At 43.4% G+C, this 72,089-nt stretch overlaps 1 protein-coding gene and 1 long non-coding RNA gene across 3 annotated transcripts; both read left to right on the forward strand.

The window, feature by feature from the left end:
- The first annotated feature begins 4,580 nt into the window (after positions 1-4,580).
- Positions 4,581-27,410, forward strand: LOC128310827 (zinc finger protein 17). Of its 2 annotated transcripts, none has more exons than XM_053047552.1 (11): positions 4,581-4,957; positions 22,061-22,200; positions 22,276-22,343; positions 23,202-23,393; positions 23,596-23,735; positions 23,807-23,942; positions 24,015-24,504; positions 24,569-25,068; positions 25,934-26,490; positions 26,573-26,815; positions 27,284-27,410. In XM_053047552.1, exons 1-11 carry the CDS (start codon positions 4,826-4,828, stop codon positions 27,365-27,367), a joined length of 2,682 nt encoding a protein of 893 aa, XP_052903512.1. In that variant the 5' UTR covers positions 4,581-4,825; the 3' UTR covers positions 27,368-27,410. The 2 variants fall into 2 exon arrangements, with proteins under 2 accessions (XP_052903512.1, XP_052903513.1); XM_053047553.1 differs by having other exon boundaries at positions 22,076-22,200.
- Positions 27,411-37,655: 10,245 nt separating this feature from the next.
- Positions 37,656-54,158, forward strand: LOC128298453 (uncharacterized). Its single transcript, XR_008287267.1, has 3 exons — positions 37,656-37,974; positions 38,752-39,249; positions 54,109-54,158. It is a non-coding gene; the product is annotated as an uncharacterized LOC128298453 (long non-coding RNA).
- The last annotated feature ends 17,931 nt before the right edge of the window (positions 54,159-72,089 follow it).

The following is a 72,089-nucleotide window of genomic DNA, read 5'->3' on the forward strand; positions in this document are numbered from 1 at the left end:
CCTGGGGTGTGCTGTTACCCTTCAAGGAACACCTTTAGGGTGTCCCAGCGTGTGTCAGCATACAGTGCGTGGCCAACAGCGGTCCACTTCCCAAACAGGGTGTAGACATCGTAAAGCCTGGCAAGCTTGATTAAAAATGCATGATTTAGTGCGCGAAGGAAGAAAGGAAGACATTTTCACCGAAGGCGCTTTAATTAATATGTAACGATCGCCAGAATCACTTTAACGGTGGGAGATTTCGGTTATGGTTGTTCGAACGACAGAAAGGAAGAAACAAAAAAAAAAACAGTAGCTCCAGGTTCAAAATTTTGTCCAACACACTCATGTGTCCATGGTAGAACATGTTTTTGTTTGGTAAATTTGTTGCTGAAACGAGACAGCATTTTGTTCCCGATGGCTTTATCGCGATGAAATGTCGAATCAAAATTAATGTCCCACGTGTTTTTGCGCTCTTGGTACACACGACGGAAAGGTGAGATATTTCTACTGATGTCATCCAGTGAAGTTGCGTTGCAGATGTGTCACGAACATGGTTGAGATTAGAAAGGAACATGGTAATCCAATTAGGATGATTAGGGTTTCCCACTGAAGGAAAGGTGTGAGAACCATTTAAATGGAATCACAATAAACAGAAAAGCTGATAATTTCACCAGAGAATCGCGGAGTCTGGAGTAATCATTCCGTTTAAATTGAAATTTGAAGGTAACAATGGTAGTTAATATGGGTTAGTGTATTTGTTAGAGGCCACGGTCCCACACGACAGGACTGAGACAAAATCCCATTCTCAAGCAGGCTTCCGCAGAGGCCTGCAGGGACTGAGCAGATTCGCAGCTCAAGATGCCACATATTTCTTTCCATAAAGATGGGTCTGATCGTCGACGTGCTCAACAGTCATTTTAAAATAGAGTGGCACGTGTTTTCCTATGAGTGCCCCGGTTTCTACTTTGCCAAAACGATCAATCGTCCACCTTCGTATCTTTAGCTGTCGGGCTATAAGCGGGGAAAACTTGTCTCAAATTATCTTAAACACTCGAAGTAGTACAGTCTTAAAAATTAATAATAACTGACAGATTAAGAGCCCCACCTCGGACCTGTTCATATCTTTGAAGGAATAACCATAGAGATAATTTTTTAATATTGAAAAAAGTAAATATATCTTTTGCTGTAAATAGGAAGTACAATCTGTAACGTATTTAACTGTTGGAATAAAATATTTCAGCTAAAGTCAGCTTAAAACATATCAGCATTTGTTCAACTGCAGCACTCACGCCATTCCATCTCTGCTTGATGAGTTCTGTTCAACAGCGGAACTCACCAAATATGTTGCATGAGTTACACCTTTTTCTGCTGGTTGGGATTTTGCTGCTTGGGTTAGCTCCCATTTGACAAAAAGAGCAACACGCACACACTATCAACAGAGGTACACATCTCCACAGAAGGCGGCTATATGCTACCGATCGGTGCGAGTGTGTGTGCGGCGTGATGGATGTGTGTGTGCACGTTTCTTAATTTAGAAAGCAAGGCCTCCGACACATAGGAAAGCCAAAGCGCGTCCTAGTATTCGTAGTGCTTCTGTCTGATCAGGTTGTGTGTTGTGTGTGGTGTACGCTGTGTTGTGTCTCTTCTCTATATTGCCTTCCTTTCCTCTTTCTGCTTCCACAATATCGTCCTCTCCTTTTCCCCTGCGCTTGGGGCGCCTCTATCATTCCGGCTGGTAAAACCACACACCTCTATCCATATTAGTCTGCATTTTTGGCGTTGTGTGTGATGCGGTGTGACGATGTGTGCGGCGCCGTACGCCCTTGTAGATTCTCTGCCACTTTGAGTGAAGTGTGTTTGCGTTTATTTTTCTTCATATGATTTTTTTTCGTGCGTGTTATAAATGGTTAAATGCTAATAGATGTATTTAACACAGCAAAGCGTACCGTACAGCCGAGCCCAAAAAAAATATCTCGAAACAACAAGCGTTGAAGCAAATGAGAGCGAAAAAAAATGGCGGCTAGGTTGAAAAATAATTGCTGCGTCACGCGAGAACAACGTCACGAAACGTCCGTTCTTTGGAAAAATCGCGAAAAAGGCAACGTTTCTGGCCCGAGCACGGAGTTGTTTTTCTGGCGGGAACACCTACCATCACCGTATCGAGTTTTGCCGTGGTCCGTGCGTGTGCGAGAAGCAGGCCGTTTTTTTGATAAAGTGCGTGATGTTGAAAATAAGACACCACCACACCGCTACGGGTACCTCTACTTGCTTGCAATGCCCACCGGACGAACACACACGGAAAGCAAGCCATGTAAAGAAGGGTGTGGTGGTTGCTTCTCGCTTCGCTTTCCTCGCCTCTCGTTTCCTGCTCCACCGTCTCTTCTTCTCGTACACTGTTTGGCTCGCTGTACAGTGGTTGGGCTGATGGTGTGAGGTGTATCCTTGTGTAGTGAATCGAAGTTGACTGTACCACCGTGCGTGTGTGTGTGCTCTAATGAATATGCGCGTTGTCTCTTTCTCGCTGACGCTCTCATGACATGACGTTCGCTAAAGGCGCCGTTTGACAGCGACCGAATTGCTCCATTCTTGTGTTGGTAGCTCACCACGAACGATTGACGCACACGACGCTCGTGGCGTACCTTTCACACGCATCATCATCCCGGTCCGGTGCTTTTTATCGCGGTGCGGTTCTTTTCCTTTTACTCTTCTACCGAGTCGCGTGACGTGTGAACAGCGCGAGGGTTATTTTAGAAAAGCCGCGATTTTTTGGTGGTGATTGTACGACAGAACATCGCGTGCGCGCCACTCACCTAGGGTGCTGCGCACACACGTAAGCGATTCGGCGTCGTTTTGTTGTGTGTTTCGAAAAGGGCATGATAACATTATCCGGAATGTGTCGCACGCACACACGCGGTTGCGAGATAAAGAAATGGTATCCTTTCTCACACTCCCCGAGCCATCGAGCCCTACGACGGTATAGAGTCCGCCCTGCCCTGCGTGTTCTTTTTATTTTCTCATTTTCCTAAACACCACCAAAGTGTCAAACGTTCTTGTTTTGTTAGCTGTCAAAGCTGTCAATTGTGTGCCGTAGTCCCGCACAGTGTTGCGTCGCTCCCGTCTGAAAAAATATTATGCGTGTGCTGTGTTTGCACACGACGACGCCAAGCGAATGAAACATAAAATGGCGGCACTGTGTGACGCTCTTGTCGTTCAGTTTCTTTTTCTTAAGCCCTAGTTCCAATCATTTTTGCGTGAAACTATTCAGCCGTGCGCAATTTTCGCGCGCTTTTTAGTGAAAACATACAACAGCACACAGTTGAATCTGGTATGGAGGTGTATTGAAACGTGCGTGAATGTCAGACACGTGTGTTCGTGTGTGTGTGTGCGTTTTGTGGCACTTGTAGGCGTGCATGCTCTAGACGTACACACATATTTAGTTCTGCGCGTGGAGTGCGTGGTAACATAAGAAGGGAAACACGCAAAAGACAGAGAGGAAAGACACACGTGTGTGTTGGGCATTTTTCCGATTGCAGCGGGAAAAAGGCTTCGCACTGCAGTGGAATCGGTGTGCTATCACAATTATCTCACCACACAGCTCCCCGGCATGAGCGGTTTAGTAGTCTCCTCATCGCACACTCATTCTTCACGCACACTTCGTCGCACTTTCTCTCGCACTCGCGCACCCGAGCAGGGTGGCCGACACTGCTTTTGGAGTGGTAAAAGAAGACCGGGTCAAAATTACAGTGGTGTAGCGCGAGAGAGGAATGTTTGTAGAACATATATCCATGCTACTGCAGCAATGTTGGGGGTATGTGTGGTTATGTGTGTTTTCGGTGACTTCGGAAGGTGTGTAGTACGTCACATCACGCAAATGATTATTTTGCTATGTTTGTGTAAAGGCATGGTGTGTTTGCAAGTGTGCAAAAATAAAAGAATACCTTCCCTATTCATACTACCACCACGTCCAGCATACGTATGGCTTGCTGGGATGTAAACAAATGCATTTTTGACAAGTGAGCAACACCTTGCTAGGTCGTTGTTTGGTTGGTTGCTTGGTTGGTGTTGTCGGACAGCTGGTCATCGCCTGCATGATGTTGACATGCAAATATCTCCGTAATGCCCATTTCAATCTCCTTTCTCGACACGCATTTCCTCCTCTGTAAATCCTTTCATGAACATCACGAATAGAATAGCATAAATATTAATAATCTCCTTTCTTACTTTTAGGCTGCATCCACAACACGTTCGCTAGCTAGCGCTCATCTTCTGTGAACGGTCCGTGTCTCAAACGGAACGCGCGAGGAATGCTTTGTTGGATCATGTGAAAAAGGTTAATGTGTGAAGTGTGTTTCGATAGTTCACTTCCGTTCCGTGCAGTGTGAATTAACACGGCAAACTCGCGACGAAAGTATGAGTGCCACAGCATAGCACGATTGTTAAGTGTCATGCACTTTGACGACGTGTGTTCCGTTGACGTCAAGTAACGATAACCAAACGTTTTAGCAATGGAATAGTCAGGTATTCCACAGAGACCATGTAAAAGTGTATCAATTGAAAGTGAAATTTGCAATTACAATTTTGAATTAAAAAGCAGAGTGATAAAGGGGTTAGCAGAAAGAAGATAGAACAATCACTTTAAACAGTGTTGAATACGCGCAGTGTTTTACGCGTACAAATTCTTTTTTTGTTGCTTCAGTGCGTGCGTATGGTGAGCGAGCACCTGTAACCGGGTGATTGTATAGTGCACGGACACATACACGCATTTGGTTGAAGTTTGTTGATAAAGCATTTGCAGCGCGAGGAAGGAAGAGTGACAAACATAGGAAAGAAAACATCTCGCGCCAAAATGTGTGCAGCGCAGACGAATGCTCCGGCCAGCTTTAATTACGCGTGGGGCTTTCAGGAGAACCAGCGGGCCGACTCGGTGGTGGAGATTAGCCAAAACATCAACTACACGGTCGGCGATGGAACATCAACGGTACGTGAAACGCTCTGCTTTCTGTATTTTAAGACGCGATCGAAGTGCTTCTTATTTCTTTTACACTGTCCACCCGTCTCGTTGAATATCATTTTTGTGCTTTAAACTGTCGTCAGAAACGCAAACGAGAATCCGGTTCAGGGTTTCAATGTGGAAATGGTTCAACGATTGTTTGATGTACGCTTTAAAAACTGATATGCTCACGACAACCTGCTGGTTTTGAAACAGAAGTCTGCAGATATAAGTTAATCCACATCTCATACAATGCTCCAAGGGCTGTTAAGAGCCGAGACTATTTTGTAGTTAAAATTGTTGAATTGTTCGGCTCTATGTTTAACAAGGCGTTCAGAATATCGCTAATCTGGGTCCCTTCTCGTTGTGGAGTTCCCGGCAATGAGAAAAAAAGATTCACTGACCAAAACAAGCACCAGAGAGAAGGGGTTTTTTATACGACCAATCCACACCCCGAGCCTCCATGTGGCTGCCAAACCACACGAACATGCATCACAACAACCACAATATCACCTACAACAATAGCTCCGGACCAAAACCATCACACAAAACAATAGAACAGACATAACGATTACAACAACGATAGACAAACGACAAACAACATAGAAATACGCCAACAACCAATACAACCGAGTATGTCCGTGATAAGGCAAATTGCAAGGAGGAATGGCTTGTAAAATTGTATACCACTCAACACTACGGTGTTGATAATACGGCGATAGTCGTCATAATGGAATTATAAATAAATCCTTTCCAGAAGAGTCAATCGACATCTCTAGGTGGAGAAGACTAAATGTTCTTGGAGATTTATGAACCTACATAATGTGGAAATTGAGAGCTCCATTACTATGCTTATTTCTACACAAGCTTATCAGCGGTAAAACTGACACCCCGTCCATTTTAGAACAAATTAACTTTCATGTTCCTAGTAGGTATTTAAGAACACGACCATTTTTGACTACTGAGTTTCGATCTACAGAATTTGGCTCGAACGACCCCCTATTAAAAATAGTTAATTCATATTGCTCCATAAATAACTATGTCGATCTTAACACAAGTATGAATAATGTTAAATTAATCTTGCGTAGCACGTTTTAAAATGTTTCATGTATACTATGGCTTAGGTAAAGTTATTTAGGCCACATTAGGCTGGATGACTTTTAATTAATAAACAACAATCTACATAAACTATGTAGGATTGTATCGACTAGGAACCAGTCATAGTCGAAGCTAATGAGGTTATAATGGTGACTTTTTAAATGCTTTAAAGTAGGATTAGGACGGGGTCGGTTGTGTATTGGAAGCGGTGCCGGTCTCCACACTACACCCGTTCACAGGACTGATTGATAAAATAAAGCCAGAAATGGCAGGCCTAGACCTCCTGAGGTTTTTGTGTCGATGAAGTAGAAGATCGTAGGGGCAGCAACTGCCCATCAGTATTCAGCATTACAACGTTACGGATGTTTACTTCACATAGTTCGTTCGTATTACTTCTGCAACTATGATTTCAATAGCGGTACTCCAGTGCCTGCGTCACACGTTAACTGTCATGACTCATGAGGCATCGTACATCCACCTGATGCTAGTTGCTCCCCCTGTGGGACAATCATTCCACCAAGACCAGTGTGAGGAATGCTTTTATTCTGACCGTAGAATGCTGGCCTCCCCAGTGTGTGCTGATCATTATTATGCTACGGCTGTAGGATATAAGGATTTCATCGAGGATTGACGTGCTATGTGGTAGTAGCTGCTTCCCCACCTAGCTCTCGCTTGCTCACTATACTACTGCTTCACCCCAGTGTGCGTTGTCGCGTCGTGGTGCGTGTACGACATTTCACTTTTGCGCAAAAAAGGCACAGCAGCATAAAACCATATCAACAGTAGGCCATGCTGGCTGCTTCCGTGCATAATCGTGTCTGAGTCTCGGAACCACCACCACCACCATGACATGGTTCAACCCCATGTTAGGAGGAATGTGTTGGAATGACAGCCGAGGCGCAGAGAGGCAGATGGTGTTGTGAGTGTGAGACACCCGTGAGACAACGGGTGCTTGTATTGCAACATACTACAACATAGCATAACCACCACCACCACCACTACCACCACACCTTTCCACCTTTCCTTTCACTGCCGTCCAATGTTCGATGCGTGTCCGGGGGTAGGTTTGTTTTCATCGTGACGCGATATGCGCGCGTACTGGTACAACTACCATCTCTACCCGGCGCCATGCTTTGCGTGTATCCTACATTGAAGCGTGCGTGCGTCGTGTGTCCACCGTGAGTGTGTGTGTCTCTTGCGCGACCGGAGATAGTTGATTGGGGTGGTGTGGATTTCTCCTTGGTTTCGGGTTGATGCTATATCCCCCGTGTGTGCAGTTTTTTTTTTGCTTCCTAACTTTGCCTCTGGTACTATTTCTTCCAACATACCATACCATCTGAACCATTGCCACCGCGCGCGCGGTAACCACTACTATATCGACAACTGAGCCGAGGGGTGTTCTCCACCACACGTCACACGCGCGCGTATTTAATTTGCGCTCTTCTCCTCCGTGTGGTGTGTTGCTATGTGTGATCATTGGCGATGTTGATGTGATGATGTTCACCCGGGACTTCCCAGTGATCAGATGTTTTCGTTGCTTTTTCTCTATCCTTTCTCTAGTGTTCGTGGACAGTGCGCGTTTGGTTGTTTGTTTTGATTACCATCTTCCAACTGTAGGTTTTGCTACCTTTTTTACCGTATTCCGCTGTTGGTCTAGTTGAGTAATTATGGTAATTCTCACGCGAGTGTGTTATTATTAAAGGTAGGGCTCCGGAAGGACATCCCACACTTCTACTTACAATGAAATCTCCTCAGCTTCTATGAGGATCTCATGTCGTATCAATCTAGATTAACTTGGAACTGTAGCTTGGATGTTCGGGCTCTGAGCTCTAATTTTTGATTTCAAAGCAATTATCCTCGGTGGAGTTTGGTGTACGTACGGAAACACACTGTCCTACAGTTGTTGACTCCCTCCTTACAAACTCTGTGTACGTTGTTCCAAGGGTCGACACAGTCTAGACGAGCCCTTATCGTGCAGGACGACGACGACGACACACACAGCGCAAAGGACACACTTTCGCTCTTTTATCCTTTGCTTATGCTCGCACACACTTCCTTCCAACGAGAAGAGCCCGTGTGTATAGAGGAGGCCACCTTCCGTACTTGTCAAAGCACACACACACGTGTGTATGTCGATGGGAGCTTTAAATTTGGGCATTTATTTTTGCTGGTGTGTAATAATATTTCTTCCTTTTCGATGGTATTTTGGGAAGCACAAAACCATGTGCCATGGATGTGTGTGTGTGTGTGTGTGGGTCGGTGTGGTATGTCCGATGGTACACGTTGTTAGTGGCTGTGTGTGTGCACCTCCTCCTAATGATGCACTATGATGCGAGTATAGGAAGGTTGGGGGTGTTGGTGCTGGTGTTTATGCGATGCTGTTCGCCTTTTCGAGCACGGTGTTGTATTGATATGGTGTGGTGTAGAGAACGTGTAGAGAAAAAGCGTGTGCCTATAGTTGTTTTGTTTTGGAAACAGGTTGTTCGACTGTTCGGATGAGGAGAGGGTGTGTATATGCGCGCACTTTAACCAAAAGGGGATGGTTTCGGGAGGGTAGCTGACGGGGGGTATTTTGGCACACGGCTGTTGCGTGCGTATATGTGTGTAGCACCAACAGCAGCAACAAGCCAACGTTGCCACACTGCGACTCTCACCCTCATGTGGCATTGATCTGTGCAATCCCAACAACAACATCCCCAACAAGTGCAAGTATGGTGTGTGCTGGTTGTGTTGTTGTTGTTACTGTTGCTGTTGCCACCGATCTGCTTCTGCTAGTGTGTGACGATGGGGAAGAGGTCTCGAATACGTAGTACGCGTGTGTACCCACCCTTAAACCCGGAGCTGATGGTGACCACCGGTGTGCAAACTCTCATACACACCGGCACGCTGTTTCTTCAGCTACTTGCCTACTGCTGTCGCTGCTTGGTGTGATTCTTGCTGTTGTTGTTGTCTGCTGGCTGTCCACCAGGGTGGTTGGTCGTGTTACTGCTGCTGCTGCTGCTGCTGCTGCTGCTGCGGTACAACATAAAGGGCACAAGTGTTGCTAAGAGTAAAGAAAATTGTGTTTTACAACAGCAACTGACAACTCGGAGCTCAGTGAAATTTTCATTAGCACTTCGGTGCTAACGTCGTCATACATCCGAGATACCATTGGAGTAAATCCTTGACTAATGGGTTTCCGTGGAGACATGTGAAAGAACAGCAGCGCAGTAACCGAAAGTTGCAGTAGCACGGAAAAAGGCCAGTACGCCATCGAGTCCATCAATCACAAGCGCGTGTTGGCCAAATGTGGTGTGGTGCAGAAGGGGGTGAACTCTGCGAAGCTTGTGGAGAGCATTACGTCACCATCACCGATTTTACCAAACCCAATTAGGTCGGAAAGCGTTCCTTTTATGTTTGGTTTTTGCAACGCTATGGAGTTGAGATATGTTTGACCGAAAGACCGAAACCCTTAAGGTAGGGGTGGTTTATATCTGATAAAGTGAGTCAACGCTGAAGCTACACTGACGAAAATAGAATTCGTTTATCATTTGGCAGCTTTAGAACTTGGTTTGTGTAGAAAGTTGATGGTTGATAAATGTGAGACACCCCTTCTCTTGCATAATCGTAAAAGTCGCGGCGACTGCAAACGCCCTGATGACGAGAAGCTGATTGCGTCACACAAAGCGCTTCCGATGTTCCGCGTGGCTTCTGTGTATGCAAATCAGCACGAAACTCATGGTCTTACTCAGATTTATTATCTTGTCGATGTTGCTACTGCTACAGCAGAAGGAATATTTCTGTAAAATTCGTTTTTTACGTGAAAAACACCCTAAAATATGGCACACCCCAGCATTTTTCGCTTGCTTTCGAGCATTATCCAAGATGGCCGCTTTTCGTCGAGCTCTAAAAACGGGCTGTGCTGGTCGCTTACAAAATCAATATAAGGGTGTGTGCGTGTGCTCGGCGAGCGAGACAGACAGTACTGACTCGACTATATGTACAGGCAGTTGAGTTGGGTGTGTGTGCGTGTAGCATAGCTAGTTGGATGTATATAACCACATCATCATCATTAGCTTACGACGTAATTTTTCCACGTTTGAGTCACCCTGTACGGTGCAAACACACAGCCGCACGCATGCATACAACGATGGCGTTAGTGTGTAGATTAATAGAAGCATTTTTAGCGGGAGGTTTTTCTGTTCCTTTTCAATCGATTAAAGTGTGATGTTTTTAATATGTTGCATAATTTTTAAAGAAGGGATAGGCTTATGCGATAATTTATTATTTTTTTTATTATCTTACCGTCACCAGTCTGATTAGCATTCGCGTGGTAATGACATGACTTCTAACCTTACTTGTTCCTATACAGACAGACTGTGCACACTAACGCAAACACTTGCAACGCATGCATAGAAGTTATATTATTATACTCGTTTGTGAGGCGAAGAAGAAGCCGTGCGCCTTGGTTGTGTTGAGAATTAGCGCCGGGCATGGGCTCGGGGGTTGAAGGGACACGGAGCCACTAACACTCGTGCATCGAATCTATTTGTAATACCCATTGCAACACACATAGAAGATGTATACGAACGCGCATTTGCTACGTTGCCGTTGTGTGCGCGCGTTATCTTCCTTCTCTTTCTATCGGGAGTTTTCTGTCCCTGCGTATGGTTCTCATTTTTACCTTCTCGCTCTTGCTCGTTGCTGCTCGGATGGGACACGCGTTTTGCGCATGATCGTGCAGCCTCGGTTTCGTTGGTTAGAGCAGTGTGTGCGGCACACACTATGCGCGCAATCGTGTGGTCTCTTTCTATCATATGCTGAAGCATATTTCGTCGTGAGCTGTTTCTAAGGTGCACGCAGCATAAGTTTTTTTTTTGTTGCATTTTTCCTTCTGCGTGGAATGCATGCAGTGCAGCGGAAAGCAAATCAAATCTTATGAGGCATCGTGCAGAGGGGCGGTGTTCTGTCATGCATCAAAGCTCATAACTCTTCTTCCCACAACAACCACTGATCAATCTTATGCCTTGTTGACGAGAAAAAGGGCATTGTTGGAGGGGCCTCACCATCACTGGTGATGTAATAAAAGCGATGCAACCGCCTTCCTTAAATTGATTCGATTGATATTTGATTTAATTTATTTGCAAAACAGCTCTCATTTGAATGATGTTGGCTAAGGTGGAGGGGGTGAGCCTATGGGGTGGATCGAAGCAGAGACGATCTATAATTGAGTTTGATTATTGTGAAAGTGAAAAGGTTGATGAGCATTTTTCTCATCTGAAAACATAACTCTCTTAGGCACTGCATTGTACATAAAAAACGAACTCACACGTCCACCTTCTGAAAAATGCAATTCCAATTCGAAATGCACGTGCTGCTGCTGCAGCTGCTGCAAGTGGTTGACACTTTACGTCATCATTCTGCACGTGTCGATGATGCACAAATGTGTGTGTTTGTACTTTTTCTAGCTTTTCGGCGGGAAATTCTTTTGGTATCCCATAGCTATCTCCTCCTCCCATTCCACGTGTGAGTTCTCGTTATAGAAATCCCCACAAGATACACGTTGTTTCGAGATTTCAATCAATGTCAGGGTGCATGGGGTTACTTACCACTTTCATGTTACACGATGTTCAATGGTTGTCCGTTTTTTTTTGTACCTTTCATGCTAAACCGCAATATTACTTTCCGCTCGCTGGCAAAATGCAATTTATTTTCGCCAGCGTGTGCGCACGTATGATGTGTGTTGCGTCACATGGTTTGTGCCAAGGGAACACAAAACTGTGCCACCATCATCATCTTCCCGATGCGATCCCCGTCACCCGTACCGACGACCATGCTCTGGCTTTTCGGTGCACAGGCATGATCCGCTCGTGACTATCGGTTCGTTCGTTGGTGGGTTTTTCCCCGTACCTTCACCGATTCAAACGCTCTGGACAACGAGCGAACGGGGAGTTGCAGCAGAGGCTTTGCAGCAGGCGGTGGCAAGGCGGATAGTTGCGAACTAACGAGCGCAGGCACTGAAATTTGCCAGGGTAGATTGGGTACTCACCCTAGCTTCCCGGCTGTGTGGTAACCGCACTCTTGAGACCGCGTTGTTGATGGGCAGGTGGACCAAACGAGCGCTCTCCTCCTATGTGCAAGCAGCGATGCTTTTTGCACTGCCTTTTTGAATGGTTTTGTATGTATATCGAGCTTTTGGCATTTGAGTAGTGTACTGTAATTTGTAATATGTGTCTCGCAACCATGGAACTGGGGAGAACATTTTTCTTAATTTCTTCCTACTTACTGATGACAGTATGCTTGTGAAATCTTCTTTTGCATTTGGTATGTCAACTGCTATGTTTGTAATAAAAGTTGATTTCATGGGGAGTATCCTTAGGGGATAAGAAACCCTTTCACTGTTTAGAGAAGATAAGGTCTCGAAGATAAAGTAATTGTACATGAAGTTAAGATTCCAATAGATTCCAAGCCATGCGGCCGTTCTGCTTACTTCCCGATGACGACATCGCACCGTCAGCGGAACCGGGAACAGTTAGCGACAGTGAAGCAGCACGGCGTCTTATGCTAATAGGGTTTCCATTAGCATACCATTCCCGTCTGGATCTTGAGAACGGTATGGATGGTGGAACAACATTCACCACTACTCATCTCAGTACTAGTTTCCTACCTCGGTGCGATGTGTTCCTTGTTTGAGGGCTTTTGAAGTGGGAAATTCCTTCAGCTGTTTGTCTACAACGCTGCCATGTCTGAGTCGTGTCCCGCGAACGGTCTTGCAAACGAGCCTATCACGCTTGCTAATATTGCTTTATTTTTGTTAGCATAATTTCGCTATGCATCGGTCGAAAATCCGATCCGGATCAATACCCCGTTTGCAGGACTGGCTTTTCAGCTACGGATAATTAAAGTTAACGAAAAGCCAGAAAAAATTAAAAAAGAAGACAGTAATAAAATTTAATATTTAATGTCGGAATGTATTAATTTAACTTTTAATATTGACAGTGTAAGATCAAGCTGTCCTAGAGAAGGATTTTGGAGCGGGTGTTTATAACATCCTTTCCAACTATCCTAAGTCTCCCAAGCTTCTGCCGGTTTACGATCATTTAATAAAACAAATTGCATACCTCTAGGGGCGTGCAATCATGACACAACAACTCCACAACTTCTCGAGGTGGATAGACCTTGTGTGGCTTCCCTTGCAATGCCGTAATTGCATATTGTCCAAGGCGTTCAGACATGGTCTCCATGGAAAAGGCAGCAATAAATCTGTTATTTCCCAAAATGCTCTTTAAAATGTAAAGTTCCTTTACTTCGCATAGCTAAATTGTAAGTTGAAACCTGTTCTCTGCTAGGCGGTGTGGTGGGAAGATGGTAAAGAAACGAAAAACGGCTAACCACATTATCGTGTTTTGCTGTTAGAGCGATGGCTGTGTGAAGCTTTGCGTGTCTGTGGTGAAAATGTTCCCAAAAAGAATTGCACGACGGAGGAGGGAGGAGGTGGTAGGGACCCACATGCACAGTCACTCTCATGTCCAATGGCGGGGGTTTCAAGTCCACTGTTTTTCCTTTTTGTTGTTTCCGCTATGTTGCACAGTCAAAGCATAAAGTCGGCTTCTTTACTGTTCGCTTTTGCCTGGTCTCTTGTGCAAAACTTTTTGTCCGTCCGTTTCGTTCGTGTTCTTTGGTTCGTGTTTTTGTGCCTTTGCCTTTTTGAATGATGCATTTGGAATTGCATTTGATGCTGCTGTTACTTTTCCCATATTTTCTCGGCATGCGTTTTAAAGTGGGAGAAAGAGACTGAAGAAGCAAGAATTAAATTCTTTTCTTCGTTTCGAAATCTGTTTTTTGTTGTAATATTTTTATATTAAGCAGGAAGATGTATTGTGTCCCTGTTATAAAAATATGTGCTGTAATCTGTACTGTTATGACTTACAAACAATCAAACCTTTATATGTTTTCTTTACTAAAAGAGCGTTACGATTTGTTTTGCAACAATCGGAACTTTTTGTTCGTGGCGCCATCGATCGACTCGGTCGAATACTTTGTCTAAGCCGACCACATAAGACGGCACGGATGAGATGAGATAGGGAAGATAAGTGAATATATTTGAAAGATTTTGATTTCCACATATCACCATAAATCTGTTCTTTTCCCGATTTCCAATTCACTAAACACCACTCAAGGGTTGTGCAGGGAATTTTCGAGGTTCATGCCTTCTGCTTTATGCCAAGAATTCGTGTGTGATGTGTAGAATCAATGATAAAGGTGGTGTTTGTGTGTGCTTAAAACAAAACTGAAGAAGTTTGCTTGATGTATTCTCGCGCTTTACGAATTGCAAAAAAGCTCGTTCATACATATTCATCTGTCAGCTTTGTGCTTTCGTCGTATGTAGGGATGTCATTGTTTTGATTTTTTTAAGTGGTGGGACACGGTTTTGATCGTATATTGTGAGCTGCCATTACATTTAGCGTCATTGAGGGAGGTTTAACTTCTTTTTAAAATGACCGTTTGGAGTGAAAAACGTCACTTTCACCTTTAGTCAACCTGCTGCACTTAGTTGACCTACCTGCAATCGGTGCATTTTATTTATTCATTCGATGTTTGCCGGCAGAAACAGTATGCATTCCAAGAGTGTTAACCTTCCCGAGTAGTACAACCCTCACGTACGCCTATTTAAGCTCCTGTACCCACACAAATTCTGCCACTTTTAGGTCAAGTTCTCGGTCGGTTGATGTTAAGACCGAGTGGCACAATGTATGTCGGAGGGGAAAGTGAACGTGGAAATGAATCGACCGTTAGCAGTTTGCCAATAGTTCCTTTGGTGTGCGTGTACATGCTGACGGTAAGGTTTGTTTTGGTTAACTTGTACGGTGTTTTATTTATACGAAGTTTTAGCGTGAATCTGGTTTAAACATTGCCAACACCGGCATTAGCTAGCTTGAGCTTTATGGGTACGTCTTATGTAAATATTGATACTTATAGTTTTTTTTCTGAAGCGCAAATTCAATATGCTGTCCCTTTGTTTTTGCTGGAGAAACATTACACACATCGCCAAGTTTGCCTTTTACTCGTGACTCGTTGTCGCTTGAGAACCAAAATCGTCGTAGCATGCTTTGGTACCAACCGCCCAGACACACACTCGCACCTACAGTTTTCTCAACCACCTTTTTGACCAAAAGTCAAAACCCCCACCCCAACCCGGTAACATTAATGTTGATGGTGGTGTGTATCAAAGTATGCTTTGGAATAAACTTTACCACAACAAGGGCTGTTGCGCGAAGTAAAGAGATGTGTGCGTGTGTGCGTGTGTGTGTTTGAGAGTAAGATGAAGACGTCCGGTTTGTTAGAGAGAGAGAGCGGGGTGGGGGTATGGTGAAAATACGCGTGTGCGTCTGCACACACAGGACACAACGCAACACACCCCTTCGCCCCAGAGTATTGTGTAGAAAGTAGAGTGTGTGTACGGTGCGTAAGCATGCACACACCGGCGTCGTTGCCATTCTTATGCTTGTGTGGCTCAGTGTGTGTGTGTGTGTGAGTATCAGCAGGATTTTGCTGTAAGCCTATTGAGAGAGTAGTCAGCACTTGTAATCCAGAGCAAATATGGGGAGGGTAGGGTGTTTTGTTTACTAACAAATCCATTGTGCGTCTTATTTGACAGAGCGCCGCTAACATTACGATTGCAGATGATGGTATGCTGTTTGTGCAAAGAGGGGAAGATGTTGCGAGTAGCTATTATTATTTAAAAATACTTATCAAACATTTATCAATAGCACGTACAAGTTGCTTTTTTTGTTGGTGTGTTTGAAACGCTAGCCGCCTGGCCTGTTGTATGTACACAGGACACACCGAAACACGTGCCTCAATCGCACACCAATCCGCACGTGTGCGTGTATGTGTGCACTCCGGACATCAAAGTATGTGCAATGGGGTGGTTTTGCCTGCTTTGATCGACTTTTATATATGCGTGCGTAGAGTGTGATATTGAAAAGCCTGCAAAAGGTTTTTGATGTGATAGTAGCGAGTGCCTATTCTCTCGGCCATTACTATTTGCTGTGTTTGTGATTGCATAAATGTTTATGCGCACGTGTGTACGCGTGTCTGTGTGTGTGTGTGTGCTCTAATGCTTAATGCTGCTGCCGGTGGCGCTAACAACACACTTGTTGTTACAAACAAAACCAAAACAAACAACACACAGTGACAAGTGCAAAAGCAAGGTTTGAACTTGAACTTGGCATTGGGAGCGTGTCTTCTGGGTGGGGGAAGTTTCTTTTTTCGCTGCACATTGTTTGGATGAGGGGGGGTTTTTATTGAAATGAAACAATAACTCGTAAAAAAGTGAACGTTATCCTTCAAGCGTTCTTCAAAAATGCAAATGGAACATGATTATGGGGAACTTTTTGTCTACCTTTTTTGTGCTGACTGACGTCAATTAATATGTTGTGCTTATTTTGGCTGATATTATATTACATTATATTAGTTCCAATATTTGACATGTATCAATTTAATGTAATTGATGATTCCCAGAGTAGCTGTATCGTTCATTTGACGTCTTGCGGGCCAGGAATTCGTGCCATCTTCATCATTCAGTCAGCCAATCGGAAGAAATTAACACAATAAATTGAACTCTATTCGTCTGCAATTGATGACCACAGCGACAGAGAGAGAGAATGGGAGAACATTGCCAAAGATGTGTGCAGAATGAAGGACGAAGCAGCAAAAAAAAAATGATGGGCTGCTGGGGAAGGAGGAACCGTGGTGTAGAATGCTGTGGAAATTATAAATTGACCGTTTCATACCCGACACTGGACACCGAGATAGAAACGCCACCGTTTGGTGGCGATTACTCAATCGATTTCATTATGTTCGATGGCACGTTTGCGATCCGCGATCAAGATTAATATGATCGGGTCTCGCTTGGAGCGAATGACGCTGTAGCGGTGCGCCGGGCAAGAAGTCGGAGACAAGAAGCCAATATTTCAAGACGCTCTTCAACGAGGGTGTCGAGCGGTTCGAATTCGAACAGAAAATTGATAGTTACAGTGAAGGTTACGTCACGCAGACAGACAGTGGGAAAATATGGTCGTAATGAACGCGGTTGGCATGATTTCAAGCCTGAACTTTTCAACCTTCCGTCTCTATTACTCTGGGATCTCTGTTTAATATTCCAACTGCCAACCGGTGGCGTGCGATTGTGGTACATCTATTGCCCGATGCGACCTACTTCTGTTTTGGATTTAGAAGTTATTTAGATTACTTTCTTAAATACTTAAGTGAGTAAGTAAATTACTTGCAATTGAGAAGATCTTTTGTTGTATGGAAATAAGCATATTATGCATCTCTTGTTATCTGATTATTAACATTATGTTTCAACCTACATTGTTTAACGACTCCAACGACCATTCCATAGGAACTTGTTTTTTGTTTGATTATCAAGTTCTTTTTTTTTTCTTAAAGTGAACGGTTCGTGTTTCCTGTCACTGGGTTAACATTACTTTGTTATGTAGCCTTGTTGGGTGGCTTTATGTTTCCTTCTTTTTATTGGAAGCACACATAAACTTTGTGGCCACAAAACACATTAGCCTTTGGAGAGTGAAACAGCACAAGTAGCATTCCTCCCGGAGGAAAGTTTTCTTATAGAAGAAGTTATTGTATTTTCGCTACGACTTTCATGTCATTGGGAAGTTATATTTTACATCATCACACTTAAAGGTCGAGCGTTATTAGTTTAAAGTGACTTAATAACTGAATTATTATACTACAATACGTATACTAATTGAAGAGAAATATGAGTTATGGTACCAAACACTGCTATTATGTACAAGCAAAGTGGACAAGCCTTCTCATATCAGGAATGTGGGCTGTGCAAGTCGTTGAGATAAGCATACGGCACAGTACAAAATGCGTTCCTGAATGCGTTCGATTGTAGCTGTTTGGGTCGTTTGAAACAATTGGGAGAAGAAACAGCACCATTCATTCCCCAACACTTTATGATCTTCTTGTCGCAAGTCTCTTCTCCAGGTCTTCCCCCCACAACCCATCCATAAACTTCCAATAAGCTGTGTATGCGCTTGCATTCATCTCTTGCGAATAATTATTATACATCGGATGCCGCGAAATTTGTTCCGGATGTGTGAGCTGCTTAACAAAAAGGCTCGAGTTCATTCAGCAACAACGCTTTATATGCCGAACGTGCCTCACGCCATCCATTCGAAGCTCGTCATGTTGTTGTATGTAGCCATTAGTCTGCTAAACTATTAACGCCAAGCGGACAAACAAACGGGGGTGCTGGTTTCGCGGTGTGTACACAGAGGGCGACAAGTGTTCGCGTCGAGGGCGGCGTAGTTGTGGCACTTTGCTTATCTAATGAGCTGTTTGAAGGGCGAACGGCGAAAGAGTTTGCACACATATTGTTCTTTTTGGAGCAGCACCATACGGGTTGGTGTTTTGTTAACATATTTGAATTTATATTACATTATTAAAATAGAATTTGCATTTTTTTTTGTTTCGTTGCTGATTACAAAAACGATAATTTTTTTAAATGTGGCTTCACCTAAATGCCATCGATCGTGGAATAGTTGCAGTTAATATCCTTTCTAGCGAACGTCAGTTTTTGTCTGGTTCGGTTGTTTTCCCGCCAATTTCCCAATTCGGATCCCCCCTTCCCTGCTGTTACGGTTGTGCGCCAGCTCTATTTTACAGAATCGGTCGGGGGTTTGCTCTGCTACATACACCAAACAAACAAGCATTCGAGCTGAACAATGTTACTACCATCACCACCACCATCTTACTCACATAGCACGAGTTTATGCCGACGTGATGTGATGGTAATACACCAGAACGACTGCTCTTTTTCCCCGGTCAGTACGCAGAATGAGTAGAGCGAGTGGACCCCTCGGGCGGCCTTTTGAATGTGGAAATGTGTTGGAAAACTCGCCGCATTTCCACATCTACCCACGCAGAGGGTGAGTTATTCGTTCTTCGGTTTCGGACCGGTTTGTTGTGTTGTCCCTTACCACCCCTACCGTGCCATGGTCGAGGTTTGTGCGTGGCGTAGTGTGATGGTTATGGCGCGCGTGAGTGTGTTGGGAGCTGTTCTCCAGGCCGGGAATGTAGTTTGCCGAAGAACGAGACTCCACTGGACAGCATTCACATACTTTGACATTTAAAAATCATAACCGACAACAAGGGTATGAAATTTTACTCTTAGATCCATTGTTTTAGTAAGATCTCAATCCACTTTTAATTACGCTTATTTCATTCTATATTTAATGAATGAAACACAACCATCTCTACTTTCGATCGAACGAAATTGATTGAGCAACTTGAGTTTCATTGATTGGTGTCTGTTTCTAGCAGATCCTGGAAATGGGGGACGTTCAGGAAAGGGAAGTTTTAAGCATCCTTTTTCGAAGAGTATTTCAGCATTTTTCAATCTGGTAGAAATACATATGAACAGCGTTAGACAGGGTAGGCCAGACTACCAGAGAGATGAATGATGAAACATACTTTCCATTATCCTGGTTCCTGATGGTTTGTGGAGCGCAAGAACCTGATACTCGAATTATCATCGGCATCATCGGGCATATTTTGGCTTCGATCCTTCCCTGTGTTTGTATAAAGCTGACCGTAGTTACTTTTTTTGTTCACGGAACACTCTTCTGTGTAGCAAAACTTGAGGGTATTATGATACTATGATTGATTTGAAGAGATTGAATCGCGCCGGGGGTCAGATTGTATCAAATTTACCGTATTTTCACTTACCTGGTCGCCAATACGGAAAGGGCAAAAGGCTGCTTGCTGTTGATTAAATTGGATCATGTTGTTAGGATGATGAATTGCATTGGGCGGTTTGCTGGATATTCCAAGCTGGATTTGATTCCTTTTTAAGTAATCGAAAAGTTTAGTAAATGGCTCTTAGTGGAAGATATTATTCCAGTCCCACCATATATAATATGTGGAATGAAAAAAGATCCTATATAATATCCAATAATGTTAAATAAATAACCATTAAAATAAAGAAAACAAATAAATCCTGGTGTCTGATTTCCATTCAGCAGACGGGCAGACCTTTGACATACACCCACAGAGGCGAACACATGGCCATAGGCAGTTTGCAAACATCGTCCCCCGTATACGACATTAGCACAGTACACCCTTACACTGGCCACTGGGGGGTTTATGTTATTATTGTTCAAACGCAAAATCTTTTCGATCGCTCCCCCAGAGGATCGTGTTGGTGGTGATCGCTCCCCAGAGGGTGGTGTAGTATGATGTTCAGTTCGGGGGCTTGGTTGTTTGTCAGTATAGTCAGTAACACCGTGTCTTCGCTCCTGCCATAGCATAAGACATCGAACATTGACGCAGAGACGGCGCCAGATACCGCCAGCGATGCTTTCACTGGCGCGCTTGTGTGTATGCGTTTGGCTTGGGCTTGGGTGGAATGGCCAACAGGCAGCCAACGTTGGGGGGGGCATACGCTTGTTTGTGTGGCTGGGGGACTCACCCCTTGTACGCTGTGTAGGAAAAACTTGTTTTTAAAGCTTATCCACACACAGCAGCAACGGCGCACGCCAAATTCCTCCTCTCCATGTGACCGGGTTTGTTTGTAAACATGTTTTCTTACTTATGTGCGCGTGGTCTGCGAAGAGATCAGCTGATTTTGCAGAAAAGTAATTATGGAATTGGGTCACAATCACAATGTGTGGTTCGTTTAGAGTAATGTGGTCGTACTTTAACACATTTTAATTTAACGAAAAATTAATAAAACACAAATGCAAACAAGCAGCTATTCAAGATTGATTTTTTCCAAACACGCCACCGGGAAATGTGTGAGTGTGCCCGCCCAACATACTCTCACACATCCTGCAACATAATCGGTGATGTTCATTAACATATTGTGAATGTTTGCTTCCCGGGGACGATAAATACACACGCGTACACACATGCGCAAGGGGAATGTGCGGTCGTGTGCGGGCACGGGCCACATAGAACGGTGTGTGAGCACATATTCTGTAAGAACTCCGAGGTGACCGGCTGTGTGTTTGTGTCGCTCCTTTTGATCAGCTGTTTTTGACACATTCCATCTTAATGTTGAACCATTTTCACCTTGATATTTCCCATTTCGAAAGCAATCGTTGAACCGGTTTTGTTCGTTTTTGCATCTCTCTTTGTTTTTTGTTCGTTTGTTTTAATTTTAATTTGCCTTTTTAAAATTTGTAATACAATTGGAGTAATTAAACTTACCTTCTTGATTTTACACTTGAATGTTTTTGCCTTTTTGCTTTGGTTTAGTTGAGAAAAGGTAAAACCATTTCTGCATAAAATGAAAAAAATGAACAATTAAGAAAAAAATCGACAAAAGAGCGAAATAAATCAACGATATAGATGTAACTAAATTAAATACCCAAAAAATGCCATTCGATACTCATTGCAATGTTTTGCTTGTTTTTTTCTTTCTCTTTTTCTCTCTACCTCTCCGAACATCATCATGATCATCATCATCATCATCGTCAACATCGTCCATGTAATGATCATTCATCATGTGAACCGCAAACAACTTGAACACTTCAAAATGTGTGTTTATGTCATGGAAAACTATGCATTTTGCATGCCGTAAAACCGAAAAACTCCACCGGCACTGGAACTGGAATACAATCGACCCATTGGCAAAATTGGAACTACTTGGCTTGCGGCTGCTATGTCGTCCTGCCGATGGGATTTAATTAAAATCGTTTCAACATAACTCGGTGTTCGGTGGAATCTGGTGGAACCCGGCGTGGATAAACACACACACATCACACGGCTCAAACGCTCCATCCACAAACATCCTCATCCGGGCTGAATCATCTCTGCGTACGCGTCCAAAAATGTGTCTGTGGATTGCGTTGGATGCGTTTACGTTTTATGCTTTCGCGTGATTTCTAATATCATCATCATCATCATCGATCCTCCATTGTACCCCCGTTCCTTCCCGTACTGTGTACGGACCTGCATGATGTGGACTAAAACAAATAGATGCCATACTTGCAGCTACCGGACGGGGCTAGCATTTTGCTGAAGGACGGCAAGGGTGCGATCTCGCACGCCGGTGGTAAAAGCGTCCGGCGTATGATCCTCGTAAACGATTCATCTGCCCTGCCACAAGGAACACAACGGTAAGTTTGCACCGGTGCGCAGTACTAATAGGATAGAGCTTTTTAAACGTTTTACTGTTCGATCTCTGATTGCAGGATAATTGCTACCAGTGGTGCAGCATCGGCCGTCTCTACGGGTCATGCGAAGAAACATGAAGTTATACGTGAGCATTTTTGATTACTATTTTTTTTAAAACGGTGCATGCAATGTAGTTTTTGTTTTTCATTAGTTTTGTATTTTTGATGCTTGAAGTGGGTTATAAAAATGGCAACAAAAATGGAGGTTTGATGTAGAAGAATTGTTTTCAATTTTAAAATTTGAAGATTTATAAAAATGCTTTCGATTTATTATTTACTTTTTGCTTGTAATTGTAAAAATATTAAAGATTTTGTATAAACTAATAAACCCATTAGAAAAAGATAACAGTCATACTACAATATACTTAATAGTCAAAGGATACCATGTGCAAAAAGGAGCATTTTTGAAACACCACACGCAAATACCAGTTATTTTTTACTACTAACATAATCGAATGGGTTTTTCCTCGATTTTGCGAGCGAGCGAATAGGGAAGATTAATGTGGTGCACGAGCTCTGTGCTATGTGATATCTTATCTTCGCGAAAACATTCACTTCCGTTGGTGTGTAGTTTTGCTTTCAACAGTATTTTGCATCAATTATTTACATTAGGTGTTGCCAGCAGAGTTGCCAATAAGTATTGATCACTGAAGGGCAATACGAGGGTGGAATATATTTTTCATTTACGTTGCACTTATCAAAACCAAATTCACTCAATTTCGTAATGTGTAATAGCAACTAATAGTATAATTCAATGTTTCCCTACTTTTTCCATGGTGTTGTTGCCCTTATAACCTACCCAACGATTAATTCAAAAATATATGTATAAATAAACTTTTAATTCCCAATCATACGGTAACCCCCTGAATGTGTGGAATTAAATGTTTAATCGACAAATGCAAAAACTGGCAATGAATTAGAACAATCCAATACTACCACTCTAGCAAACGGGCAGATTGACTCGAAGACGAAGACCATCCTCACGACGAGCGGTGCCGGCGCTTTCATGTCCCCGATCGGACCGATCCAGCTGACGGCGGAGGAATGCAACGACATACTGATGAAGAGGGCGGCCGCCGCAGTTGCTGCCAACAATCAGCACGCCATCACCAACAACAACGATGGCCAGCATACCTGTACGTGGTTTAATTTTGTGTTCTTATTTCATCTGCGTAGTTGGTCATTGTGTTGTAAGAGACGTCCCGAGCATACCATGAGAACAAATTAATCATTTATAATCATTCATTGATAGTAAAACGCGTTTTACGCCGTTCGTAGTGACATATAAAGAAATCGATGAAATTGATGAACTAATTGAACCGTGTGTCTATATTGCAGCGATTTCAGTCCAAGTGCAAAAGGTGATTCAAGGACTGGAGGAGGGTGATGATTCACAGGCAACCACCTCGAACCATCAGATGAAGATCGAACCGACGCTAAGCATTTCTCCTAAGCTGGAAGCCGTCGAAATGGATTACGTGAGTATCTGTGAAGGCAAGCAGGTGCTGGAGTAGTAGAGTTTGATTGGTGTTCTTTGTTTGCCCAACAGAATGAATACGTTCAGCAGGAAGCGACTACACCGACACCGAATGTGGTCCCGAAGGAGCGTCCATACTCCTGCGATCAGTGTGGAAAATCGTTCCTACTGAAGCACCATCTGACCACCCATGCACGGGTTCACACTGGTGAGTTTGAGTGGAACTCCTGCACACTCGTTTACTCAATCTACTGTTTCTAATCTGCTGCTGATTGTGTAGGTGAGCGTCCCCATGTGTGTGTCCACTGCGGCAAAGACTTTGCCCACAAGCACTGTCTCAACACACATCTTTTGCTGCACTCGACCGAACGTCCGTACCAGTGCCAGGAGTGCAAGAAGAGTTTTACGCTGAAGCATCACCTGCTGACACATTCGAGGGTACACTCGCGCGAGCGACCCTTCGTCTGTGACCAGTGCGGTCGATCGTTCCCGTTGAAACGCCATCTGGTGACGCACAGCAAGTTCCACGCCGGCGAACGTCCGTACGTGTGTGCGGACTGTGGTGAAAGCTTTGCCCAGGACGAGCATCTGGTAATGCACTCAAGATTCCACGGCTCGGTGAATCCGTTCCATTGTCGCGACTGTGGTGCAACCTTCCCGCGCAAGTTCCAGCTGGTAAATCATGGCAAGATACACGGTCGCGTACCACACTCCTGCACGCTTTGCGGCAAAGAGTTCTTGCAGAAGCGCACGCTAGCTGCACACATGAGGTGAGACGGTTGTTTAATGGTTAAATGAAGTAAATAAACTAATTCCCAATTTTCTTCCTTCCAGAATCCATACCGGCGATCAGCCATTCCCGTGCATTGCATGCGGCGAAGGGTTCCGCACCAAGTCGGAGCTGAATGCACACAACCGTCACACGCACAGTGGTGTTAATCCGAACTCGGCCAACACCACCATCATTACGACCAACTCCGTGGTCACGTCGAACGCGCAACAGCAACAGGCTCAGGCACAAAGTCAACAGCAGCAACAGCATCAGCAACAGCACATCGATGTGAAACAGATCCAGCACTATCAAGGCCAGCAGCAGCAGGTGCAGGATGTTGCAAACGGCAACATCATCACGACGATCGCTGCCACCGGTCAAGGATCGCCTGAAACATCGCCAAAGCCTCAGTACGCTTGTCGTGAGTGTGGCAGTGCGTTCAACAGTCGGGAAGCGTTGGCGCTGCATCTTCGTCTCCATACCGGTGACAAGAGTCTCATGACCGATCTGTGTGCGCTAACTGCCGCGATACCGGGTCATCTGTTCCCGGCCGTCAATCAAGGTAGGTAAAGCGCGTGTGTTTGAAAAAAGGAGGGTTTCAGTTTTTTTAATTAGGATATTTTAAGAAAAATGAGTTTACCTTGAGGATAAAGTTTTCCATTAAGATACGTTAATACTAACAAATTTCAAAGTTATGGTTTTGTAACGAAAAGAAAATCTCGGCGAATTAATCATTTGTTATCGTATTGTTACTAAGTAATATAATACTACACAAAACTCATATGAATGAAACAACAACAAAATACTTACTCATACACAATTTCACTTTCATGATTCCGGGCAGGTGTCAATGGTTGTTTAATATTTTGTTCCTTCAGTGTTTCTTCACTTGTACATATTTTATTTTGTTTTTATGTTTTTTCTTCTCTTTTTCATGTTCTTCTACCACCACCACTACTACTACCACTACCACCACCACAACTACCACTACCACTACTACTACTACTACCACTACTAATGTTGTTTTTTTTTCCTGTTCACTATTTATAATTCCCTTTTCATCATTATTTTCTTTTTGCTTGGTGTGCATTTTGTTTGAATTTTCATCAATTAACCATCTTAATACGCTTTTTACATTCAAAATAACGTTCTGATTAAATGCTTTCATGCTTTATTGCGACTGGTTAATTCAAATTCTTGCGCCGTCTTTGGGATTTAATGCATTTTGCGGCAACCTTTGTTTTAAAATTGTCTGTGATGGTTTAATGTAACTCTTGCAAAATCGCCTGTGCTCTTATAATTTCGTATACGTTTGTTACTATTGTGGCGATAAGAAATGAAAGTTGAATACCCGATGGTTGGCAACGCAGTGAACGGGGACACGATCATGGCAACAAATCCCGTAATACAGAACTCTTCCTTTCCAGTACAAATCATTACTTCCTCGGGGCAGGTGGTGCAGCAGCTGCAACCGCAAAGCCCTCCCCAACAGCAACAGCAGCAGCATCAGCAACAGCTACAACAGGCGCAGGTAGTACAGCAGCATCAAACACAAACCGTCGTGCAGCAGCAACAGACTCAACAGCAACAGATTCAGCACCAGCAACAGCAGCAGCAACAACAGCAGCAGCAGCAACAGCAACAACACCAGCAACAGCAGCAGCAGCAGACGGTTGTGGTGGCACAGACCAAACCCAAATCACACTACTGCACCCACTGTGGCAAAGGATTTGCGGCCAAGCACGGACTGCTGCTGCACAATCGTCGCCATCCGAACGGTGGGTGTACCGTACGGACGCACGTCTGCGAGTGCGGTAAGGCTTTCTTCCAAAAGAACCATCTGATGCTGCACCAGCGCCAGCATCTGGAACAGAACCAACGTACTGGCGGTGGAGCGGGTGGAGCGGGTGGTGCTGGAACCGGTGGCCAGGCTGGCCAGCAACAACAGCAACAAGCATCCGCCGGTCAACAGCAACTGGTGGTGGTAAGTTCTTCCCACGCCGCGACTCGTATTACGAAACAATTCTTTTTATTAACTACCAAATTATTTGCTTGGCCTTTTGTAGATTCAGGCAACCAACCAGGACTCGTTGGTTCAGCAGCAGCAACAACAGCAGCAGGCGGCTGCTGCCGCAGCACAGCAACAGCAGCAACAGGCGGCTGCTGCAGCGGCCCAGCAGCAACATCAGCTGCAACAGCAGCAAGCTCAACAGCAGGCGGTGGCAGTTCAGCAACAGCAAGCCCAGCAGCAGAACCAGAACAATCAGCATGCGATGCGCAATCTGGTTATTGCGAACCAGCCCGTGCAGGTATCTTATGTAAAGTTACATTGATGCTTCCCCTACACGAGTGTGTTGTTGTGGAACTTTTGGATGTAAAAACAGAGCAATAGCGATAGGGTAGATAGTGCATGGACCCATCATCTGTATGGGAAATGTACAGGTTTCCCCAGAATTTGTACCTTTGGGAAGTCCATCCATTTTTTCTTGGACATTTGTTGCTTGAGAGAAAGAGTTCGTTTTCGCTTTCAAAATGTTGATTCCCCGTGGAGGATGTCAAAGTATCAATTCCAGTATTGCTGCTTGTATAGTTCTGCGTGTGGAAGTATTTTGATCCGGATCTGCCTGGATATTCTGTAAATCTTTACCTTAACATTGTGCTTGCCTTTGTGTGCATGACTGTGTGTCATCGTAATCATCCGATACCAAATGGAGGAATGTGTTGGTACTAATCCAAATATTGTTTCCATCTTACTCCTGTCTTCCCATTTCGGCTAGGTACAGGTCCTGGAGGGTAACACAACCCAAGTAATCAAGTACGAGATCATCCACGACACGTCACGCCAGTCAAACGTTGAGTGAGAAGAGGCGATGCTCCGTATAACCAAACCGGATGGTACGGAGGAAATGAAGAAGGTATTCATACTGAAGAACGAGATGGGATGAAATTTGCTTCACAGTGGTGGCCCTGCTACTAGTGCCGCTGCTGTCGCTACCGCTAATGGCGGTGTTGTCGTTGCCGCACCCCATTCCTCTTCCCACGTTTCCTCCAGTGCCGCGGCGCCCGTCGCCGCCGTACCGTCGTCGACAGCCGGTGGCGAGATGGGAAAAGCTCATCAACACCATCATCACCATCTGGTGGAGGGAACGGTGGAAGGCAGCGGTGGAGGAACAGGAGTAAGAGGACGAGCAGCAGGAGAGGGTCACTATATGGTGGCGCAGCATCACACCGCAGCAGCGGTGGTAGTACCGGGGGTCATTGAGGAGACAATTGAAGACGATAAGAGTAGCATCATAATTAACCATCAGCATCAGCAACAGCACCACCATTCATCCCAGCAACAACAACATCAGCAGCAGCACCATCATCACTACCAAGCGCAACAACATCAGCGCCAGCAAGAGGTGGTGGTATCGGTTGGTCAGGCGGCGGCAAGCTTGATTTCACCAAGTGATCATCATAACTATGCTGCTACCGTGACCGATACGCGTCTCGTTTCCACCAGCACTAGCGCCACCTATCATACGTACCATCATCAACATCATCATCATCATCAGCAGCAGCAGCACCTTCATCACACATCCGTTGTGACCCTCCAACAGTCTGGGGCAGCAACGGCCGGTGCGGGTGGTGTTGTAGCTGATGTTAGCGGTGCAACCACCGGTCCAGATCAACATCTGCAGGACGTTGTCGTTTCGACGGCTGGTATCGTTAAGCATGAGAAATTCTAAGGAAAGTGAATCCTCGATCCACGATCGAACGGGTATGCAGCGTTGCATACGTCACTAATGTAGGTAATGCGAAAATTTAGTTTTTTTTAGGGTATATTATTTTATGAACTTCAATCCTCCTTGAGAGAGATGCATCTTACAGACGAACTTGCATTGTCTCAGGACATTAAGCACCATGTGGAGTCATCTCTGTTGTGTTTCCTCGGTTACACTGCAAAGGCTCTTGTTCTTTAGACGTCGAATTTATACAAATATTCTATTTTTATTGCTATCTTTTGAGCTTTTATTCATAACTAAAACTTTTTCCTAGTTTGTATATTGATCCAGTGCTTAACGAAACAGAACAAGAAAAGAAACAAAACCGGCCAAAAGGATGGTAACCTTTCAACAATTCAACAATTCATATTTGAAACCCATTAAGCAATGTCGGTTTACTTCGACTATTATTATTGATTCTTTTCACCTTTTCTTATTTTGTATGCGATTTTTGTGCTTTTTCCGAATAATCATCTATTCCCACCAAAACCAAGTTTGATAAGGTCAGTAAAGATCGTGCTAATCGAAAAAAATCTATAATCTGTAAAGAATTGTATGTTATATTACATATACATAAGCACTGCGTCATCGCAATCCTAACCAATGTATAACGAATGTCGGATAGTAGAAGGGAAACAAAATGATTTGAACAGATGAAACAGCTAATACTTTTCTTATGGAGATAACAGGAAGCGAACGAATGGGTTTTGAGCGAGAATTTAGGATGATTTCTGTATAAAACCAGATTAAACTTGGATAAATCATGATCGTGCTGCACTATCGGTCGATAGCTTACTGCTTCGACTGTTGTTTTTTTTTATTTGTATAATACTTGATCATCAATTTACACACTTTTTTGCGCCACATATATGTGTCCGTAATTGTACAGTGAAGTGAAGTTAAATCGTGAAAATTTATCCGTAAGACGAATGGTGGTAATTACTGTTTATTGGGGGGGTAGATATGTAAAGTAGGCAAACAGTTGTAAAAAGAATTAAATGCAAGGTAATAAGTAATCTTCTGTGTCGACTGCTGAACATCATGAAAAGCGTAATTAGACGTACAATTTGGAACATAGTTTTTACGAGAGACTATGTACTTGTTTTTTTTTTAAAGCCAGAATCGGAGGTGCACGTGAATGCATGGATTAAAAGTAACAAAAGAAAGCAACCGAAAACACGTTTGTATCTATGGAATGAAGGATAATTTAGAAAACAGCTGTGTATATGTGTGTGCATTAAATTTCAAAAATCATGCCATAGTTTTTCCGCTGAAGTTGAAGTTTGTACATAGGAAAAGAACGCGTTAAGCCTTCTACAATCTGTTGCGATCAAGAAGCGAAGGTTAATAAATGCAAGAAATAGATAATAGCTTCACGCGCCACATGCTGCATTCACACTGTTCACTAGCATTGAATGTTATCAATGCAAAATCGTATAAAAACACACACAAACACACACACTCCCCAAACCTCCGGAGATCACCATTTTCTGTATTAGATCGTGGCCATAGCAAGAGAGGAATATTTAGTAGAACGAAACAAGATCGTATCGTGGGTTTATGTTTAAGTAAAATGCTTGATTTCGGCTTACGTTCCCAGTCCTATTTAGTGAGGCAGTTACTGTTTTAAATGGGAAACATTGATGGTTTAGAACGAGGTTCACCTATCGTGCGTACAAGGACAGGAACGAAGAAATGCATCGTGTGTTAATTCCTAATCGTTTGATTCCTGATTTACTATTATTTTAATTTTGCAATTATCTCTTTGTATAACCTCACTATCCCCTGAGGTATACTAAGTTGTCCGATGACATACGACGTACACATATTGATATGCAATTAAATATTAATATTAGCCATACGTACCTTTTGATGAAGCATTTGAGTTTGAAGCAAAAGCGTTTAGAACGAGAACTTCTCACATTGAAAGTGTAAGCAAACGGTCTGCAGGAGAAAGTAGGAACACGAAACAAAGAATTCGCTTAGTAGATTATTTGAATTGGTACTACTTTTCATTAGTTTAGTTAAAAGGAATTCACATATTTTATATTATAAATGAGCGTTTGCGTAGCTTTTGGTTAGTTACAGAAAGTTAGTCACAAAATAGACCCGCCCAAAACATCCTCTTCGTTTGTTTGTTTTCTTTTTTAGTGGGCTGTTGCAACAACTTTTAACACATCTCCTAGTATATAGGAACTAAGATTTCTCTATTGCGCGCACGCTTCGAAATGGGCACAAACAATAAGAATGGTTATGGCAATTTGTAAATGTTAAAAAATAACGCTATGGGGGAAAGCAACAAACGAAACAAAGGCAAACCGGCGGGAGTGTGTGTAATTGTATATGAAATGATGATAAGAACGATCGTGTACTAAAAAACTGCATAAAGTTGTAAATCGAAGGGCTTCTAAAGCCGTTAGGATTAAAACAAAACACACATATTAGCACGATAAGAGGGAACGACGCGACGGACGTGTGTGTTTTGGTAAGAAATGGTAAAGCATAACTGGTCAAATTAAAGCGCTTACATAGTGTGCAACAGACAGTAATGTTGAATAATGAGCGTGAAGGGATCGCGCATCCCCAGTACTACTGCACGTGTGTCCCGAAAGTGAAGAGTGAAGATAGCCAGAAGGGGAGTAGCGTTGAGTGGAGCGCGATATGTAATTTTTGAAAGCGAATAAGCACATAACCACACACAGTAAAAGGCAGTAGTTGTGAAGTTTACGTTTTGTTTTTCTTTAACCGCAGTGTTGGGTATGAGCTTTTTCCATCGAAATCGGAAAATTTACACATGCGTGAGATTGCGTAGGAGGGCAATAGGAGAGAAAAAGAATGTACAATGCAGTTGGAGAAAAACAAAGTCGAAATGGATCATCATTTTACTGCGAAGGACAAAACGATGCAATGGAAAGGTGTTCGGTGTTCGGATGATGTAAAAAATAATTCATGTGAAAAATAAACGACACACTCACACACGGTGGATAAATAAATGAAATATTTTAACTATAAACATCTATCGTTTCTTGCTTCTGTTAAATCATTTAAGTTTTCTCGGGTTGATGACATTTCAGGGTAAGAAATTTCTGGCTTCCAGGTCGTTGAAACATCAAGGTAAAGTGAATTCGTCTCTTCCTTCTATTTAATTTCTATTATGACGGCAATGCCGAATTTTCAGCTTCCTTCTATCTGTCGGTTTACTATTTCATACATGTACTCCATTTTCGAATATGTTCTCTTACTGGAGTTGGAGTCTGTCTAGGATTGGTTTCCAGGTTAAATCTACATCAAATACAAAGGAGTGGCCAGCAGTGTACGATCGTTGAATTAAGTGGCAGATATGCTTAATCTCTTTCATCAATGATGGGATCACTTTATAACTATTATAATATTATATGACTGTGGTCATTGTAATTTTTATGATCAAAAGTATTGAATAATAAATATGGAACCTTGTAGAACTGATCGTTACTTTCACATCTTTATCATATGTTGTCGTATTGAAAGAAAGTTTTGTAAACACGTTGTAAAACATAATTAAAACAAGCGAACCACATTGTGAAATACACTACCAACAAAAGTGGCAGCGAAGTAAAAGCAAAAAAAATAAATTCCATATTTTTTTTCACTTATACACTTTTTCTTATAAAGTATCACTATTTCCATGCAATAGTGATCACGGATCACCTGGGATCACGATCACCCACTCAAAAGATCACGATTTCCATGCAGCGGTGATCCCGGATCGCTGGGGATAAAAATCCCTCAATCTTTCCGTCGGCGAAAGCGCATCGATTTCAGATTTCCGACACCAGGGGAGCATCCTTCTAAAAGGGTAACATCTATTCCAGTCCGGCGTGCATATAGCTGTCCCGCTTGCGCATGTTGTCATTGAACGAGAGAGCAGATCGTGTAATAGTGTGGGAGTAAGCGATAGTGATGGGCAAATCACATGGATTACAATCCCCATACAAATGATCACTTTTTCCATACAACGATGATCCCGGATCGTTAGGGATCGTTTTATGATCAATAGTATTGAATAATAAATATGGAACCTTGTAGAACTGATCATTACTTTCACATCTTTATCATATATTGCCGTATTGAAAGAAAGTTTTGTAAACACGTTGTAAAACATAATCAAAACAAGCGAACCACATTGTGAAATACACTACCAACAAAAGTGGCAGCGAAGTAAAAGCAAAAAAAATAAATTCCATATTTTTTTTCACTTATACACTTTTTCTTATAAAGTATCACTATTTCCATGCAATAGTGATCACGGATCACCTGGGATCACGATCACCCACTCAAAAGATCACGATTTCCATGCAGCGGTGATCCCGGATCGCTGGGGATAAAAATCCCTCAATCTTTCCGTCGGCGAAAGCGCATCGATTTCAGATTTCCGACACCAGGGGAGCATCCTTCTAAAAGGGTAACATCTATTCCAGTCCGGCGTGCATATAGCTGTCCCGCTTGCGCATGTTGTCATTGAACGAGAGAGCAGATCGTGTAATAGTGTGGGAGTAAACGATAGTGATGGGCAAATCACATGGATTACAATCCCCATACAAATGATCACTTTTTCCATACAACGGTGATCCCGGATCGTTAGGGATCGTTTCATGATCAATAGTATTGAATAATAAATATGAAACCTTCTAGAACAAATCGTTATTTTCACATCTTTATCATATGTTGCCGTATTGAAAGAAAGATTTGCAGAAATATTATAAAACATAATCAAAACAAGCGAACCACACTGTGAAATACACTACCAACAAAAGTGGCAGCGAAGTAAAAGCAAAAAAAATAATTTCCTTACTTTTTTTCACTTGTACTCTTTTTCTTATAAAATATCACTATTTCCATGCAATAGTGATCACGGATCACCTGGGATCACAATCACCCACTCAAGAGATCACGATTTCCATGCAGCGGTGATCCCGGATCGCTGGGGATAAAAATCCCTCAATCTTTCCGTCGGCGAAAGCGCATCGATTTCAGATTTCCGACACCAGGGGAGCATCCTTCTAAGTGGGTAACATCTATTCCAGTCCGGCGTGCATATAGCTGTTCCGCTTGCGCATGTTGTAATTGAGCGAGAGAGCAGATCGTGTAATAGTGTGGGAGTAAGCGATAGTGATGGGCAAATCACATGGATTACAATCCCCATACAAATGATCACTTTTTCCATACAACGATGATCCCGGATCGTTAGGGATCGTTTTATGATCAATAGTATTGAATAATAAATATGGAACCTTGTAGAACTGATCATTACTTTCACATCTTTATCATATATTGCCGTATTGAAAGAAAGTTTTGTAAACACGTTGTAAAACATAATCAAAACAAGCGAACCACATTGTGAAATACACTACCAACAAAAGTGGCAGCGAAGTAAAAGCAAAAAAAATAAATTCCATATTTTTTTTCACTTATACACTTTTTCTTATAAAGTATCACTATTTCCATGCAATAGTGATCACGGATCACCTGGGATCACGATCACCCACTCAAGAGATCACGATTTCCATGCAACGGTGATCTCGGTTCGCTGGGGATAAAAATCCCTCAATCTTTCCGTCGGCGAAAACGAATCGATTTCAGATTTCGGATAACAAGAGAGCATCTTTCTAAGGGGGTAACATCTATTCCAATCTGGCGTGCCTATAACCCGGCGTTCCGCTTGCGCATGTTGTCATTGAGCGTGAGAGGAGATCGTGTAATAGTGTGGGAGTAAGCGATAATGACGGGCAAATTCACTATTGCATATCATCAAACTTGCGAGAACGATCGCTGGTGCAAGTGAGAAGAATGAAATGCAAAGGTCGTTATGTCGCTCAATCTTCCCGTCGACGGAAACGAAATACAATCGAACCATACATACAATCGAACCGATTTCAGATACCAAGAGAGCATCTTTCTAGGAAGCAAGATCTATTCCAGTCCGGCGTGCATATAGCTGTACCGCTGGCGCATGTTGTGATTGAACGAGAGAGCAGATCGTGTAATAGTGTGGGAGTAAGCGATAGTGATGGGCAAATCACCTGGATTACAATCCCCATACAAGGGATCACTCTTTCCATGCAACGGTGATCCCGGATCGTTAGAGATCGTTTTATGACCAAAGGTATTGAATAATACATATGGAACCTTGTAGAACTGATCGTTACTTTCGCATCTTTACAGAGTTTGGTAATAGATAGGATACGGCGTGCCCAACTTATGGAATCGCGCAAGCGAATAAGATAAAGCGTAGCATAGATAGTGAAACGCGAAACAGTTTATGGTATCGCGTGATATAGATAGGGAATCGCGTGCACAATTTAGGGAATGTCAAATCGGCCGGCCGGTTTTGGAGCTGGGTATATAAAGAGTTAAAATTTAAAAATAAACATTTCAAATTAATGTTGCATAAACGAATTTTGGAGGCACATGTAAAAAGGAATGTAAAATGTTGTTTGATAACAATAGAGCATAAATTATATGATTTACACCGTCAAACAGCAACATTTAATAACATATACAACTAAAGCATTCAAAAATTTGAATTGGATCTTTCAAATATTGTATGTATACACAGGATTTCAAAACACGGGTATATGGTGTCGTTAGGTAAATTCACGGGTATTCAAAATATTTAAAATTGGTCTAGCAAGCGAAGCGTCTAAAGTTATCCAGTTAAATCCAAGTGTGCAAACAATAACTTGAATCCTGCGTTCAGTTTCCGATTTAACACAAATCGTGCGTTTATTTTTGGTGCCGGTTAACATAAAGCACAAGCATACATAAAGGTACGTATTTGCGCACAGCGATTAAAACGATGCGAAATTTTAAAACGCTCTTGCATTATTGTGTGTTTCAGACGCTTGGGTACAACAGGTATCATTTCCTACTCGCTTAATTGTTGTGACTAGCAAACTGCAAGCGGATAAAGTATGTTAAAATAGAGCTACGGACCGCAGCAACCGAACTCTGACTTACAAGTGCAAGTGCAAAATGCAGGCAGTTCGATTCAAACGCCCCGACGACGAAAAACCACGAAGATAGTGAGCGTGTGGTAACGGCGTATGAGAACGGGGCAACGCATGCAAATATTAGCAAAATGCTAAACATACAACTTCAGGCAGTTTATGGGATAATCAAAACGTACCAAACAACATAGCAGATCGACGCCAAGAAACGTGGTGGCAACAGGCAGAAAGTGTTGTCGCAACAAGCCATAAGCGATGTTCGGAGCTGGATCAACAACGATTGTACGGTGTTGCTGAAAACACTCGTCGAAAAGTATTGTGGGGGAAATGAAAGGCTTCAAGTACTCCTTGATGATGGTTTAGCTGATTCCAGAGCGGCGCAACACACTGCCTACAATCGAAGATCGGAAATTATATGCTACACAGTTTTACGAAATAGCTCGGAAAATTCCGGACAATGGCCTAATCTACCTGGGCTAAGTGGGATTCAACGTCAGCATACGCACGCTTAAAGGACTTTGATTGAAGCTCATGTCTGTTAGGATGTAAATAGAACGATGTAAGTCAGAGTTCGGTTACTGCGGTCTGTAGCTCTATTTTAACTTACTTTATCCACTTGCAGTTTGCTAGTCACAACAATTAAGCGAGTAGGAAACGATACCTGTTGTACCCAAGCGCATGAAACATACAATAATGCAAGAGCGTTTTAAAATTTCCAATCCAAAGATCCAATTCAAATTTTTCGAATGCTTTAGTTGTATATGTTATTAAATGTTGCTGCTTGACGGTGGAAATCAATTAATTTATGCTCTATTGTTATCAAACAACATTTTACATTCCTTTTTACATGTGCCTCCAAAATTCGATATTGTCATTAAGCGTGAGAGAAGATCGTGTAATAGTGTGAGAGTAAGCGATAATGACGGGCAAATTCGCTATTGCATACCATCAAACTTGCGAGAACGATCGCTGGTGCAAGTGAGAAGAATGAAATGCAAAGGTCGTTATGTCGCTCAATCTTCCCGTCGGCGGAAACGAAATACAATCGAACCATACATACAATCGAACCGATTTCAGATACCAAGAGAGCATCTTTCTAGGAAGCAAGATCTATTCCAGTGCGGCGTGCATATAGCTGTACCGCTGGCGCATGTTGTCATTGAGCGAGAGAGCAGATCGTGTAATAGTGTGGGAGTAAGCGATAGTGATGGGCAAATCACCACGGATCACAATCCCCATACAAGGGATTACCCTTTCCATGCAACGGTGATCCCGGATCGTTAGGGATCGTTTTATGACCAAAGGTATTGAATAATACATATGGAACCTTGTAGAACTGATCGTTACTTTCACATCTTTATCATATGTTGCAGTATTGAAAGAAAGTTTTGTAAACACATTGTGAAACATAATCAAAACATGCGAACCACATTGCTCCATCACCACCACTACCAACAAAAGCGGCAGCGAAGTAAAAGAAAAAAAACATGCTTTCAAGTGAGACAACAACAATAACAAGACATATGTGCTCTCGTTCACACATTATTGCCATTTACCTTACCGCCTGCATTATCTTATACGCGCGCGTTATTTAACGTTTAATCTAATCGATTTTTTTAACGGAAAGATGATATGTTATTGGTAGTAAAGGCAAGAAATTTTGTTTTGATAACGTGGAACAAACTGTTGAAGCATTCGCGATTATTCATTTGTTTACGTTTGTGCGAAGCATTCACGCGATGGATTTGTATTGAATGTGTCACGCACACCGTTACATTACGTGTACGCAGTGTAATTTTTTCGCATCGCACGTACAGCATTGCGTTTGGTGTTTGGAAAGGTAAGCACCATTGTGTGCGTGTGGTTTCGCTCTCGTTTGCATCTTTTTCTCTCGCACACACGCTCGTTTGACACGCAGAGTTCAGAGAGATAGACAGAGAGAGCGTGCACAGAACGTACGGTTCCAAAACAGTGGTAGTTTCTCGCTGGAACACCGAAAACCAAACACGCAATTTGTGTTTTGTCCGAAGAAATCCTTTCTCGGGGGAAATACGACGGGTTCTAAAGCGTGTTACTGGTGCAAAGATTGTGCCAACGGGACTGTTAATCGCAAATCAAACACAAAACAATAGCTGCTGTTGCTGGCCGCTGGTTGAAAAGGGAAAAACAATCGCCAAAGTCTCAAACATTCTAATCAAAGTAGCCTGTGCATCAAAGTGCGCCGTGTGTAATCGATGGTGATCGACAGCGAAAACCCTTATCCGAAAGTGGCCCAGAAGACAAACACAACCGAGCGACAGACAGTCGGTCGCCAGCTGAAAGGAAGGGCTTTTTGGCAAGGGCCAAGGGAGTAAAACGGGTCCGATTCTTTTGGTTTTTTGGGGGCAAGGTTTATGGGGCAACAGTGAAGCGAAAGTGACGAGCGCTGGCTATACAGAAAGTGCAATTTTCCTTCCGTGACAACGTGTGACAAGTGGTTTCCGTGTTTGTGTGTGTGTATGTGTGCGTGAGTGTGTGAAATTGTTGGGAAAACCTTCGTTACCATCGAATCATCTAACCTGGGAGGAGCTGGCAGGGAAAACCCCAACCCTCGATTCAAGCTGGTCGCAGATGTTGTTGGGAGAGAATGTTCTGGCCTTTCGGTCCTGCACCGATACACGAACCATATCCTACGTTGGGGGGATGAAGAATTGGAATATGTTTTAGGATGAGAAAGTAAGTGTATGAAAATGATAAGAAAGCTGTGGAAATTCGATATCAAAGCGTGTGATGAAGGTAGCTTTTTCTGAAGCTACATGATGGAAATTGTTGTGCGATGTGTTGTTTTGACATTTGAGCGCTCATATTCGTGTCCTAGTAGGCGAGGCGATTGAATTCTTCGGATTCTTCTCTATACAGGACATTTTGCAAACATATGACTAGCTTTCCCGAAATATATCGTCTATCGTCGTGAGTACATTTCTTCAGAGGCGTAGAGAAGTTGCCATGAACTTGAAGATTACCTTTAGACCCTGGCTGCCCTAATGTCAGGCACAGTAGAGTTTCATCAGTCAAAAATCGTACATCGTTCACGTGAGATAGCCATTATCACTAGCTAAGGGAGGGATCCCAACTATCTTTTCGCTTAGGGTCTCTCCTAAATCACCTGTTCACTTGAAGGTACTCAATTTGCCAGACAGAATGTCTTAGGTAATGATTTATAACATCTTTTTAATATCGAAGATACTTTTTGTTCTTTACTATAAAAATACTCCATCATCATACTCTATCATACTTTATCTCAGAAGATGTGGATGTTAGGTAGTCATGTCATCTACCATTACGTTGCCAACGATTAACTTTAATTAGTCGAAATGGCAATTTCTGTTCCTGTTGGTATGCCATCCGATGGGTGACAGTTTCACGATCGTTTCAGCAGTAGATCTTCCCACTTGAACTGCTAAACCAAAAACGACTCCATGTTCATCTTGTTTTCTATTTTTTTCCCACTAGTTAACCGAGTAAACGTGGCGCTTGCTGTATTTTTACGCGTTACATAATACGTAAGCGTACGCCGGTTTCGCAATTCCCAAATAGAATCGCGTTGTTTACGTTTCGGCATCATACCTCGCTGCACATTACATCCACCTTCCTTCCACCAGCAAAGATCCGGCCGTGATCGTACTCAACGGAATTACACCCTGTTCGCGCGTGGGGGTTGAGAATCGGTGCGTATGAGCGTGATGTGCAATAGAAGCCGACGACGATGAAAGCAGTTGAAAAAGAAAACGATCAGATCGTTTATCGATGCGTTGATTTGATTACATTTCGATTGAGCGGTTGAAGGGCGTTAGTGGAAAGCTAGGACAGTGTAATCTTTAGTGGCCGGCTAAAGTGTTTTCGTTAATGGTTGATACACGCAAAATTGTTAGCCGGGTTTAAGTGAGTGGTTATGGTGGGTCTATTGTCCATCAAGACATCAATCAATCAATATGAATCTTCGGTATTTAGGTAAGTGACTTTCTTGGAATAATTTCGGAACAAGCGAATAACGCTTCTCAATACGGCACAGCTCTCGATTGGATTAGGTGGTAAGCGCCTGAAGGTATGCAATTCGTTTGAAAAATCCTTCAAGAAAGATTTGCATATCTTTGGGAACACTGACTGTCCGTATCGTCTTTAAATCTGTCCCCTAAAATAATGCACATTACAATTATATCAATAAATAGAACTGCCATCTGTTACAGCTCTCGCACTATATACTTGGCAAATTATAGCTACTTCCATCCAAATGGCTCCCCGGTTATCGTCGACCATCAATCTGAAGATAATCGCAACGAAAGGAAACGTTGGAAACGCCGACTGGTCGGGTGCAATGCTGGGAAAACAATGTTCGACCCCGATGTAGCTTTTTCGCGATGTAATCAAATGAATATTTATGCTGAAACATTCCTGGAACCGAGCGTTCGCAACCGTTGGTATCTCGGTGAAATTATGCTCGTCCGTGCCAAAGCAAAGCAAAACGAAACCCAAGTGTGAGTTTTTAGTTTTTAAGGTGTGCTCTCTGTGTTATGCTTTACGGAGGCGCAATTTGGCGTGGGTTTTCCGACTTGAGCAGTGTACGTTGAAATTTTCGAAGAAAAGTTATAATTTAAGTGTGGCGTTGTTTCGCTTCTGAAGAGGCCTTCGAGATCGGAACGGTTAATACCGGCACTTTAAGGTGGTTCATGGGCTGGGAGAGGTATTTCAATCAATCTGGTCGAAGTACATGAAGATGGTTTTGGATTAAAGATGTTGGTCTTTACGAAGATGTTGTCTTGTTGAAAAGGAGCTTAAATACACCCTTTTTTAGAGCATATAATTATAGGAATTGCCTAAAGTTATGCAATTTGCCTTACAAATTTATTCTAATTAACCATTTGTACAGGATCTTACTCATGTGCAATTTTCCATTGCCGCTACTTTAATTCTGGGGACCATAATAGAGTTGCCTGGTTTTTATTTTCATGTCATTTAGTTTTGTCAAAAATTGAGCCCGTTCCCCTCAACAGTTGCTATAAATCGAAGAAATTGGCAGCCTCACGATCGGGACAAAGTATTGTGGAAACGTGCAGTAACTGCATACACCCTGGGTCAGTGGAAGTGCAATACAATCGGAAACACGCTGTGGAATTCCGAGAGCGGACACAGCAACACAAATGATGGAAAAATCAATATCCATCCCTGGGAGGGGGGTGGCCTGGTGCGCCATCGATTTCCTGGATAGCCCGGGCTATGCTTGCCGTCCGCGTCGAGCTGCCGTTTGGTCACGTTTAATCGTCAATCTCGTGTCATGTCGTGTCCTACACGCTGGCTGGTTCACTTCCCAGTGCCAGGGGCTGTTAGCTTTGACGCGTTCAAGTTCAGACAGTTTGTTGTTTTGGTGGCCAACTCCCAAAGGATAGTAAAGGCTATTATTGGTCCGTGGTGAAGGGTCTAATGTGTGACGTTTGAATTATAAACGACAAAATTACGGACTGCTGGTATGATTGCTGTTGGCCGATAACGTTGACGCTGACGTTTATGAAATGTCCGTTTTGAGAAGATTCAATCTGGGGACCCTGATTGATTCTGCTGACGTGCTGCTCATCGGCAAAGGTTTGTTACAAACTACAAAGGTTTGGCGATTAAGTTCGAAAAAACCCTCAATGGAGGCAGCAAAATAACAATATAGTACTTATACATTTGCATCACTTTGAAGATTCCTACCCAGCTCAACTGGTTCTTGATACCCGGATCTAACAACTTTTCCTACGTATTGCCATTAGCACGGAATAAAATCTCAGAAATGCTGCGTGTTTCAACATCCAATCGTAATTTCTTCGTCACTAATGCCTGCGTGCGCTAATGTTTTTGTTTGTAAACATTTTCCAAATTCTTCGGGAAAACACCCCGTAAACTCTCCATTTTCGAGCTCTCTTTCTCACTCTCTCTCTCTCTCTCTCTCACCCTCTCCCTTATTCTTTTAATGCGCGGAAATGTGTTTGTATTTTCCAATTCCTGGAAAATCTCTCTGCGCTCATCTGAACGGTGGGGTTGTAAAGGAAAAAGGTCTTACATGCTGGTGGCCACAATATGCAAATATTTTGTGCCTGCGAATTACAGTGTTTATGTTGCGATTTTTGATGGCAAGTGGCCTACCATTTGCATAGGAAGGGACCTTAGTCATAATTTTTGTACATTTCTTTTGGGCAAACTGTGGAAGGAGAAATGATCTGTAACTGGTGCTATGTTTGTCAGTCAATGAGAATTTATTTACTATGCTGCAATTGTTAGCTCTCCTGCGAGAGCTCTTACTTATTGCGCTGTAATAAATTTGCCTAAACGCTGTAATGTAATGTAATGTTACTTTCCTTTCATCGCAACTCTTCTCGAATTTAAAAAAAAATGAATAATAATTTAATGGATTCTGCAACTAACTTTTTTTGTGCTGCTGGAAATCTAGACAGTTTGAATGCAAAGTTTAATAACAAGGTGGAAACTAACTAAATCAGTTCACGCCAAAGTCCTTGTTCTCATTTTTCTGGATGCAGTTTTCCACGCTCACAGAAACACAAAAAGAAAACAAAGCAATCCCGACGAAATCACGGAGAGAAGATTGCTCGCTGCCCTTCTGTTCCTGGTGGCCTCAAAAAACCAAAACACTGGATCTTGGTCGTGCTGTTGGTGGAGCGATAACGTTGGGGAGGGAAGAAACAAAACTGTGTGAATGTCAACTCCATACATTGACCGGACCTGATTTTGGCTCGCGAGCTTCACGCGAGTTTGACGGTGTTGGGAAATTCGGGATTTTCCCCCAAAGAGCGCACGAGAGTATCGGGGAAAATGCTGAAGCTGCGCAGTGTGTTTGTTATTATTATTGTTGCCGTCTCGCTTCAATCGATTTTTCCCAGCCCGTGCGGAAAAACCCTCGGCGAGAAAACGCTGCCGTATCCATCTAGTGGCCGGTGAACGAAGCTGCATGCATGTAGTGGTGATGTGCGCCGTATTTATTGCTCTGTGTGTTAGTGTGTGCGTGTGGGGTTTGGTTTTTTGAATGGGTCGCATGGCAGGTTGCTGCCACTGCTGCCAGCTGTTTTGTGTTGTCAAACTTTAGCCATTTCCCTCCCCCCCGGTGGGTGGGGCAGGTGGGATGGCACAGGTTGGAAAAACGCGTTCCGTGTGGCGTTTATTTTCCTCTCCGTTCTGCTTTTTCTCTCACGACGAACTTTACACGAACGCGCGCGCAATTGCGTCGAGAAAACTGAATTTCCGTACGCTTCGGTGGACGGTCGTCACTTTGTTTTGAGTGTGGTGGGACTGGGTGTATGAAGATTTTCGCCATTGAAATAGACATCGTTTTCCATACAGTTAAGCACTATTTTCAAGGGTAATCTCAAACCCAAATTGAGTGATGGTTATGTTTGCTTTGCATATATACAGGGGCTAGGGGGTAGATAAAAGATTTGTTCTTAAAATAAAAATATTAACGATATTCTAAATAAAATAAATTATTTCCGCATTCGTGCCCTGTAACGTCACAGTCTATTGCTACTGCTGTTTATGGTACCGAGGCCCGACATCTGAGAAACTGGGAGGAAACAAATAGAAGAAGCAAACAACGCAAATGCATTCTGCCGCAGTTATATTACGCAATTTCCCCGGTCCCCAAGTGCTTCCTGCCTTCGTTGTATCTGCTGCTGTTCTGATGCAATTACTGAGGTGCAATTGCCCACCAGCGGTATTGTTACTGCTTTTGTTACAGCCACCAACCGCCCAGTGCTGTTCCCCAACGTCCTCCTGGCACATCTCCAGAGTCCAGTAGGATCGGGACTCTGCGAATGACACTGAAATGCATCGATTAGTCGTTTGGCAGGAGGCGGGTCGTGAAGGGGTGCTGATATTATGCATTCAAGATGCACTTGCTCGTGTCAGGCATGGAGAGGCTGATCGACTAATCAGCGGGCCCCGGACCGGCTTGTGTGTGCGTCGGCTGACGGCAAATCGAATCGAAGTCGAAAATGGGAACGGCGCACAAATCTCAATCTCCCTCGGAACGGGCACGCGCCCACCTACTGTGTGGGCATTTATTACGTGCGAATGTGTCGTGAGAATGAATAATGAGGGCGCGGGTGCTGCCGTGGCGGTGGTGGGTTTTGCATTTAATCGATGATTTAATCGATAGTTTTACTGTTTGTTGAAGACCGATTGTACGCATGGAAGGAAAAATGATTGTTCATTTTGCATTTTTATGACCGCGTGTTGATTTATATGTACAAACGCATTGCTGTTGTGTGTACGGTTCGATGCGTTTGATGAAGGTAAGCTAAAAATCTTGCGTTAAAATGCAACCGAGTTAATGCGATGGAACAAGTTCAACCTTTATGCACCTCATTTTAATGCTGATAAATCGGGAAAACGGCAAGGTAAAGAAGGTATTGAACAAACAAGGTTAAATTTTATCTGTTTCCACTCTTTCAAACTCCATATGGATGTTCTGCTTTTAAAGGTTATTTCACTACTGAAGGTAAAGGTTGGTTTGATTAAACACAGCCAGTTTTGTTGATTGGCGCATGATCACCATTCTACCATTCGAATTGCTTACGAGCTTTACGAGACACTTTACGGTTGCGCTAACATTTCGACAATGAACTATTTAACAACATTATTAGATGACTTTTGTTTGCTACACTTGCATGTTGTGGGCAATAACTAACATCGTTTCGTGCCACCGGATTAACGCCATCAATCTTTGTGTCGAATAAAACCGGATGAAGCAAAGTGCTTCATCCAAGCACAAGCAATTTTCTTCTTCACGTTCGCAATGGTGCGATGAATAAATAATGCATATTTATGACTGTTCATGCTGCTTTGGCTTATATTTTTATTACCTGTAACGAATGGTGATGTTTTATGTGCAAAATGATATGAAGCTTTATTACGTATATTAGAGTTATTTAAATGTGCATGCAAAAAAATGTACAAAAATCGCTTAAAAAGGGCTGTTAGGCTAGGCGCGTTGTGGAAAAATTAGGTCCACGAACAATTTTCTTCAATATCTGATTGATTGTATCGTACCGCAACATTTTACATAAATAGTTTATCATAAAAAAAATATCTTCAACTGCTAAACAACACTACTTTATATGCAAAACATTGAACCATCATCTAGGGTTTTCTCAGTAATACTAATTTATAGTGATCATGTTTACCCCTGCTCGTCGTCGTGGACCGCTGTTCGTTTGAAAGGGAAATTAAATAAGAACAATTTGGAGCAACGTCTCACTAATGCATACTGGTCACGGCACGTGTAGCTCTATGGTGAAGGGAAAGAATAAGGCAATGAGTTTCGATGGTTAAAGTAAATACCACCATTTACAGTATACTCTCTCGTTCGAGGGAAAATAAAACATTTTAGCACAGCTATAGAGTCTGAACGGGTTGCCCTCCATAGTGCACAAACCCTGTCCACTACATGTTTAACTAATAATAAATTATTTGGCCAAATTGTACTGCTTTAGGAGTTTTAGTACGCTCCTAGTAAGGAATACAATTTCATATGGAAACGCAATTTGTTGATATACAAGTTCATAGGTCGTTTAGAAACATTTGTTGTAAAAATTGCATAGCTTTAGGCGTTTTAGTAAAATGAGTGCATCTGATAAGCTTTCTTGACGCATGTTTGATATTAAAAGGCAAATCTGTATGTTGAAGTGGCTAAAATAAGGCAGATGGGTTGCTAACTCACAAGACAACGAGTTTAGTTCTTAAAATTGCATAACTTTAGGCGCTTTAGTGAAGATAATGCACGAAGTAAGCAGCCTTGTTATATTTTCCTACTTTATTAAGTTTTTAACGCTTTCCGTGTGGTGAAAGGGCTTAAATAATCCAGTTCATTTACCAAATGAGCCTTTTGTTTTTGGGGAAAAAACGGTATGGAAAATAAGTGTTGCTCACCGGGACGTCGGGATTCCCAGGGCTATACGAAGAATTTCTGGGTCGTTAATATGGGATGGCGTTTGGGGGAAAAAGTGGTGTGAAATAATGCTCAAAAATAAAGCACAAAAAGTCCTCGGTAAGGATGTTGAAGGTGGTTTAAGATTTATGATGGGGGTTTCAACTCAGCATACTTGGCACCGTTCAGCATTATGATCCTTAGCCGAGTGTGTGTGCTTTTTTAGTCGGAATTAATCAAAATGGAACAGAGAGTGGGTTTTTTTTTCTGAACATAATAAGACTGCTTTTTGTTCTTGGTGGTTACATTTATTTTTTTTCTACTGTGTGATGTTGTAATACAGTTAGCATCGATGCAGTCACGCTGGTAAGGTTGTAAATTTTATGTAAACTACCTTCGAAAGTGTTCCCAATACATGCCATCAAGGTTAAACAACGGTGTGAAGTACAGGTCGAATGTAGTTGCTATTAAATTCATCGCAAAATTAGCATAGTTCCATGTAATCCTTTCGCGATGGCAACGGTTCAAACCTTCAACGCCGATTCGTTCCTAATGTGCGCACTGGTAAGTAGAAAAAATTGGAGGTCGCCAATGATCCCGCTTATTTAATTGGGTCTGAGATTAATTTTGCTTGCGGCTCGGTAGCACAACCCCACTTCCCGACACGACAGGGATGAATGGGTTGCCAAAACAGCACAGAAACAAAACGAAAATCTGCCCCAAACAATAAGGATATTGTTCCGTAAACCGGGGGGCAGTGTTTTGTGGAGTATAAAAAATTAGCCTCGGTTAGCCTTTTCGCGGTTTCGGACGGTTTCTTTGGTTTTTTGTTTCTGTTTTGCCACAGTAAGTGACGGTGATTTATTTTCGTTTTGTTACTGCGGTGTCCATTACGGTGTGTGAAATTCATTGTTTCGGGTAAGTTTTGTGTTCTTCCTATCCTATTGTGTGTTACTTATTTTTTATTGGTTTTCCACTTTAAGACCAGTGTCGCCAATTAACTTTCGGGAAGTGGAAAAAGGGGTTGGGTTAAGTAATTGAGTGAAAAGGTGTTTGGTCGACGATTTAAACTTTTGCTTTGCTTTCGGGAGTTGATTTGTTGTATTTTTTTTTATTTTAGAAATGTAATTAATTACTGGGAATTTATTTCAATTTGATTCTGGTGACTTCAGGCAATTTAGTTTTCAAACAGTTATGAATCATATAAAAAAGCAGCGTGTGAATGTATCTTGCGCTTTAAACGCCTGAAAGTATGCAATCATATTTTAGGAACGATTTACGCTAAATTGAACGATTCAAGGGCTACTACGTATCAGGGGACAATTTATCAGGTTTTTTTTCCTTAGGAGTTTAACGACAACTTCAGGAATAGAAGGGAGTTTGATAATATTTAAAAATATTGCATACCTTTAGGCGCATAATCCGCTGAAAGTAAAATAAGTTTCCCGAATTCTAGCGCTAGCTTCTGATGCTCTATCAAATGCAATCCATCAATTACCCTAAATCGTCTTTTGCACAAAGCAAAGCAACCAATCCAATCACGCGAACAGCATCCGCCGTTGATGATACATTTGAATAAGTTAAAACGAACAAAACCATCGCACACCATATCGTCACGGCTCCAGACAGTGCATTGCTCCCCATTCGGGCACCGGGAACTGTCCGTTCCGTTCCCTTCGTTATTGTGGTGTTGTCCTTCGCCAAATGGTGATTTTCTCGTGCGCCACACCGAACGAAATTGAATGAAAAGTATGATTAATGGTCATAGCATTATTGCCCTCTATATCCCGTCCATGCCACTCGTCCACCGTACTGGTCCCGTCTGGGTGGAAGATGTGCCTTGCCCTTGCTGCAAAAAACCGAAGTGCCAAACTCTCGCACTTAGCTTTCGCGCTTGTTCGCTGCTGCAGAAATAAAAACGTCAGCCGTCACCCTCGCACAACACCGGAAGTGCATCGGTTTTTTTTTTGTTTAACCAAACGCTCAAACAGCAGCAAGTTTAATGGTGCATCAGTTCCATACTGCTCCGCAATGGTGGGACCCCTGACGGCCACCAGTGGACAAAGACGTTTATCATTGAAACATTTCAATCGGCCCATTGCACTTTTTCCCTTGGGGCTCGTACTCAACACCACGCAGGGGTCATAACCTCACTTTGTGTGTGCTTCCTTTTGGGTAGGGAACCGGATCCGGCATCCTGGTGCAGGAAAGACACATTCGCGGGTGTTACCAATTAACGTTGGTGCAAATAAACACACAGGAACACAGCGCTGTCCAGCCGCCGCCGCACGTCATCGAACGGTGGTGCGCGACTGAACCCGGCTGGGTCGTGTCCTTGCTATCAAGTGGCGATGTTTGTTGATGGGACGGACCGACTAATGTTCTTTATGTGGCCGAGTTAATTACCGGGCTGATTGCCGCCCGGTCGGTGCCTTTTGTTGATGCATGTTGGCGAGGTTTTGTACTATTTGCATCGCTTTCAAATTGGAAAAGGATGGTTAGTAATTTTATAAAGTTTTTATGAATTGATTTCTTTAAATTTCCCTTTTTTATTGAAATATCGCCAAATGTTGCTATTTTGCTGCCTTCCTCGTGCACTTCTCTCGAATTCCAATATAAAATGCACTCAGAAGAGCTCTTTGTTTTGATTTGCATAGTTTACTTAAGTGAGAACCCCGACCCGATTATGCCCGGTTTAGACCCACATTTCACTTGCCGGGGCTCCGAACCACAAAACCACAAATAGCGGGTAGCGACCAAATTCACACTCCACCTTCAAAATCACATCCCGTCAACTTCAATTTCACCTTCAACCATCATCGTGTGGGTCGCACACGTACGTGTCGTAAAATTATAACTAAACTAATTTAAATTATGTTTATTACTTCTCTCCAAGGAGCCCAGCCCCAGACTCGTCCGTCGGATGGAGCAAGTTTTCTGAATTTCTACGCCCAATCACGCCCGTCCTTCCCTTCGGCTCGGTATTGAGAGTGGTAAAGAGTTCCAATCGTAAGCGACATTCTCGGCGATATTTGGTCTTGCGTGTTTCTGCTGCGTTTAGACGTTGCAATGTCTGTGCGGTGCATGCTCGATTTAATATCCGACTCTGGATTCGTGGTTTGGTGCAGGTTCGGCTTGTGGCGTTTAATGCCCGTATTTTTAAAGCTTCTTTATATCTGAGCCCCATCGCGTCCCCATCGCATCCCATCGCTGGGAGCAAACTTGAGCCGTAATGCTTAAACTTCATCCAGCGACCAGCTCCGGATTGCAGCTGCACTTCCGGGCACCCGGTGAGCAATGTATGGCAATGGTAATGCAATGGCACCTTTTTATTGCTCGCATCCGTAACTATGTTCGGTGCTGTCCCAGTGTCACGATTTCCTAATGCCCATGCATCTTCACACCGAGGGTGTTACTGAGTTTTGGTGTAAAAGTTTGCCCGGAACTTTGGTGTGCCGGTCGTTTGATTTGCTACTGCACCTTGCACATACGGATCGGAATCGTACACGCTGGTGCATTATTCTTCGATTGGCTTCGATGTGTCCTTTATCGATGCGGGGGGACGGTAGGTAGGTGGCTTTACGGCAAAGCCATAGGATGATACGACAAAGCCAATACGGTACGTGACACGTGCTGCATTAATCCAATTTGCTCCAACTTCCCAAGCAGGAAAAGACGCTAAGGTCATGCGAATGATTCCTCAGATGTTTCGAAGTCCCTCGAAGCCGTCACCTGGTGATGGTTTCCTGTGGAGAATGGATTAGGATATACATCGTATGTGTTAGTTAAAATCGATTTAAATTTTCAATCTTATCGTACTTCAACACATACACTTTTTATACAACAGTTTTCTATTTTATTTTAATTATAAATATTTATTATGTTAAGAATTTCTGCCAGCCATTGTAAAGTCTCTGGTCCAATATTTCTTTGTCACTGGAATAAAGGAAAAGAATGAATGATGGGCAATCATATACAACTCCATCTCAGCACCATCCATTTTCTTCAGGGAGTAGACGAGCATACATCCTCTTTTTCCAATATTAAAAGCACTAAGCCAGGGGTGCTAAACATGTTAGTGGCCTTCAATCGGGGGAAAAAAATGTTGAACTACAAAATGACAGCTCTCAGCAGTGCTTTGGCCTATTATCATCCAAATGAAAAGGAACTTTTGTATCTAAATTCTTAATATCCTTAGAGTCCCTCGTCACGCATCTAACAAACCCTGCACTGTGGGGTTCAGGATGTTGATTTCTTTTCTATTCAATTTTCTGATTGGGTGACACTGAGTTTAAGAAAAGAGGAATGCATTCGCAACAGCCAAGCGAAATGGGAACATCGGACTAGAAAAAGCTTGAAAGACGCTTTGTGAAAAATGTGTCTTTCGAGACAAAAGTTGTTTGGGTGTGCACGAGGCAGCTTACTAAACTGTTTCCAATCAAAATGCGGTACAAGGTGGCACAGTAGACATCTTTTTTTGTAAGACGAACCAAATGGAGACGTTTTAAGACGATTTCCGTCGCCGGGAGGTTGCGTGGTTCTGGCGCTGTGTAGCAAGCCACACAACCTACCTCAATGCAGAGCTTGCAGCGTGATGGATCTGTGTGGACTGGACTGGTTTTTATGTTGGAATGCTAAATCCTTCCTCCGCAATGCATTAGCAGGACGCGTTCCTCCATTGTTGGGAGGAAATTGTCTGGAATGAATACCGTCTCCGAATGCAGCAGACGATCTAATGCCACCCGGTGTCTAACGTCTCAGTTTTGCTGACGCTGGACACAGCACGATGAAGTACGAAAAAGCACACTAGATTCGAACGGTGACCGATGAAAAGAATGTTGATAAGAAGCTGTACAACCAAGCAAACCATCGGCAGGAGAGGAACGAAGAGTGGCGCACACCCTTCAAAGTCCACCAAAGCAATGTGGAAAACGAGTGCAACGCGCTGCTTTAAATTCTGCTCCCATGACACTGTCTGCGTCGAAAGTTTTGTCGATGTTGCAGCAACCCAAAACAAAAAGCGCACCGACCACCGGCCGTTATTTTTGAAATGGATCTAGAGGCGGGCTGCTGCTGGGGGAAATGGTGCGCTGGGAAGGTTTGCACGATAAGAAGGAGGAAAATGAGGCAAAACTTTTACCGAAACCCATATCGCCCAACGCCAACTTGCCAGACCGATCCATTTTACCCCGAATGCTTCGGTTTTGCAGCTCTTTTTGTTTTCTTTTGCAAAAGTGCAATGGATTGGGGGTTGTTTCCTTCCTTTGGCTGCGAAATTGCATTCCCGTCTTTCGCAATGGTGGATTCCCGAGGAGCGGCCGAGGAGTGCACTTGTGGGTGTTCCAAATAGCAGAACGTTCGATTGCAGATGGCACCACGAATAAAAAGCAAATTGACTATTGGCAACTGTTGTGATACGAATGGAAAAATGCAGATTTATGAAAGTAGTTTAATTGCTCTGGCGTTAAGATAAAGTGCAGCTGGACAGTGGTTTATTTTTTAACTTTATTAAGAATACACGAGAAGGTTACTAAAGTGGCTATGTTTACCCAACTATTTGGAATTAAGCGTTATTTTCACCCTGTATTGGTAACACCACGCCTGCAAGTATGCAATAGCTTGTTTTTGAGGATCATTTTATAGTCAATAGTAGCCAATACATTGCATATCTTCTAGGCGCTTTCATTCACGACACAAAGGAAAGGTGTCGAGTGGAGTGGAGAAATCATAATATATAATAATCTTGTTTAGATTTAATATTATTTAATATAAACATTATTTTTTTAAATAAAAATTACCTACACTTTGATAATTATATGGAATTATCTTATCTTCATGTAGTAAGTTATTTTAGTTTATTGAAAAACCCTTTAAATTCATCAATATCAGCTACGTTACATACTTTTTATTAATATATTAAGCTTCACGCATTCGACAACTCCGTGAAAGAATGCTTATAAATTCTTCAAATTAAATTACAATTTTTCACACACCTGACAAAATGTAGTTGAATAATTGAAGTCTGTACATGTCATTCCTGTCTAGTTGCCCCGCCACGGCATGCCCGATCCTTACGTTCCAGACCATTCACAGGAGAGATAAGTATTCCGTGCTTCACCAGAATACATCACCTCGTGCACATTTCATCTCTCCCACACTCATCAGGATGCATCCGGATGCATTCGATTCGTCTCTGGTGGAAGATCCATCTCGAACGCGCGGAAAAAGAGAGAAGGGAACAAAATTTATGCTACTCGGAAGCGGAAATAGCGCCAGCAGGACGCAGATGACGCTGAACCGGTGTGCTTGTTTTTCGCGTAGCGAAGCAGTTGAAGATGCGGAGAAGCAGCAAGAAAACTCTCCCGTCTGCCACAAAACTTCTCGAAGTCGTTTGGACGGAAAATGAGCTACGGGCCCGGGGACTCGCGTACCGTGCAGCGCCGTATCGGGAAGACGCAGCAAAACTAGGTACACTGGAGCGAATGCTAACGACCTCACCAGTAGGGCTGTCGGTGAAGAGGTTAAGGTTAAGCGCAACGGAAAACGCGCCAGACGACTGGGACGACGATGCTCCTCCGAGCTGGCAAGAACTAACCCAGGAACCTTCGGAACGACCGTGCGCCCGACCAGACACACGATCCGCCTCCTTCGTCCACCTGCTTTTTTCGAACAAAGAACATTTCTCACCGCCGTGCACACGGGTGCACTGACGTGGAGTGGCGCGCGGCACCCGATGGGAAACCTAATGGAAAATTGCAGAAAAACCCCATTCCCGGTCTCCCGGAACTGATGAAAAACGATTCTGCAGAAATTCATACAACGTGGCGATGGTGTGACTAGTTAATTTGGTGCAGCTGAAGTTGGAGTGCCCGGATGGCCGGAGCAGCAGTCTGGCTGGCTGGGTTGATTTTAGCAGCGCTTCTTTTTATCGTTTTGACACTTCCTTCCGGCAGTGCCGTTTTGTGGATGGTGGATTTTTCACGTCCTCCGCGGGTATGGTATGCTGGGTCAGTGGGTGTTTAAGCCTTCGCTGCCTTTTCTTCCTTCCGGGCGGATATTTATTGCCGTCTGGCAGATTCGAACAGTAGTGCGGGCGGGGGTGGACCTGCATTATTGGCTGCTTCGGGGTGAACCACCCCGTTGGGACTGGGTCTGGTGTGGTGATGTACTTTGTGCCGCGACCTATCCCAACCGAACGATGGAGAAGGTAGGTCCCGTCGGTGTAGGGCTTCTTTCCGATCGATATCAGGCAGGTGGCGGTGTTCCTTTGTTTCTCTATCACCCGTAGGAAATTCCTTCTGTGTGTGGGGGAGGTGTGTGTGTTCTCGCTGGACTTGAACGGGAGTTGTCATGGTAGTTCTATCCTGAAAATTCCTAGGTGTGGTTCGGTCTGGGGTTTGAGTGACAAGGATCCGGCTGGTCCTTGGATGATATGGAATCGTTTCATTGTCACCATTAGCAACACAATTTCATCAGCCGGGTTGCTGTCTCGGTACTGGCCGTCAAGGAGTGAAGGAGTTGAGTGTGCCAACAGGGGACGCACTACAAGAGTCATTGTCCGCCCTAAGTCCCTTCACTGGACGGCCAATTCTTGGTGTGATAGGGTTTTACGGTCATTGTTTGCTCGCATCATATCAACAACACAGATCTGACGAATCGCTTACTCCGTGCTCTGCAGTGTTTCACATAAAAAAGGATAGTATGTCGTGGTTGTACAAAATTACCAATGGTCACTGACCCGCTCTGTGAATCGAGACGATTCTCATTCAATTTTTTGCGCTTTTCAGAACGAACTTAATCCGCTCTTGAGATCCGATCGTTGGATGGAAACTCGTACGGGGTGGTTAATGTGCAGCGTGTTATGTGCGGTAGACAAACAAAGAAATTAATACACATCTTCAGGGTTACGTGTTTATTAAAGGGATGTATTTTTTTTGTGGGGATTTTATGAGTAAATAATAATATTATTCAAGCACTCCATTCCGAAAAAGATTCTTACGATCGAAACGCTCACCGCGTTCGTGTGTGTGTGTGTATAAATAGACATAACTATCCCCACCGGGTTGGAAAACCAATCATCCACCCGGAAGACACATGCTCAACAACGCTCCCACTCGAAGGTGTCTCCCGATGCGGGCCGACCGTGTGGGTTACGGTGTCTTTCTGGCTTAAGAACCTACAGCCGTAAATATTGGCATCGTAGCAAGATACATATTTACACTTGAGATTCCTGTCTAATGGGAAACGCATTACACGACAGTCTCGGCCACATTTGTGCATATCGAAGCGGTGCTTAGCAGTGGCAGGAAATAGAGACAACTAGCATTCCACACGCGGCTCGGTGATCGTTTATTTATTTTTCAGCGGTTGGAGCACACTTTTTGAAAAGCGTTGATCGAGCATATTACGGACGTGACAGAATAAAGCAGGTCAGCAAGGAAAGTTTCGTATTGGGGAGGAAAGGAATTTCCAGTGGAGATGTGCTGAATTCCGACCAAGCGATCCCTGAAAATTAAACAAAGCTATGTAGGAATGAAGTATTTTGATTAGAAATATGTGAGTCACTTTCCAGTGTTGTTAAATTTTAGGTGGTTTTTGAACTCAACCTTAACTGAAAAGTAAAACGAAGGGGAAGAACCCTTCAGGGGAGTATATTCATTCATGAAATCAAAAACTTCCTTCCAAAAAAAAAGAGATAACGCCTACAGTTATGCAAAATGGAGGCAAAAGTATCTTACAGCCCTGCAGGATAGCTCTCTTAGGAAAAGAGCTGTGTTTGATAAATGATTTTTGATAACAATGTGTGAATAAAACTTTCATATAGATATCTTTATTTTAATATCACCTTCAAGCCCTTCTAATGATACTTTTTCGTTTCCTCATTGTGCCAATTACAGATTGATAGCTGTGGCAAGCAGGGAAAAGGAGTCTGTACAGCCATAAAGACGTAGTAAATGTTAACAGGTAAGTCATGTAACGAGTAAAAATAGCTCTGACTATTTCCGAGAGAAACAAATGTGGAATAATGATTCCTTGGAACATGATAACACTGTGCCACTGTGCTCGTTCTTCCACCTGGAATATGCTTTTATTGTCCCGTGTCAACATGAAGCAAGGAAGCGAACTCAACGAAATAGAATCCTTTCGTAACTGTGCATCATTTGCCGAATGGTTGTTTTATTTTGCAATCTAAAGGCGTACATTCATGGCAAGGTATCATGGCGTCAGTTGTATGTAGTTGCATGTGGTATAACAAAGCATTTTGTTTGGAGTAAACATGTTTAAGCGTTCTGTCCTGGAAAGGAACTTACAACTCCACACACCATACTCCATTCGTACAAGTTGTTGCAGAATGTGTTGTGCGCCAGTTGGTCGCTGTTTGTTGCATCGTTGCATTTGCAACATCGCGCCAGGGTTCGAGAGGAAGTCGTCCTGTCGAGGTGAGAGCGAATGCTTTCGTGAGTATTGGTGAGATTTTCCAACCCACCCATAACTGATACTGAATCGGGTGGAAAATGGGAACAAAGAACTTCATTGCGGTTCACTGTTAAGCTCAGTTTGTCTTGCTTTCGCTCTTGAAGGAACGCTGGCTCTATCCTTGCACTTCCATTCAGCTGAGCTCAATGTCCGCTCCACTAACGATGCACTTCTGTCTGTGGTGGCAGCAAACGCGAATGGCTGTCCTATTTAACGCTCCTTTCAAGCCATGCTCTATGTGCACACAGAACTATGTGCAATGGGCAACGGCACTACTACTACAGCAAGAACTCCCTAGCACTAGCACTGCTAGCGGAAGGATCCAAGCAGCGCGTTGTTTGATAGATAGCTGGCATGCTCTGGCAAATCGAAACACGCTTCCTGTAAGCGAACTGGGTCAGGCTCTGGTTCGGTTTTCAAAAACGGGTCAAACCTTTGCCGAAGCACTTATATACACGTGCGGAAAAGTCCTTGAAAAGCTTCAGTAAACAAAAGCACCACCACTCTTCCCTTCCCCGGGGTGTGTTCTGGCTGACTAGAGCCATCCGGTTCGAGTGGCCAAAATGAGTGTAGCATGCTGAAAGGAAATATTCCAGTGCAATGGACAAGGATTCTTTTTCCCACCGGGACCAGCTACCCCGGTGCATTTTCTGGGACACATTTTACACGAGCGTTCTGTTCTGTAGCCATTCCTTTCGCTATTAATCCTTTCCGTTTCATTCGCCAACAGACAGTTGTCACAGGAGTGTGCTAAATTTTATCGTTCGTCTTACATTCACCACCGGGGGGCCGGGGCAAAAAGGAATAGAAACACTCGGTTCTCGGTTAACATTACTGATACTGTCCTATTTTTTGTCTATCCTATTCTATGTGGCCCACTTGGAGTCGTAATTCAAAAGGCACTCTGGCATGCAGTTGCGATGTAAAAAGGGAATGTATAAAACTTCTAATGTAGCCCTTTTTTTGCGCCGGGGGAATTTCGTATCCAGGAAGTTTGATCGGGAAATGGTAAAGTCGTAATATTATCAATGCTGTGCTGTACGTGGTGTATTACGCTTTCCCCCATAGACTGTTAGAACTTATATTCACTTTAAAACTGCTCAGAGCACACGAAAACTAACTAAACGCTTAGACTAAATAGATAGATTTAAAATATGCGCCTAAAGGTATGCAAAAGGTGTGTATTTTGTTGTATGCTTCAAACACGGTGTAGTAATATTATCAATGCTGTGCTGTACGTGGTCTATTACGCTTTCCCCCCGTAGACTGTGAGAACTTATCTTCACTTTAAAACTGCTCAGAGCACACGAAAACTAACTAAACGCTTAGACTAAATAGATAGATTTAAAATATGCGCCTAAAGGTATGCAAAAGATGTGTATTTTGTTGTATGCTTCAAACACGGTGCAGTAATATTATCAATGCTGTGCTGTACGTGGTCTATTACGCTTTCCCCCATATACTGCGAGAACTTATTTTCACTTTAAAATTGCTCAGAGCACACGAAAACTAACTAAACAGTGATAGATTTGCGATATGCGCCTGAAGGTATGCAAAAGATGTGTAAGCATGTAATTGAAGGCATGTAATAAATATGTTCGCTGCATACTTTCAGGCGCATAGTATACCTTTACCTTGTATACCTTCAGTATCGCAAATGTATTATTAGTAGCTACTTTAATAATGATCATCCTTTCCTATGGACGTTACAATTTACGATCGATGTCTTCATTTACTCATCTAATCGTTAATGAAACTCGTTTCGTGGAATGTTTTTATCGCCATGTTGCGTTATAATGGTGGTGCTGCTGTTGATGGTGCACACTCATCTATGCTAATCAGCTGTCAATCCGTTTGATCGGTGTCACTTTGTCGATGAACAATTAATCATTTGCCGAGGTTGGCAAGGAACAACCACCGTTACCATGCGCTGGATGTCGACCAATCTGTGTCACATGAAGCTCGGCCACCCGATCGGTGTACGGTGTACTTTGTTGCTGTTTTAAAGTGCGCCACGGATGCCTCGCACTGCACCACGGTGTAGCGTGTTGCTCGGTCGATAGAACATGTTTGCATAATGAATCATAATTTCATTTTATCGAGCAAATCCTTGATCTTGACACTGTGCCAAGCGGGTGTGGTAGCCTTTGTAGTGTCGAGATGGGCGAAAGTGGACAGTTGTGTCGTAAGTCTTGGGACCAGTCGCGTTGCGAGATGCACCAACGAAATGGTGACCTGTTCAGCTTGATAATTGTGGATTGACCCATTGCCCGCTGCTGTGTGGGTCAACGCGAATAGTCAGGAAGCGCCTGGAGAACATGGATGCTACACTCTAGAGGTGCGTGACAATGGAGAAAACCAGTTTCCTGCTGGGGGAGCGATAGAGCAGCTACATCGTCTGTCAACGGGGATGGTAATTGCACGGTCAGCGAAGTTAGTCGAACGAGAGAGAAATGGTCGCTTGGCATTACGCTAACTGTGTCAGTAGGGAAACGGACGCCTGCCTGTGGGGGTTGGACGCCAACGAGCTAGTCTTCCTGTAATTTATAGTCGACTTTGTGCGATGCGCTAGATATGCGTGCGCTTAGAATGGGGGCGCGCGTGTTGGGCGCTGAAGTAGCACACACGATCATCAAGATGACAGGTTGTTTAAAGTTTCCAGCAGTAGCAAGCACGACTCGAGAAGGATTCACTTTAAATTGATTTTAGAAAGTTTATCTGTTCACAAATTCTGCCAATAATGCCTTGCGTGCGTCGTTTATCCGTCCCAGCGCCGGCTTCGCGTTTCACGTCACCTTGATGCGTGCAATATCCGCTCGCAGGTCGTGCTGTTGCATACATTTAGACCTCGGTTATGCTTCGTCATACCCGCAACAGGCACTAGTGGTACGCTTGTTGCCGTATGCTTAGAACGATACGGGGCTGCTCTTCATGGCGAGGCAAAAGATTGACGGATCTGTGCTACTTTCCTGTGCGACGCGACAGCTTACGTGGGTTGATGAAAACAAATGATGTGAAATTATGCACCGGCCGCCTGTCGTGGCGTATGAAGAATTAATGTTGCATAATTGATAAATGAAATAAGTTAATACAAGCGATCCGAAGGGGCGTCCCATGCTGGTTTTATGTCGCGGGGGTGTGATGGGTGTGGGTTCAAGTGCTAAATTAAAACAAATGTGTAACTTACCGCGAAATATCAACAAGCAAATTTCAAAAGAAAATATAAAATACTTATACAACTACTATTAATAATACTAAAATACTTTAAATTTATGTTTTTAGTACAGGATATCGCTGTCTTTTAGTACAAGAGACTGTAGTCTTAGTAGTGACGTGAAGCAAGTTATATTCAAATATTTAACATTATTCCATATTGTAAAGTACTGTATAGCCAATTGTGAAAAGGATTAATATAACTATACTAATTCTATCGTCTTCTTTCGACCCTATATATCTCCATATTGGATGCATTTAAGATATTGTAGGCTAATTTAGTGGAAATGCAAATTTGATACGTTCTTTTCGTTCGTAAAGTTTTTCCTTTTATCGCACTGGTGCATCTTATGCCGGAAGAATAAAATATTCCATTTTTAAAAGCATTTTCCCATTTTTCACCACCCTCTCGAACACAACGCACCTCTCCCCATTACTTGTAAACGGTAGTAGAAATCGAGCCAATGATTTTATTAGAAGCTTCATTAGCCACCATTATTCTTTCGCTACCACGACGGTGCACCACGAGGCGTGCTTTGCAACGCTTTTGCTGATTGCGCCCAATGAATATGTAAAGCGCTCCATATCGCACACACCATAAATTCTATCTCTAAACAAGCGGCAGCGAATGGAAACTAGCGCGAGCGCGACAACGACGACGACGGTGAGAGGGTCCGTTCGCCAAATGGCCAAAGGGCGATCGGTTTTCTAATTGCGCCGTTCGCTACGCTGGAAAACCCCAAGGCCTTTTCGAAAGACCGGGTACGGGGTTTAAGTGCTGCAAATAGGGAATTCCTTTTAGCATTGGTGTGGTGCTAAATAACAAACAAAAAACCCGCCCCGGAAAAGCGTTTGGTCCGTTGGTGCGGAAAACATACGTGCTGATTCGAGACTAGCAGGACGTGCATGTAACAACGGTGGCAGGACTTTTCACGCTGTTTTTTTGTTTGTTCGACACGCGGAATGTGTCAGTCGGGGTTTTTGTTTGTTTACCCACCTAACGACACCAACGGCCCAACGGGGTTGCATATGGGTGCAATTTCGTTATGGTGTGCACACGACCATGCGGCGGGCCCATAATGGTCATGAAAAATTCAGCAGCCATGTGCGACACATCGTTAAAAGTGTTCTTTATATTGCCAACTTTAGTGTTTGTAGATTTATTGAGTGCCCAAAGAACGGGGCCAGTTGTGTGATTATTGTTCATAAAATGGAGATTGTTAAAGCGGTGGTACGGCCAATTTATATATCCGAGACACATTCGCTTTTCTAACCTCAATGGTCCACTATTGGGAAGATGTTAAGCCCTTTCCCAAAAACACTCGATGAAACATGATATTTTACAGCGGCAAACAAATCCGTGTAGCGCACTGGTCACGAACCGGCCGTATCTTCTGTCACCAGCGTGGCATATGCAAATGCATTTTACCAGCTGATGCAGCTCCGGGACCTTGCAATGGCACTATCCTTTTCGGATGCTGCTTGCCCCAATATTTTACCATCCAGCGATGATGTACGCTAGTTGGCTTCAGTTTTTCGGTTTTCCATTGCATTTTCCCGAGTGTAACCGTGTCGTGAAATGGAGTCCGGATTCTAAGGCAACTAAAGAAAATTGCACCCAAAGAAGGAGTACACCCCGGTGACCTAGATTGTTGGTTGCCTAGTTGGGTTTAAAGTCTGTTTGCCTTCTTCTGTTGGTAGTGGCCTGCAGCGAACCAAAGCAAGCGCTGTACCAGTTTTTATTTGTGGTTTTCAGAACGTTCCAGACTTTCCGTTACTTCAGTGATATTGTAGCTGGAAAACAATCGCCCTGCAGGATGCACCCGGGATGCGTTTACAGTATGCACTTACGTTTAACTGCTTCACGAATCGTTTTGTAGTCCTGCTTGGAACTTGACGATTTTATTTTTGTATTTTTCGAACTCTTTATTTTAGTACAAGCTAAACACAAACCCACAAACAGCAAAGGTGTTTTGAGTTGGTTCCTTTAAAACTGTAGCGAGCAGCAGGACTCTTCCACTATTGCATGTTGCGTTCGTTTGTTTACTGGAAGGGACGTCATACTAATTGTCTCATTGTTTCTAGTTCCATGGACATAAGAAGCATCCACATTCCAGATGCCCTTTCATGTCCCTCCCAAGCCGGTCCGTGTAGTGATTGCGTGCTCGCCTGGGTGCTGCTGTGCGGTATGTTTGTGTATTTTAGCATTATGCAACTTTGTTGTCCCTGCCATCGGGGGTTTGGGGAGGGGGTAGATGCGATTATGCGATTGCGTGATGTCCTTGGACGTTATGCCTTTGTGAGAATATAATTTGTCCCATTATACATCCCGACCGTGCGTCATGCTGCTGCTGCGAGGCCATGTGTGTCCTGCTGTGACGCTGTGATGTGGATGCCCGCCGTCATCTGCCGTTTCAGAAGCAGGGCGAACAGGTTGAAATGATAGTGTTTTGTGCAGTTGAAGTTAAGAAATTACCCACGAGATTGCAAATTGAATTTCTCGCATTACGAAATTATGGGACCTTCGGGTGTATGAAGGGAGAAGGTCAGGAACCTGCTGTTTGCAGTTGTTTGAACAGCATGATGCAATCAACTGCTTGTTTACAACCTTCTGTAGATTACTGTGAATGATTTTTATTAACTCGTTTCCATATGATACGCATATTGGGTGTATGAAACTAATTTCGGTAGTGGAAAAGTAGTCGCTTTATGGTCGAAAATGAGACTCTTCGTTCTTGGTGCCGTGACCAGGATTTTTGGTACTATCATCAAATTGAACAGAGTTTCTGTACCATTATTTTTTTTTCCTATCGGAATCATCTTTATGTTCAAGACAAGTCGCTTAACTCAAAGAGCTTTACGGATTATGATACGCTTTGCTACTTCCACATTCTACCGTATGAAGATGCAAAGGAAGATACAAGCGAAGAAAAAATGGCACTAATTTGGTTGGAAAAAAAACAAACCAAAAACAAAGCTGTTCAACTTTAAAGAAGGTTCCGGTTCAGGTATTTCCCGAGGTCAACCACCGGTGAAAGAACCTCGCCGAAAAACAAAAAAACAAAAACAAGAGTAATAAAATAAATAATCGATTTAATTACCAACGCTCCAAAAACAAAAAGCAACGGTCGTCCCGGAGCGATCGTGGACCGGACCCATAACCGTTCGTAGGTGGGTCACTAAATCCGTTGTGTTGCGCTCCGGGTGAACAGATTAACGGCAACCGGAGGACAGTTAGATCCACATCCACATACGTGAACCTCTTAAGCAAGCTTCCACCGGTGTGATGTGTTTCCCTTTTATTCGGGTCTTCTGGACGCAGCTCAACCAGAACGATTGCAGTGTACGGCAGGACCACGCTAAAAGGAAAGAGGAGGAACGACCGATGTGGTGGAGTCGATGGAATATGATGATGATAATCGTGTGTCAGGTGCTGCAACAGGTCGCGGTAACGATTTGGCGTAATTATTATGACCATCGTATCCAGAGATGATGGGGCTTTCGCAAGATAGAAGAGCTCTTCCTTATCCCGGGTGCAGGATAATCCTTTTGCGGCTTTGGTTTGCGGATGTGTTAGGTGTGATATGAAGGTAATTGACACAAAAGCGTGTTGACGGTGGAACCCTTTCAGAATCCATTCTTAAAATATCCACTGCAATTTATTTCTATGTAGGAATTATTCGAAAAAATATTATGTTATAAGCTTTTCCTATCTTATTTTTATTAAAGTATCCGCCATTTTTTTGTAACAAAGCTTATAATGGTAACTCTCATGGCAAAGTTTATCTTTTTTATATTCAGCGTGATCCGGCATGGAATGTCCCACTCCTCTTAGTATCTAAATTCAGAAATAGTTGACTTAACCTAACTTTCACCAGTGCGGTATGTCTCAAACAACCGCAAGTGGTCGGTACACCGAGCTGTATCACTTCTTCACCACAGAACTGCATTTGCGTGTGCATTCGTGCGCGGGTTTATTCAAATATCGACCCCGCTTCTTCCCAAGCCGACCGTCGTCGTTCGTTCGAACCGGCCGCGACAACACGGCCTCGACGGCCGGGGAGATCACGATGTTTACACTAATTGTTCTAGAAATGTGCATTTCGCGCAACTGTGGAAAGTGCATGTGGCTTTTCTGCTTTCTCTCACACATTGTGCGGGTTTTGCTCCGGGGATTCTGTACGTTCTGCTTTCAGCTGCTGCTGCTACGGAAATTCCACGAATCGCACCTACTGGCAGGGTGTGCGCGTTTGCTTCCTCAATTAATTAAACAACGGTACGCCATTGATGCTGTTGATGATGAGATTTTTAAATGCGGCGAGAGTGGAAAACCGCCCGCTTGGGGTTGCAATGAACAAAACGCTTGTCGTACGAGTTAGCCTAGCGCTGAAGTAATTGGATAGCTCCCGTAATCGGCAGATCCAGTGGTGAGCAGATTCTGCTAGGAAAAGTTGAGCTGAAGAGGCAGGTTTTAATTATTTTGCCCTTAAGTAGTGCGTTAGCTGTTATGTTCTTGAATTTTTATATCTTTGAAGTAGTGACAATCAGGTCACAAAGTGACAATAAATATAAATTAACACAAAAAATCTTGCATTGAAAACCACTGCATCCGTACATGGTAGATCGACGAAAGTACTCTTCAGATAGCAACACAAAAAACCCCTTCATTACGACCGAAAGCGAATCAAACACATTAGGCTGATGAATCCAGGAAGGGAATCGGGAAGTATCATCCATTTCCACTGGATGCATTGGCATTAGTGGCGCTGCACCCGACGAGGGTTGGGCACCGACGCGACCGAAGAAGTGAAAAGTGAAAATTTGTCGACAAACTTGTGGAAGTGGCAAGCCAGGCCACACGCGCTCGCCCCCTGGACTTCCTTGTTTCTTCTTGCTGGCATCTCAACAAAGGGAGCAGAGAAAAACGAAACGCACGTCCATTGTGTTCATGTCCAATGGAGGGTTGTGTGTGGGATTAATGCGCGCCGTAATCGGCATCCACGATAAGTCGTAGCACCGCACAAAGAAGCACACGAGGGGTGTGTGTGTTGCGGTTTTATTCGCGATTTATACACACCGGAAGGAAGGCGGAGAAATTGCACCGTCGATGTCGATGACACACGTGGGCCGAACCCGGAGGTATTCGGGAATAAATTTCCTTAAAACCAATGCAACGGCGGGCGACGGTTAGGGCAGAGGTTTTATTGCGTGACTGCGTGCGGTGGCACGTACGTCTTTTCTCTGTGTGGCCTTGAGACCGGGCCACGCGTGTGAGTGTGGTTGGTAATCGGAGGAAATGCGATAACTTCTGACATCACGATGGGGAGAACCTTTGAGGAGAAATGATTGTCAGACATTGGAAACCTCTGGTTCAATGCAATAAAATCAGCGAGATATTGTGTTGCGGGAAGGTTTGCGAATTCGTTCTTGGATCTTCAATCTCTTGGTGATTCATGCTTCTACGTTCTTCAGATAATTGAACATATTTCAACCCCTCCCCGGCAAGATCAGCAAATTTCTCATTCTTTCCGATTCAAACCAATCGATGGTAATTAACCTAAATTCAATCCGATTTCGAGTTCCGGCAGTAAGACAATAGCATTCGGCTTGTCACTTACTTCCTGTAATGGAGAGACTGTGCAGCGCCCATCGGGTACTGTGGAGAAATTGCAGTCAATCGGGTAAGTACTCGCAGGCGTCTAGAGTGCGCCAGACGACGACGACACACACGGCGCGAAACTTAGTCGGTCTCTCCTTCCCCACGGACATTACGTAAGGTGGTGGTACAATTCGCGTCTGGCGCTGCACAAACAACATCGGGCCGGTTATTAAATGAGTTCAATCTTGCAATCTTGCTGCGCTATTAGACGACACTGCATTACGAGGAAGTGTGCTGCACAAACAAAGCGATACGATCCCCGCACACACACTGTCCTCCGGCATCGTCTAACAAACGAACCACCCCGCCATGTTTATTGGTGCGTCTATTTACGAGCCGCGAGCTTCGAATCTGTCCAACGCCATAAATCCTAATGTTTGGTTTGGTGTTCCGGGTTGCGAGCTGGGCGCGATAATTCTACCATGATTCATTCACTATACCAGCGCGGTGATGGTTTTGGATACAAAGTCTGCCAAAGGCGGGCGACGCAATTACATCTGGTCCGCCGGGATGATGATTGTGGAGTTTTTTTATTCCTTCAACACTGTAACCTGACTCCATATTTGAACAACGCGTGATAAGCAGCTAGTAGTAGACAAACGATAAGGGAGATTATTATGTATGACATTAGAAAGACGAACGCCACAGTAAACGGAAAGGATCAACCGTGATCAACAGAGATAGTTTTGTTTGAGAGATAGAGAGACATGGAGTAGAGTTGTGCCTTGCAGTCACTGTGATATCATTCACTTATCTTGTAATCTTAACTCGAAATATACCAAGTAATCAAACATCAAAATAGAACGGAGATATCATGTTGTTTGTAAACAGTTCCAGGCGATCACTTGCGAAGGGGAAGAATGCCTGTCTGATACCTGACGCCCTAGCAGTACATTGACAGTTTGTACAGCTCCTGCTCCTGTCCACAAGTAGGTCACGCCACTGTGTCTGTTTGAGTTTTAGAGGGTGTTGGCCCCGCTTGTTCACCGATAAGCAGATATCTGACATACAGCGTAGATGTACCAACGCACCCTTTCCTGATGAGGAGCACCCTTTCCTCGAGTCATATCTAATCGGACATCGATCGATACAGCTGGTGTTGCTGTCAAATTTTATCAGGCGATACATGTAGGAGATTTCTATTGCATTGTTTAGTGACCATATGGCAGTGACAGGCAGACTCAATACAAGTTTAGAAATTCGAGCAAAGCGGTACATTCTACCAGGGGGCAGTCGGACTGCCTCAACAAATATTGCTTCGATAAGAAGGAATGTTTCACCTTACTTTACGATCAAGTTCCGCCATTTGACATTTGTTTGCGTTATTATATCTTTTTTTTCCTCGCCCTAAACGTTACATTAGATTGTGCAATTATTTAAAGCAATAGTAGATTGTTGTAGGGGGAGTTTTTTTTATACCGATAAGGAGGCAAACAAGGTGATTCACGAGGGACGTTGAGAGAGCGTAGATGTAGTACAGTGAACCTTTGTTTGTTACAAATATTTAGAATTCTCTGTTAAAAATGGAGATAGAATCTTGACTTTTTAATGCTTAAGTAATTATGCTCAGGAAGACTTTGTGGTTTTAGTACAGCGTTTATTTTAGTACATCCCCATTGGAACCTTCTTCACATCATTTTACATCATTGGAAATAGATGCACTTAATGCAATTACCCAGAGTAATCAAAAAAAATTGCATCTCACATAATATAGTAAATCAACGTTGTGGGGATTTGTGGAATGGAATATTTATGAGCTGACAGGTCGAAAAGATAGGCACACAACAATGACAGCGAACAAGAAGCAAATCATGAAACACTGGCCAGCAAAAGTTCGTCCGTGTAGTGGAACAAAATGGACACCAACCTCTCACCACGGGTATCGTTGGGGTGACGTTGTTTGATAAAGTTGGCATCGCGGTACATCAATTCAACCAGGCCAGAGACTTTCCCGTGTCCACTGTGACTTTTGCTCGCGAAAATCGTTCAGCTTCGGGCGGAGATTGTAACAAAAAACGGTTTCCCTGCGCTATTCGTTTGCGGTATTGTGAGAATAAAGTGGAAGACTTGAGTCCCGTACTGGCGTGTTGCTGTGGCCGCTTGGACAACGCGGCTTCTTATCATGTTGCCGTAGCTTCTGGTACTTTTTGTGGTTGTTTCTTTTTTTGTGTGTACGTCGAGATACGGTATTCGAGACTCTTGCGAGAATAGGACCGTTTTGTTGGTGTAGCTGTTGATTCGGTAAACTAACCGCGATTCATTTTCTTAATGACCAACGCGCTACTGCAACGACAGTGCAGCATATTACCACGCGGAACACTTTCTTTGTCAATGTCGTGTCGTGCCTTTTTTATGTTTTGGTGCTAATATCCAACTATCATTATCGTTGTTTGGGAAGGAGCAAACGTTTTGGAGATGTTTTAGTGCATCGTACGACGCAACCCCTGTAAGAGAACGCCAATAAAGCAATAAATGTATGCAACGAGCGAGATCCCAAAAATAGTTGTGTGCATCGAAGTGGAAGAAAGCAAAACGTTGCACAAACTAGTACGTCCCAAGTCCTGCTCGTTAGCAGCGCGAGTGGGAGGCCTATTTATAACGGCGCATTAAAACGGTTCACATTTTTACTGACTTTCGTTACAGGTGAGTGAGTTTTATGTTTGGCTGTGTGGATCACCCCAATCTTATCCTGTTAACTCCACCCGATGGCTTTGGCTTTGCGAAAAAGGAAGGCAGGACGGTATCATCCCCCCAATCAGATTGGTACTGCGGGGGTGAGTCTGCAAGGGTCGTAAAATTGATCCAGTTGAGACGTTATTGGGCAGAATGCGTACAGTATATCATGGGATACTATCAACTATTAGCGCTTAATGCGATGCGTTTGGGCCGGGAAAGGTCGGGAAATTGTTTGTGATGTATCGTTGGCAGGGCTTACAAGATCAATAAAATATCGAAGAAACATTCACGAAGGAGAAACGGGAAAAAAGGCGTGCCAGCAAAAATGTCGTTAGAGGCAAGCCGGGGTGTCTGTACTAAAGAAATAAAACTTATTTATCGTAATGGCTGGAGAAGGGATTTGCGACTCGCAATAAACATTAGGTTAGATGGTTCGAATTATAGAACGAAATATCATCTGTTATACTTGAACCCTAAAACAATGCTAAATCTGGCAAACAACGGTCAGGAATTGTGTCAAGAAGATTGTACTAAAGATCATATTTAGTACACGATTTGACAGTCGTTGTCCTTATATAGTTGCTCTAGCTCTTGATGCTAAAATGATTAAACACAGAGCAACAGAAATTAATGTCCACTTATCCCCCGTAAATGTAGCGGGACCAGGCCCTCACTCGGCAGCAGTGAGATACCGTTACCGATTACGAAACACGTGTCCTTAGAAGACGTTCGCGTTCTCGTAACACATTGCTCTGATTAAGCGTGGCCTCCTTTGCATTACACTACACTGTCCGTGGGGTTTTATTCTTTCCTGCTTTTCATCCCATGTCTTCTGTTGCTATTATCAGGCGACACGATCAGCACAGATACCCCCAGATACGGACAAGAGGATACTTTGATTCGTGGAATGTCACCACAGCGCACTCCGGGCAGCACTACGCTGACCTCAATCGATTGCTCTCCACTGCTCACCGATAATGAGCAGTTACGGGGCAATAAATAATAAAGAAAATGGTGGCAAAAAAACGAGGATCAAGAGAATAAGGAAGAGTTGAATAAAGAGGCGACAAAGGAGAGAACACAATTCTGCGATATAAAACCAAGAAAACCCGCACCCCGATGCATCGCTTTTTTTGCGCGCGTGCATTCTTTGTCTCGCGCACGTTGCGATGGTATGCGTGTGTGTGTGTGTGAGCGGTTTGCTGCTGTTACGCCATCGTCGTTGCGTCGTTCGGTGGCGTCGTCCCTGCACTTGACTTTCTTTTCCAGTCCGGTTAAGCTCACCCCGGAAGATTAAGTAAGGTGGTGGTGGAATGTCCATAAATAGAGGTCGTCCATCGCAGGGGATGGGGTTGGGTTGTGTGGAGTATGAGAGTTTGTTTGTCGTTCGTTCGGTGTGATAATGAGCAGAAGTTAAAGATATAAAAGGTAACGATCAAGTTGATACCGTAGATCTGCATGTTGGACAATATTATCGTTTGTAATAATATGCAAATTAATGTCCAATAAACTGTCTTATAAGAACAATTAATTGGAACATGAAATTGGAGCTACTTTAAATTGGAATCTGAAGCCTTAATTGTGAACCATCCAATGGTGATGTATAACTTATTTAATAGAACACAAAATGTTACAATAATGAAGTTTTATAGTAAAAGTTTATTCACAAAAAGCTTTAATTTAATTAATATTCAAAACAAATCACTATCCTCCTCGTTGCCCAAATTGCACAATGTATGTTGATAACGCATGCATTTTTGTGCACTTTCCTCTGCACACACACATACCACGCTGCCACGTATCGACCCTGGTACTTGTTAAAACTGAAGACAGATGCATCCCAAAGGCTCTCGTGTGTAGACTTATATGCTTCATCAGTGCACACCTGTAATCATCTTTCGTGTACAGTCTGTATGCTATGTTCGAGCTCGATGATAACATTTTTTCCCCGATAGCGAGAGAGAAAGAGAGAGAGAGAAAGGGAAAAAGATTGGTTTCCCATCGAATTATGGTTATTTACAACAGCCACGGAATTGTGTTGCGTGTTATGTTTTTCTCTCACACAAAATCAGCTGTCGTTGGGAGATTTTTGTACACGCGTGGAATGTGTTATGTTGCGCGTGATGTTTTCGCATGTTGCGCGACGTTTCCCTTCGCTTGCGTAGTACTGTTGTACAGGTGCTTTTCCGTGCACCGTCGCTTGTGTTGGTGAACGCATTCAAGAGAACGATAGATGTGTTTGTGTGTGTGTGTATGTGTGGTTAAAGAAGAGAAGAACAGCTCTCTCTCACCAGTAACACGCGGAAAGCTGTGGTGCGAGCAGCGTGGAGCACGCTCGAACCCGTTGCGCCAGGGCGAGACAGCCTGCGCTCTCCCGATTATCCGTGGAAACGCATCAAAATAGGGGTTGGTTTCTCTTCTACAGCGTGCAGGCGAAACGCGGCTTCGACCGTACCGTCGATCGCGCTGGAAAATGCATTCGAAAATCGGCCCTCGAACAACACGGCTCGTCGCTCGCTTTGGGGTTTCGCGGATACTTCGCGTCGTGCTTCTGTTGGTGCGTGTATAGGGGGTGCGCTGGTGTTGGTGTTTGTGGTGTGTAATTTGTGAATGATGATGAAAGGGTGGTACAGACCATCGTCAGGTGTGACTCGGGCATAGCAGTTGAAGAAATATCTGTTGGAAAACCCTTTAGTAGCCTTTTTGTGGTGTTTTGCGTACTGTTGTTTTCACCTTTTAGTGCAACCTTTCACAGTTTTCGTTTCTTAGTGCGTGGATTTTGTTATGCGTGTGCGTTTGATTCGTTGACCTGAGTTGTGCTTCTTTCAATTTTAGTTTATCGTTTACAAGAATTATTTTTTTTAATTTCTTCCAATGTGTACCATTGTGTTTTATTGCGTGGCGCATCGAAAGATGTTTCTCCATTTTTTCTTCTACTTTCCAACGTCATCGAAATCCCTTTGGTCGATAGATTTATTCGTCTTTCACGCGCGTGGAAAAGAAAGGGGAGCCTAATTGGCACCAGGGATAGGACGTTCCTTTATGGGTGTAAATTTGGCCAAGTAATAAAATGAGTAATTAAATCCAATTCACACTTGCCGGTTTAAAAACATGACACTTCGCGGAATGGAATAAAATATTCATTAAAAGTGCTTTTATTTTTGGCTTCTCGCATTTATTGCGATTAGAGTGTTCAGAAAGTAGCTTTATTAAGGTAATTATTACGCTAAAGGAGAGCAATTTTTTCATTGCCATCTTTTAAACATTCAAGGGGCCATGCGGGGGTTTCATTTTCTTGGATAGGGATGAATAAACTTGAAGGTTTTTTATTTCAATGCTGCAATACATAAAGCAATGCTTTAAAAGCATCTCACACCAACATACAGCTATGGCTGCCTTCGGGTGGTGTTGGGTCACTAGCCACGCGGTAAAGCAAATGAAGAACCACCAAAACGTGGAAGACGGCTCCCCCGAAATAAGGAAAGAAACACGAAAAACGAAAACTATCAAAAAATAAGCTCCAAAAACTGTTGACTCAGGTGAAGAACCGTGCCGCTTCACAGGAAGAACCAGAAAGAGAGAAACGGTGCCGCGAAAGAGAAAGCATCAAAAAGTGGTTTGCGTTTGCGTGTGCGCGCGCGCTCGCGACGATGACGCGTAGTTCGATGCTTAAGCTGCTGTTTTGCTTCCCTTTTTTGTTGTATTTTCTTCAATTATTTTTCTTTCCACCTGTGCTTTTCGTATTCTTTTCGCATCTTCTACCGGTAAGATGTAGCACCGGGGGTAAAAACAACCCTCACACGCATCATGCGGCAGGTGTGTGAGAAAGTGTTGAGAGCGTGTGTGTTGGCCGTCCGCGCAGCCAAACACCGGCTACATAAATAACGTGAATATAGATGAAGAATGTGATAAACATGTTTGAAGGAACGAGAAGGAATTGAAGAAACGAAAGCACGAAAGATGATAAAGAAAAAGGAACAAAGCGGCAGTAAATCGAATTCACGGTTAGGCAACGAAATGTTCAATGCACACTGTTTCAAACACGCGGACAACGAAGGCAAAATGCTTCCAGAGATAGAAACAAGTTAACAGCATGAGAAAAGTGAGTGGGCGAATGAATTTAAAATCGGAAGATGTTTACCAACGCCACGTAAAAGCGTCAAAAAATGGCCGGTTTTCTCGTTCGTGCTTGATAGAATTAAAAAGGAGTTTCAGTTTTAAAGGTGGATTGGTGTATTTTTGTGCGAATTTCCGAAGGAAAGCGAATAATCCTTTTGAAGTTTGAATATCGCTTTAATGTGCATCTTGTGTGCGTGTGTGCGTGTTTTTCTGTTCTTTTAAAGCTCCATGATAGTGTTTAAACAGTGTTCGATTTGGAGGGTTTTTTGTCCACGATACGAACCAGGTGAAAAGCACACATCCTCACCCGTGAAGCAACAGTTTAATCCTTACCGAATGTGACCGTCAAAAACCAGTGACCAGTGGAAATTAAGAAAATTGTAAGAATCCAGACAAACTCCCGCCACCAAAGATCCATTTCATCACCACCATCGTACACTGCCGTACAAACCCAGGGAAAAAGGCGAAAAAACACACCTTACAAGGAGCGGGCAGGTGGATCGAGAGCGCGGAACAGTGGAAATCCTTCAATAATCCTACCGAAAGAGAGGAAGTGCTTGGTTTTCCTTGCTCCCATTCTGCTGTCCGGGTTCGGAAAAAGGCGTGATGAAAAGGGCGATCGTGTGGATGCGGTAAAGCTGTGGAAAATCAACCGAAAAAGGTAACACTTTTCGAACCACCACCACCATTGTAGATTATTTAAAATAAAAGGCATTTTTCTTCACAATTTTTCGATGGTGATGGTATGGAAATAACAGGGAAACAAGGGTGCAAGGGTGCAAGGTGGAAAAACTTCGGAATGCATTTTCTTTGCTGCACGAATATTTCCATCCTTGACCCATGGTGTTGGTGAGTTTTCACAGTTTTCCTTCTTGTATTTACTCTGTGGCAAGGGAATATTCCCTCGAGTCCTTTTTGTTGCTCTGTCTCGCCTTCGTTCCCTTCTTTTCTCTCTCTTTCTTTTCCTCGCTAGATAGTGCAAATATTTTTGAAGGTCGAGATTGGCATTTTTTGACCGAGTTTTCCATCGTAGCAACTAACTTTATACCGTACCCTTGGCCACTAACACCACTGCGGGGTTTTTCCTATTATTCATTTTTATTCCACATTTTCACATAGATAGGGAAGGTATGAAGTTTTCGAAAGCTTTTTTGCTTTGTTTTTCCTTTTGGCTGTGTTTGGGGATCAAATTCAAGCTAAGCTCTTTATCGTACGCGTTGCAATGCAGCAAACCAATGTGCGCAAATACTTTTCAAATTTCCCAACTGGAAAATTCCATCGGTTTGGCCCCTGAAAATATGCAATTGTGGGGTAATATTTTCCTGTTAGCGTGTTACGCCTCAGTGTAACAGCGAAACGGCTGTTCTCGATTACATAAACAGCAATGTTTACCATTCCGGCACTTCCCATTAAATCCCCTTCCCCCTCGAGGCCAATAAAGCAAAGTCTCGTGATGCTTTTCACGGTGTTCAAGTGCCAAAAATTCAAACCACCTATATCTGAACTGTGGCGTATGTGTGGTTCGTTGCCGTTAGCGAACAGCTGACTTTGTTGGCCTTCACCGTACAGCCGCCACTGCCCGGCTCCTTCGTACAGCGTCATCCCAAAAACGGAGGGAAAACCCCTGCTTCCCGATGCTAAGAACTGCACGTCCGGTTTTTGGGACACCCAGAGAGTTTTCTGTGTGTGTGTGTCCGCCCGAGATTGAGAGCTCGGGTGAGAAAATGGATTCTG

This window comes from Anopheles moucheti, chromosome 2 (genome assembly GCF_943734755.1).
Source record: "Anopheles moucheti chromosome 2, idAnoMoucSN_F20_07, whole genome shotgun sequence".
In the NCBI taxonomy this organism is placed as follows: Eukaryota; Metazoa; Arthropoda; class Insecta; order Diptera; family Culicidae; genus Anopheles; species Anopheles moucheti.

Coding starts and splice junctions, on each gene's coding strand:
- LOC128310827 (XM_053047552.1), top strand. CDS start 4,826: ATGTGTGCAGCGCAGACGAATGCTCCGGCCAGCTTTAATTACGCGTGG. Junction 22,201..22,275: donor CTGCCACAAGGAACACAACG/GTAAGTTTGCAC, acceptor CTCTGATTGCAG/GATAATTGCTACCAGTGGTG. Junction 22,344..23,201: donor GAAGAAACATGAAGTTATAC/GTGAGCATTTTT, acceptor CTACCACTCTAG/CAAACGGGCAGATTGACTCG.